Genomic DNA, 62,424 nt, shown 5'->3' with positions numbered 1-62,424 from the left:
TTTCCCTGTACCTCGGTACATGTGACAATAAACTAAAGGAACATCTTAGAGATTGACACAAAATGCTGGAGTAAGTCAGCGGGTCAGGCAACATCTCTGGAGGAAAGGAATAGGTGACGTTTCGGATCGAGACCCTCCTTCAGACTGAGAGTCAGGGGAGAGGGTAACTAGAGGTTCAGAACAAAGCAGAGCAGGCACAAATGACCAAGGAAAGGTGGAGCCCACAATGGTCCATTGTTGGCTGTAGAAGAGGTGATAACAAAGGGATGCAGACAGTGAGACTAGTAGGACGACTAGGGTGGGGGCGGGAAGGGAAGGGATGCAAGGGTTACATAAAATTGGAGATTGCCATGTTCATACCACTGGGTTATAAGCTGCCCAAGCAAAATATGAAGTGCTGTTCCTCCAATTTGTGTTTGGCCTCTCTCTGACAATGGAGGAGACCCAGGACAGAAAGGGTCTGTGTGGGAATAGGAGGGGGAGTTAAAGTGTTTGGCAACTGGGAGAGTTGCCGACCGTGAACCCTTAAAAACAGTAGCTGTTCTTCCAATTTGGTAGAAACAGTACAAATATGGTTCAGGTTGGTGTGTTTCCTCCAAAGTCTCGGGATCTACTAGTTATTGGAAAATCAAATCCAGAAAGTTTCCATTGCAGGTAGACATAGAACGTACAATACTACAGCACAGGAATATGCCCTTTGGTCCACAATGTCCATGCCGAACATGATGCCAAGACCAACTCTTATCTGCCTTCACATAATCCATATCCCTCCATTCCTTGCAAATCAAGAGTCTTTTAATGTCATATGTCCCTAAATGGAACTCTTAATTTTTTAGTACATGCCTATCTAAAAGCCACTATTGTATCTGCTGCCACCATCATCCCCAGCAATGCATTCCAGGCACTGTGTAAAAAAAAAACTTGCTATGTACATTTCCTTTACACTTTGGCCCTTTCAACTTAAAGCTATGCCCTCTAGTATTTGATATTTGCATCCTGGGAGAAAGGTTATAACTGTTTCCCCATCTATGCAGGTGCTATCACGACATTTAAGCAGGCACTATAACAACATTTAAGAAGCATCTAGACAGGGACAAGGATAGGAAAGATGTAAGCCTTGTCTCCAGAGATGCTGCCTGCCCCACTGAGTTTAGTTTAGTTTAATTTAGTTTAGTTTAGAGGTACAGGGTGGAAACAGGCTCTTCAGCCCAGCGAGTCCGCAATGACCAGCGAACCTCATACACTAATAATAATAATAATGGATGGGATTTATATAGCGCCTTTCTAATACTCAAGGCGCTTTACATCGCATTATTCATTCACTCCTCAGTCACACTCGGTGGTGGTAAGCTACTTCTGTAGCCACAGCTGCCCTGGGGCAGACTGACGGAAGCGTGGCTGCCAATCTGCGCCTACGGCCCCTCCGACCACCACCAGTCACTCACACACATTCACACACATTCACACGCAGGCAAAGGTGGGTGAAGTGTCTTGCCCAAGGACACAACGACAGTATGCACTCCAAGCGGGATTCGAACCGGCTACCTTCCGGTTGCCAGCCGAACACTTAGCCCATTGTGCCATCTGTCGTCCCATACACTAGAACTATCCTACACACAATTTTACCAATCCAATTGGCCTAAAAACCTGTACATCTTTGGAATGTGAGATGAAACCGGAGTACCTGGAAAAAAACACACACATGTCAAAAAACCCACATAGACAGCACCCGTAGTCAAGATGGGTCTCTGGTGCTGTGAGCCAGTAACTCTATCGCTGCGCCACTGTGCCGCCCCAATCGCTCCAGCATTTTGTGAACATACCCCCGATATTGTTTTATGTCAGCAAAGGCATGAGGTAACGATATTAGAATAATATTTGCAGATCTGGTCTGACACTCATAACAGCAGCATGTCATGCATTCTGATCCAGGCTAAAGACATCCGGTCTATAGATGGAGTTGTATGAAAATCTAGGACTAGTGGGAGAGGGCACTTATGGCTCAGTAATGAAATGCAGGCACAAAGAGACGGGACAAATCGTTGCCATCAAAAGGTTTCAAGATCGAGAAGACGACAGATTGGTAAAGAAAATTGCTGTGCGGGAAATACGATTTCTGAAGGTAAGAGCATGAATTATTCATTATTACAAAGACTTATAAAATGTAATTCAAACTGTTCTTCTTATCGAGTCCACACACAAGATTAGGAGTTGTTCAGCCAGAGCTGAACACACATCTTGGCATCTGCATACGATGGTGTCTGTCTTGTGCTTCTTGTGTGTGGTGGTGGAAAGATTGGTGGAAACAGGGCCGCGACGTGAACGCTCTTTCCTTGACCCCATTTAAACTGTTATGAAGGAATCATTCATTGAAGGAAGATTTTCTGAATGTTTCTATAGGTACAGTAAATGCACCTTGACACTTGGTGTTGAGTTGTATAAAATAGGACAGCCGAAATTCAGGTTAAAATATTTAGTTTAGTTTAGTTTAGCCACAAAATTGCGGAGTATCTCAGCAGGTAAGGCAGCATCTTTGGAGAAAAGGAATGGGTGACGTTTCAGGTCGAGATTCTTCGTCAGACTGAGAGTCGCTGGTAATAGTTTTGGGTGTCTTAGAATCCTAACCTCGACTTTCTCTAAACTGATGCCTCACTGAATCTACAGGATACGTGTCAGCTTCATACATGGGATTTGTCTTTGCAAAACCCCTCAACACGATGACAGATTTAAGGCATTGGTGGCATGGACAGTATTACATGCCACCATTACATTAGGTAGGCTGTGAAATCTTCTTGTGTTTGAGGCAGCAGAGGTTATGTAACGCCCTCCAGGCTTTGTAACCAGTTAGGCCTTCGGCATTCAGCTGCAGCAGGGTGATGCCATCCGGTTTGACATCCGTAGGTGCCCGCCCTAAAAAGGGCGCATGCTCCGGGGTTGGCGCCAAGCCGCGGCGACTCAGGTTGCATTATTCCTGCTGCCGTCTCTGTTTGTTGTCGTTCGCCTGACTGAGGTGCGTTGACAGGGCTCGCCACGGGGAGGTCGACAACATGAGCCCCAGGCTGTGAGATAAGGAACTCAGGAGAGAAGAGCCGCGGAAAATGAAGCCAGAGGATGGAAGGAACAGAGGTGGATGGGGGCAGGGGGAAAGGGGTAAGGGAGTACAAAGTGTGCATTCAGGTGGGGCACAGGGAAGAGAAGGGGAAACAAAAGTGGGGGGGGGGGCTTTCTAGGTTAGTTATCTGAAATTTTTTTTTGTCTAATTGTAGTCCTGTAGGTCTGTGTCCAAGATGGCTGCTGTGAAGAGAGAGTGGACGCTGGCGCGCTTTGGCTGCCGCTGCTTTCTCTTCACACTGTGTTTTTGATTTTCTGTTTTTGGATTGAATTCTGTTTTTAATTTGTGTCTCTGTGATGTCTTTATTACTTGTTATATTCCGATTATATGTTATTCCGATTACTATGTAAGGTGTCCTTGAGATGTCTGAAAGGCGCCCATTAAATAAAATGTATTAATATTATTATTATTATTAAATTGGAGAATTTTATAATGGAGGCAGGTGTAGGCATTTGTCAGGCATTTGAATAAAAGGAAAGATATAGCTAGCTGAAAGTGATGATATCCTTGTGAGTTTTCTTTCTTCAACCATATATGGTGCATTTTTGTAATATATTTTTTTATTAAAGGTAATCAATTACAATGCTTCAAACAACTTTATATCAAATTAATTCAATTTGCATTAAGTAAAACACTAATAATACTTATCTACTATTTTTTTTAGAAATAATGATAGAAAAAGAATAGAACAGTTATAAATCATTAAGAGAGTAATTAAATAATAATTTGATTATATATAAGAAAGAAAAGAGAAACGAAAAAAAAACAAAAAAAAAAAAACTACTACAAGTGATAGTATCAATAAAGACATATCTGTTAATTCCAATATAAAAATGAATTGTTCTCACCAAATCCCGCAGGGTGCACGCCGAGCTGTGTTGCCAAGAACAGCTACTTCTCTAAATACTGTATATATGGAGACCATATCTGTTCAAAAGAATTATACTTGTCCAATAGGACAAATCTAATTCTTTCCAGATGTAACGTCTCCATCATCTCTGTTGCCCACATTTTGGTTGTGGGGGATAATGTTCCCTTCCAAAATTTCAATATGATTTTTTTCCCAATTATCAAACAGTAATCAAAGAAATTTCTTTGATTTACTGTAAGTGATAGATGTAAATCCGGAATTCCAAATATTATTAGCTTTGGGTTAGGGTCCAATTTAACTTTGATGACTTCAGAAATATGGTGCATTTTTGTCCAAGATTTGTCCAAGAACTAAGAATCTCATTTATATCGTATCTTAACTCACATTCTTCTGTTATAACATAAGGTTATAAGTATTAGGTATATGCTATCCAATCAAATCAGATTAGACTTTTAGATATAAAAGGCTTTGGGGAACTAATCTAATGCATCATTTGGAACTCTTAAGGGCATTTTTAAGGGTGGTTTGGTGGCGCAGCGGTGGAGTACCTGCCTCACAGCGCCGGAGACACGGGTTCGATCGTGACTACGGGTGCTGTCTGTACAGAGTTTGTATGTTCTTCCTGTGACAACCTGGGCTTTCTCCGGGTGATCCGGTTTCCTCCCACACTCCAAAGACGTACAGGTTTGTAGGTTAATTGGCACGTAAATTGTTGTAGTGTACAGGGGTTAACGCTGGTGAGCACGGACTTGGTGGGCCGAAGGGCCTGTTTCCACACTGTATCGCTAAAGTAAAAGTAAGTCTAAAGTAATTTTTTTTTTTTTCTCTGTTCTCAATATTTGACAGCAATTTAGACACGAGAATCTTGTGAACCTTATTGAGGTGTTCAAGCAGAAGAAACGTTTATTCTTGGTGTTTGAATTTGTCGATCACACTGTTTTGGATGACTTGGAAAGATTTCCAAATGGGTTGGAGAGTAAGAGACTTCGAAAGTGCCTCATCCAGGTGTTACGGGCCACAGAGTATCTTCACAAGAACAATGTAAGTAAACACAAGCAAAGACACTTGAAACATAGAAACATAGGAAATAGGTGCACGAGTAGCCCATTCGGCCCTTCGAGCCAGCACCGCCATTCAATATGATCATGGCTGATCATCCAAAATCAGTACCCCGTTCCTCCTTTCTCCCCATATCTCTTGATTCCCTTAGCCCCAAGAGCTAAATCTAACTTTCTCTTGAAAACATCCAGTGAATTGACCTCCACTGCCTTCTGTGGCAGAGAATTCCACAGATTCACAACTCCCTGGGTGAAAAGTATTTCCTCATCTCAGTCCTAAATGGTCTACCCCTTAGTCTTAAACTGCAGCCCCTGCTTCTGGACTCCCTCCCCCCTTGTTGTGCGGTTGCTGCTCAGTTAATTTACTAGTTCACTGGCATTTGCTTTAACTGTAATAATTAATTCACCTACCTGGCACTTTGTTAATATATTTGTTGATGTGCACATGGTTCTATGAACTCATGAGTGTTAGCCTCCCCATTAAGTACTTAATTCATGTGATCAATGATCCAATAATTTACTTGGAGGTGCGCCAGCTGCGAAACTATTTTTTAATTCACTGGTGCTTGCTGCCACTTCAATTAATTAATTAATATGCATGTTTAATGCTGCATTTAATTTTATGTTCTCCTCCAGTTGCAGGAATCCTGTAGCTTGCTTCTTCTTCAATCGTGCTGTTTTCTGTTAATTAATTTAGCAATTTATTGTTTGCTTGCCGACTTAAACATTTATTAATGTACTGCTGCTGTGGTTTTGCTTTTGTGTGCTACTTCGTTCACTTAAATTAAAGTTATTTGTTTAAAACAATGTAATGTTAGAGTCATAGCATCTTACAGCGTGGAAACGGGCCCTTCGGTCCAACTTGCCTACGCTGGACAACTTGTCCCATCTACACATTCCACCTACCTGCGTTTGGCCAATATCCCTCTAAACCCAGGCAGGTGGGATTAGTGTAGATGGAACGTGTGTTGGAAGGAACTGCAGATGCTGGTTTAAACCAAAGATAGACACAAAAAGCTGGAGTAACTCAGCGGGACGGGCAACATCTCTGGAGAGAAGGAATGGGTGATGTTTCAGGTCGAAGAAGGGTCTTGACCCGAAACGCCAGAGATGCTGCCTGTCCCGCTGAGTTACTCCAGCTTTCTGTGTCTATCTTGTAGATGGAGCATGTTGGTCGGCGTGGGCAAGTTGGGCCGAAGGGTCTGTTTCCACGCTGTATGACTCTACTAAAATCATTATCACAGTGCAATTGAGACATATTCAGTTATAATAACATGGTGGGTTGAACTGGCTGATCAGAATTTAATCTGTTTCCCCTTCCTGACTTCATCTGCAGATAATTCACCGCGATATCAAGCCTGAGAATGTCCTGGTCTCCGGGTCTGGTGTTGTTAAACTGTGTGACTTTGGCTTTGCCCGTACATTGGCTGCACCCGGAGAAACGTACACTGAATACGTGGCCACGCGTTGGTATAGAGCACCAGAGCTGGTGGTTGGTGACAACAAATATGGAAAGTAGGTTCATATTGCGAAGAATCCTTCTCTTTCTCTAATTTAATTCTTAGTTTAGTTTATTCATGCCACGTGTAGCGAGGTGCAGTGAAAAGCTTTTGTTGCGCGCTGTCCAGTCTGTAGAAAGACAATACATGATTACAATTGAACCATTTGCAGTGTACAGATGCATGATAAGGGAATAACGTTGAGTGCGACGTAAAGCCAACAAAGTCCAATCAAGGATATTCCGAGGGTCACCAAAGAGGTAGATAGTAGTTTAGGACTGCTCTCCGGTTGTGGTGGGATGATTCAGTTGTATTGTACTTGTAACACATGAATGTCGTTTGGGTTTATATTGAACATAGGCAGGGGTTGCTTCATTTATTGAGAAGTAGCAGATGGAATCGAACATCAAGTTCAAGTTCAAGTGAGTTTATTGTCATGTGTCCCTGTATAGGACACAAATTCTTGCTTTGCTTAAGCACACAGAACATAGTAGGCATTTACTACAAAACAGATAAGTGTGTCCATATCCCATAATATAAATATATACACACATGAATAAATAAACTGATAAAGTGCAAATAACAGAAAATGGGTTCATAATAATCAGAGTTTTGTCCGAGCCAGGTTTAATAGCCTGATGGCTGTGGGGAAGTAGCTATTCCTGAACCTGGTTGTTGCAGTCTTCAGGCTCCTGTACCTTCTACCTGAAGGTAGCAGGGAGATGAGTGTGTGGCCAGGATGGTGTGGGTCTTTGATGATACTGCCAGCCTTTTTGAGGCAGCGACTGCGATAAATCCCCTCGATGGAAGGAAGGTCAGAGCCGATGATGGACTGGGCAGTGTTTACTATTTTTTGTAGTCTTTTCCTCTCCAGGGCGCTCAAATTGCCGAACCAAGCCACGATGCAACCGGTCAGCATGCTCTCTACTGTGCACCTGTAGAAGTTAGAGAGAGTCTTCCTTGAGAAACCAACTCTCCGTAATCTTCTCAGGAAGTAGAGGCGCTGATGAGCTTTCTTGATAATTGCATTAGTGTTCTCGGACCAGGAAAGATCTTCAGAGATGTGCACGCCCAGGAATTTGAAGCTCTTGACCCTTTCAACCATCGACCCGTTGACATAAATGGGGCTGTGGGTCCCCCTCCTACTCCTTCCAAAGTCCACAATCAGTTCCTTGGTTTTGCTGGTGTTGAGGGCCAGGTTATTGCGCTGGCACCATATGGACAGTTGCTCGATCTCTCTTCTGTACTCTGACTCATCCCCATCAGTGATATGTCCCACAACAGTGGTGTCGTCAGCGAACTTGATGATGGAGTTCGCACTGTGACTGGCTACGCAGTCATGAGTATAGAGTGAGTACAGCAGGGGGCTGAGCACGCAGTCTTGAGGTGCTCCCGTACTGATTGTTATCGAGGCTGACACATTTCCACCAATACGAACAGACCCTGGTCTGTGAATGAGGAAGTCGAGGATCCAATTGCAGAGGGATGCGCTGAGACCCAGTTCTGCGAGTTTGGTAACCAGTTTGGAGGGGATGATTGTGTTAAATGCCGAGCTGTAATCGATGAATAACAGCCTGACATATGAGTTTTTGTTGTCCAAGTGGTCCAGAGCGGAGTGGAGGGCCAACAAGATCGCATCCACCGTTGATCTGTTGTGGCGGTAAGCGAACTGCAGTGGGTCCAGATGTTTGGCGAGGTAGGAGTTGATTTGCTCCATGATCAACCTCTCAAAGCACTTCATCACCACCGGCGTTAGTGCCACTGGTCGATAGTCATTGAGGCACGTCACCTTACTCTTCTTGGGCACTGGTATAATTGATGCCCTCTTAAAGCAGGTGGGGACCTCAGACCTCAGAAGTGAGAGGTTGAAAATGTCCATAAAAACTCCAGCCAATTGGTCCGCACAGGTTTTTAGAACACGGCCGGGTATACCATCAGGTCCAGGTGCTTTTCGGGGGTTCACCCCTCTGAAGGATTTCCTGACATCGGCCTCTGTGACTGAGACTGAAATACCATCACAGCGAATGGGGGCTCGGAAGGCACATCAGTATTCTCCCTATCAAAGCATGCGTAAAACGCATTGAGCTCGTCAGGGAGTGATGTTTCGCCGACATTCGAGCTGCCTCCTTGTTTCGCCTTGTAGGAGGTGATTGCATTCAGGCCCCGCCACAGCTGCCGAACATCTGTCTCATCCTCCAGTTTGGAGCAGAAGTCCCTTTTGGCCTTTTTGATGGCCTTACCAAGGTCGTATCTGGACTTCATGTAGGCCACTGTATCATCGGGAGTGAATGCCCTGTGTCTGGACTTCAGAAGAGTGCGGATCTCAAAGTTCATCCAAGCATGGCATGAACATCAGCGAGCATCCCCACTTCAGACCTTATTGTTTAGTTTAGTTTAGAGACGCAACGCGGAAACAGGCCCTTCGGCCCAACGAGTCCGCACCGACCAGCGATTCATGCACACTTACGCTACCCTACACACATTAGGGAAAATTTACTTGTACACCAAGCCAATTAGCCTACAAACCTCCACGTCTTTGGAGTGTGGGTGGAAGCCGAAGATCTCGGAGGAAAACCCACGCAGGTCACGGGGAGAACGTACGAACACTCGTAGTCAGGATCGAACCCGGGTCTTCGGCGCTGCAAGGCTACCAACTCTACCGCTGCGCCACTGTGCCGCCTGGGGTTTATACTGAATCTAGGCATGGGTTTCTTCATTTATTGAGAAGTTGCGGATTAAAGTGAACAACCCCACTTTAGACCTCATGATAGAAGGAAGATCATTGCCAGGCAGGCAGAGATGGTGGTGCCCAGATGCCTCTCTGAGGTGTCAGCTGAGGTGTTCATTTTTCATTGTACAGAGAGTACTATTCTCGCCAGCACCTTGCCAGATGAGTTTGCTGACTTCATTCAGGTCACCAATAGAATACAAAATATCAACATTCACAGACTAGGCCTCTAAAAATGAACTAAAGTCTTCAATTTTGATCACGTTCCTGTTCCTGTTCTGATTCAATAGACAATAGGTGCAGGAGTAGGACATTCGCCCCTTCGAGCCAGCACCCGCCATTCAATGTGATCATCCCCAATCAGGACCCCGTTCCTGCCTTCTCCCCATATCCCCTGACTCCGCTATCTTTAAGAGCCCTATCTAGCTCTGTCTTGAAAGTATCCAGAGAACCGGCCTCCACCGACCTCTGAGGCAGAGAATTCTCTGTGGGGAAAAGGTGTTTCCTGATCTCCGTTCTAAATGGCTTACCCCTTATTCTTAAACTGTGGGCCCTGGTCCGGGACTCCCCCAACATCGGGAACATGTTTCCTGCCTCTAGCGTGTCCAAACCCTTAATAATCTTATATGTTTCAATAAGATATCCTCTCATCCTTCTAAATTCCAGAGTATACAAGCCCAGCCACTCCATTCTCTCAGCATATGACAGTCACGTTATCCCGGGAATTAACCTTGTAAACCTACGCTGCACTCCCTCAATAGCAAGAATGTCTTTTCTCAAATTAGGGGACCAAAACTGCACACAATACTCCAGGTGTGGTCTCACTAGGGCCCTGTACAACTGCAGAAGGACCTCTTTGCTCCTATACTCAACTCCTCTTGTTATGAAGGCTAACATGTCAACATGTTCAAAGGCTGACATGTAGGATCCTGGGTAATCTTCATAATAAGTTAATAAATTCATGTTCCTAAGTGATAAGAGCAGTATAAGGCCATTCGGCCCATCAAGTCTACTCTGCCATTCGACCATGGCTGATCTATCTTTGCCTCTTAACCCCATTCTCCTGCCTTCTCCCCATAAGCCCTGACACCCGTACTGACCCTTTCTCAAGGGCATTTGAGATTATCGCGCCAACCTTACTCGGAATACTTGACTCACCCGGAATCAACAATTTCCTTGGTCGGCATAACTCAATATCACATGGATAAGAAAGGTTTAGAGAGATATGGGTCAAACGCAGGCAGGTGGGACGAGCATAGATGGGGCACCTTGTGTCGGCACGAACCAGCTGGGCTGAATGGCCTGTTTCTGGGCTGTATGACTTGCGTGAAGCAAGTTAGTTAAGGCTCACTGTACAGTTCACCTGGTTGAATATCTGCTGATTGCTATTGTTTAAGAAAGAACTGCAGATGCTGGAAAAATCGAAGGTAGACAAAAATGCTGGAGAAACTCAGTGGGTGAGGCAGCATCTATGAAGCGAAGGAATAGGCAACGTTTTGGGTCGATCTCGAAAATGCTGGAGAAACATGCTCTATAAATGCTGCCTCACCATCTGAGTTTCTCCAGAATATTCGTCTACCTGCTAATTGCTACTGACTGGGCTGACACAGAAGGGAGAAATGAAGGACGTAAACCAAAGGGGAAAGACAGAGTAACAGGTAGCTTCTGGGTTCTTAAAGCTAGCTGGTTAACTAACTTTATTTTATTTCTGCAATTTGAATTGAAGATGAATCACGTGGAATCAAACAATCATTCAATGATTCAATGACACTTTTTTGTCACGTACCTTGGTACAGTGAAATTCTTCCTTTTCTGGCACACAATACACAAAGTAACAAAGTTACAAAAATTACTCCTTAGAGTCATGTTTGTCCCTCTCTGTTCTCAGCAGTACTCCCCCCCCCCCCCCCCCCCGCCCCCCCCCCCCAGCTGCCGAGTGCCTCTTAGTTCTTGGCGGCTCCCCCCCGCCTGGTCCCTTCCTTGTTCTCGCCCTCCACCCCCCCCCCCCCCCCCCCCCCACCCCCTACCCAGCACCGAGTCTTTATAGAAATGACACAGCTGATAGAACCGCTGCCTCACAGCTACCAGAGACCCGGGTTCGATCCTGACCTCGGGTGTTGTCTGTGTGGTGTTCGCACGCATGACTGTGTGGGTTTCCCCCGGGTGCTCCGGCTAACACCCACATCCCAAAGACGTGCGGGGTTGTAGGTTAATTGGCCCTCTGTAAATTGTCATGGTGTGGATGAGAATGCGGGATAAGACGGAACTAGTGTGAACGGGTGATCACTGGTCGGCATGGACTCGGTGGGCCGAAGGGCCTGTTTCCGGGCTGTATCTCTAAACCAAGTGTGCAGCGGATGGAAGTGAAGGCAAATAAATTGGAAATAACTACAAGTTAATACTCTGCGTCAGTTTGGACAGGAGGTTGTTGAGCAGAATTATGATATTAGGTGCATGCGGGTTAACGGGAACATCCATAGTGACTAAAGCCTCTAATTCCTATGTTCAAAAATGCTTCGTAGGAAGTAACCGATTGCAGTAAATACTTCTATAAAAACTTTTTTCTAGGCCAGTGGACATTTGGGCATTTGGCTGCATGAGCATTGAAATGGCGACGGGCAGTCCTTACCTGCCAGGAAATTCTGACTTAGACCAGATCCATAAGATAGTGACACAAGTGGGTGAGTATGAACACATAATTACAGGCATGGGTCAGAGCTGCTGCACCACACAAACATCGTCTTTTCTAATATCACAATATGTCATTTATCTTGATATCCTAAGTATATTTTCCATACTATGCATAAAGGGCGGTACAGTAGTGTAGCTAGTAGAGTTGCTGCCTCACAGTGACAGGGACCCAGGTTCAATCCTGACTACGGGTGCTGCCTGTACGGAGTTTGTACGTTCTCCCCGTGACCTGCGTGGGTTTTCTCTGGGTGCTCCGGTTTCCTCCCACACTCCAAAGACGTACAGGTTTGTAGGCTAATTGGGATCGATAACATTGTAAATTGTCCCTAATGTGTGTGTGTAGGATAGTGTTAGTGTGAGGGGATTGCTGGTCGGCATGGACTTGGTGGGCCGAAGGGCCTGTTTCCGCTCTGTGCCTCTAAACTAAACTGAATGAAGTATGCAATTTTCTGTGCAATAACTAATTAATTATGTCTGAAGATCAGTCTGAAGAAGGGTTTTGGCCCGAAACGCTACCTATTTCCTTCGCTCCATAGATGCTGCTGCACCCGCTGAGTTTCTCCAGCATTTTTGTGTACCCTAGTAGAGTTGATGCCTTACAGCGCCAGAGACCCGGGTTCAATCCTGACCTCGGGTGCTGTCCGTACTAGTTTGGACATTCTCCCCATGACCGTGTGGGTTTTCTCTGGGTGCTCTGGCTTCCTCCCTCATTCCAAAGACATACAGAATTGTAGGGTAACTGGCCTCTGGAAGTTGCCACCTAGTTTGTAGGGAGTGGATGAGAAAGTGGGATAACATGCAACTAGTGTGAACAGGTGATCGATTGTTGGCTTGGACTTGGTAGGCCGAAGTGCCTGTTTCCACGCTGTAGCTCCAAACTAAACTAAACTAAGCTAAACTAAACTAAACTAAAATAAGTATGTAAATTGTGTTCGTAAATTCAAGTAGTAAGGGTTTCAAGGTTTATGCGGAAAAGGCAGGAGAATGGGGTTGAGAGGGAAAGATAGATCAGCCATAATTGAATGGAGGAGTAGACTTCATGGGCCAAATGGCCTAATTCTGCTCCTAGAACTTATGAACTAAATATAATTTATTGGAGATAGACCCAAAATGCTGGAGTAACTCAGCAGGACAGGCAGCATCTCTGGAGAGAAGGAATGGGTGATGTTTCAAGTTGAGAAGTCTGAAGAAGGATCTCGACCCAAAACATCACCCATTCCTTCTCTCCAGAGATGCTGCCTGTCCCGCTGACTTACTCCAGCATTTTGTGTCTATCTTCGGTGTAAACCAGCAGCTGCAGTTCCTTCCTACATAATTTTATTGGAAGGTGATATACTCTGTTAAATTGCCAGAGTGCCAACCAGCAAAGCAAATGCATTGGGCCGAACATTTTGTGTCTATCTTTCAATTGGGGATCGTTGGAGGATCTTTACAGTGTTACTTAGTGATGTGAGCTAACCTGTGAGCTGCCTCATTGTAACTTGCCTCCTTTACTTTGGTCAGGAAATCTAACGCCCCGCCTCAAGAGTCTGTTTAGCAAAAACCCGACGTTTGCCGGTGCATGTCTCCCCGATGTCCAGAGACCAGAATCACCAGAGAAGAAGCTGTCAAAATGTAATCCTTTGTTGACTCAGCTGGTGAAGGTAAAAGTCTTCGAGGGGAAGAAAGTCATTAATCAGTTATTACCGGTGGGATGTCTTATGCCATCATCATGTTTTTCTGGAATTTTATTTTTTGTCCATAACGCGCTACTTAATTATTTAAAGGTGGTTACAATACTTGTTAAAAGTTTGAGTTAATGTACTTCGGTTTGTTTTATGCGGGGGGGAGGTGGGGATCGGGGGAAACTTTTTTTCATGTTCTTACCTTCCTGGTGATGTGATAAATTTTTGGATCACATTCTCCGGGCTCTGCGGCCTACCATCGCTGGAGCTGGAAGCGTCTCGGACTGTCGTGAGCCCCACCCCTGACATCGAAGCGGATCCCTTGCCTGGGATCGCTCCCTCCGCGGCCTGCGGACTTACCATCAAGGGCTCGCAGTCTTGGGAGAGGCTAGTCGGGAGCTCCAATGCCGCAGAAGGTTCGACCAGCCCCGACGTGAGGTTCGATCGCCCTTCGCGGGGAGCTGACAACCCCCCGGTGAAGGAGCTGATCACTTCGACGCAGGGGGCCCGAACGCCACTGGCTACGGGAGTCAAGACCATCCCGTCAACGGAGGGCTCGAGGCCCATGACCGAGGAAGAACACAAGAGAAGGACTTGAACTTTATTTCGCCTTCCATCGCAGTGAGGAATGTGTAGGAGTCACTGTGGTGGATGTTCATGTTAAAATGTGTTTTTGAGTCTGTTGCTTTTAATTGGATGACTGACCTGGCCAGTGAAATTCCTCGTATGTTGCAAAACATGCTTGGCGAATAAAATATGATTCTGATTCTGATTTTGAAGAAGGTCCCGACCCAAAACGTCACCTCTCCACGTTCTCCAGAGATGCTGCCTGATCCACTGAGTTACTCCAACACTTTGTATCTATCCATGTTCTCCGGAGATGCTGCCTGACCCGCTGAGTTACTCCAGCAATTTCTCACAGTCTTGGGCAGATGTGTTCCCAAACCAAGCTGTGATACAACCTGACAGTATACTTTCTACAGTGCATCTGTAGAAGAGGCAGAAAACCACTTTGTGGATAGGGAAAGGAATAAAACATGGGACCTAAGTACCCACCATCATTTATTTTGTTATATTTCCTACATCAATTCTAGTGCCAACCTGACAAAGCACCAGAGAGGTGCTGTCTGTACGGAGTTTGTACAAAGTGACCAAGTGGGTTTCCTTCGGGTGCTCTGGTTTCTTCCCACACTCCAAAGATGCGCTTGTTTGTAGGTTAATTGGCTTCTGTAAATTGTTACCGGTGTGTAGGGTAGAACTAGTGAACAGGTGATCGCTGGTCAATGTCGACTCGGTGGGCCGATGGGGCTGTTTTCACTCTGTATTTTCAAACTAAACTAAAGGGAGTCAAATTAACGCACAGCCCAGACCTTTTAAGACAATAGTAATATTTTTTCATATGGACATTCAAAACGCTCGCTAGTCAGAATTATTTCTGGATTAGCTGGGTGCCAGATTATGGCATATCTTCCATGGAGTGAAATAAATGTCTTTGTGTTCTGGAGAACAACAACCTTCCTGAACCCAATTTAAAAACCAGACACAGAATACAGAAGAGCGGCCACAGACCCCAAAGGTCCTTGTGGTGCAGAGATATTGCTGGTAATTGTTTGAAATGTCATGTATATTTTTGTCCACAAATTGGTTCCTACTACAATCAGTCTGAAACATAGAAACATAGAAATTAGGGCAGGAGTAGGCCATTCAGCCCTTCGAGCCTGCACCGCCATTCAATATGATCATGGCTGATCATCCAACTCAGTATCCTGTACCTGTCTTCTCTCCATACCCCCTGATCTCTTTAGCCACAAGGGCCACATCTAACTCCCTCTTAAATATAGCCAATGAACTGGCCTCAACTACCTTCTGTGGCAGAGAGTTCCAGAGATTCACCACTCCATGAAGAAGGGTCCCAACCCGAAACGTCACCTACCCACATTCTCCGGAGATGTTTCCTGACCCGCCGAGTTACTCCAACACTTTATGTCTTTTTTTTTTGTAAATCAATATATTCAGTTCCTTGTGTGCACATTTGTGCAGAGGATGGACAGACGATGTTATGGGTCAGGACCCTTCTTCAGACTGACAGGGGAGGGGTTGGTGAGGGGTGGGGTGGGGAGGGTGGGGAAAGCTGGAAAAGAGGTTGGGGGCAGGACAAAGCCTGACAAGTGATAGGTGGATCCAGGTGAGGGGGAAAAATGTAGAAAGAAAGAACTGCAGATACTGATTTAATCCAAAGATAGACACAAAGTGCTGGGGTAACTCAGCGGGTCGGGCAACATCTCTGGAGAAAAAAGGTGGGTGGCCTTTTGGTTCGATGTTGTCACCCATCATTTTTCTTCAGAGATGCTGCCTGACCCGCTGAATTACTCCGGCACTTTGTGTCTATCTTTATTACAGGTGATTGGTAGATGGCTGGACAAAGGCTAGAGATAAAAAGGAGGCAAAGGGTTTTGGATAAGGAGAGATGAGGAGTGAAAGGTGAAGCCAGAGGGAGGGATAGAGGTTGAACAAGAGGGGGGGGGGGGGTGGTGAGGCAGGATAGTGGGAGAAATATGTCCACCCCAAGGTGGGGTGAGGGGAAACACGGGAAATAATGAAGGGGAAGAGGGTGGTGTTATGTAAAATTGGAGAAGTCAATGTTCATATCGCTGGGGTGTGAGCTACCCAAGGTGTTGTGGTGCTGTTCCTCCAATTTGCGTGTGGCCTCACTCTGACAAAGGAGGAAGCTCAGGACAGAAAGGTGAGTGTGGGAATGGGAAGGGGAATTAAAATGGTTGGCAAACCGGGAGATCCAGCAGGCCTAGGTGGACCAAGCGCAAGTGTTCGGGTTAACCAGCAGCTGAGACATGGTTTGGGCCCGCTCGAAGGCTCGTCGGATGGCGTAACCCGACACGTCGGATGTGTGGAGCGAGGGCCGGTAGGAAGGTGAGCCGGGAGAACGCCTCCAGCGCCCGGCTGCAGGAGGCGCCCCCAGGACACAAAGATGGCCGGGCGAGGAGAGAAGAGGGACATCAGTTCGCGGGAACTGCTCCAGTACATCGAACGCGCGGGCCCCGACCGGACTTTGTACAATGAATAATGGCGCCAAAAATGTCAGTCAAGTCAAGTTTATTTGTCACATACGCACACGAGATGTGCAGTGAAATGAAAAGTGGCAATGCTCGCGGATTGTGCAAAAAAAACTACAAAACAGAATAGAACAGAATTAGTAATTACATATTTGTGAGAAAAAAACAGCAATTTTAAAAAGACACAACACAACAGTAAATTGGTACAGTAACTTAGTCCCTGGCGAGATAAGAGTTTACAGTTCTAAGCATGTGTAATATATGCAAAAGGAATTTCACTGTGCAGTTGCAAATGTGATAAATAAAGCACTATTGTTACAGATTTGTTTGGACGCAAGGATTGATTGGAAATGTTTTTTTGCAGAAATGCTTACAGATGGACGCAGACAAGAGAGCCTCTTCCATAGAGCTCCTGAAGCACGAATATTTCACAGCCGATGGATTCTCAGAGAAGTGAGGACGTTTTAAAACAGAACAGCTATTCCAATGATATTTCTAACATTACTATTAGAAACATAGAAACATAGAAAATAGGTGCAGGAGTAGGCCCTTCGAGCCTGCACCGCCATTCAATATGATCATGGCTGATCATCCAACTCAGTATCCTGTACCTGCCTTCTCTCCATACCCCTGATTCCTTTAGCCACAAGGGCCACATCTAACTCCCTCTTAAATATAGCCAATGAACTGGCCTCAACTACCTTCTGTGGCAGAGAATTCCAGAGATTCACCACTCTCTGTGTGAAAAATGTTTTTCTCATCTCGGTCCTAAAAGATTTCCCCCCTTATCCTTAAACTGTGACCCCTTGTTCTGGACTGTGACCCCTTGTTCTGGAACTGTGACCCCTTGTTCTTGACCCCTATTGCTATCATCCTAATGGGCCTGTCCCACTTGCGCGACTTTTTCGGCGACTGCCGGCACCCGTCATAGGTCGTTGCAGGTCGGCGAAAATGTTCAACATGTTGAAAATTCAGCGGCGACCAGAAAGACGCTACGACTCTTTGGGCGACTGAGGAGACGACTCACGACCATACAGACGACACCCTGGCAACATGTCGCGGGGTGAAGCCTGTATGGTCGTGAGTAGTCGCCCAAAGTTCTGGACCTTGTTCCGGTCGCCTCTGGGTTTTCAACATGTTGGAAATTTTCGGCAACCTGTAACGACCTATGACGGGTGCCGGCAGTCGCCGAAAAAGCCGTGTAAGTGGGACAGGCTCATAAATCATTCAGGAAAAATATCCATTCATCAGTACAGCAGTGTGAGATGATGACTGCATCAGTCAGTCCTTGTAGGTTGTGGGTGGAAGTGGAAGTGGGTTGGCAGCGGTGTGTGTTCTGGTCCACCCCATGATAGGAGAGATGTGGAGGCTTTGGAGAGGGTGCAGACCACGTTTACCAGAATGCTTAGGAGGGAACTGCAGATGCTGGTTTACATCAACGATAGACATAAAATGCTGGAGTAACTCAACGGGTCAGACAGCATCTCTGGATTAAAGGAATAGATGACGTTCCGTGTCGAGACCAGTCTGAAGAAGAGTCTCGACCCGAAATGTCATGCATTCCTCCTCTCCAGAGATGCCGCCTGACCTCCAGCTTTTGGTGTCTCTTTACCAGAATGCTACCTGGAATAGATGGCATTATCTATAAGGGGAGGCTGGGTTGTTTTCTCTGGAACGGCAGAAGTATATAAAATTATGAGAGGCGTAGAAATGCAAAATCTTTCTCCCAGGGTGGAAATGTCATAGTGTTAAGGTGAGAGAGGAAATGTTTAAAGGAGGTGTGTAGGGCAGGTTTTTTACACAGAGAATGATGGGTGCCTGGAACATGCTGCCTGGGGTAATGGTGGAAGAAGATATGATCGTGCAGTTTAAGAAGCTTTTAGACGGGAATATAGAAACGCAGGGGATGGAGGGATATGGGTCTTGTGCAGGCAGAGAAAATTAGTTTAACGGCATCAAGTTTGGCACGGACGTTGTGGGCTGAAGGGCCTGTGCTGTTCTGTTCTATGTTCTATCTATTCAATGAGTGTGCATGAGAAGTCTCAGTGACAGAGGCACAAAGATAGACAAAAAGCTGGGGTAACTCAGCAGGACAGGCAGCATCTCTGGGGAGAAGGAATGGGTGATGTTTCGGTTCGAGACCCTTCCTCAGACTGAGGGTCAGGGGGGAGGAGGACACAGAGATACGGAAGGGTGAGGTGTGTAAACACAGATCAACGGGAACAATCATCAAGGAAATGGATAATTATAGAATGGATAATTGTTAGCTGAGGGGAAGGTGACAAGGAGGCGTTCAATCAGTAATATTTAATCAGGAGGACAGTGAAACCATTTGGAGCACTAGGATGTGGGAGGGATGGAGAGAGAGAGGGAAAGCAAGGGTTACTTGAAGTTAGAGAAGTCAATATTCACACTGCTGGGGTGGTAAGCTGCCCAAGCGAAATATGAGGTGCTGTTCCTCCAATTTGCACTGGGCATCACTCTGACAGTGGAGGAGGCCCAGGACAGAAAGGTCAGTGTGGGAATAGGTGGGGGAGTTAAAGAGTTCAGCAACTGGGAGACTAGGTAATAATAATAATAATAATAATAATAATAATAATAATGGATGGGATTTATATAGTGCCTTTCTAGAATACTCAAGGCGCTTTACATCGCTTTATTCATACATTCCTCAGTCACACTCGGTGGTGGTAAGCTACTTCTGTAGCCACAGCTGCCCTGGGGCAGACTGACGGAAGCGTGGCTGCTAATCTGCGCCTACGGCCCCTCCGACCACCACCAATCACTCACACACATTCACACATAGGCAAAGGTGGGTGAAGTGTCTTGCCCAAGGACACAACGACAGTATGCACTCCAAGCGGGATTCGAACCGGCTACCTTCCGGTCGCCAGCCGAACACTTAGCCCATTGTGCCATCTGTCGTCCCAGGTAGACCGAGGCGGACTGAGCGGTGGTGTTCAAAGGCCTGACGGAGGTCAGGGTCTAGTGGGAGATATTAGAATAGAATACTTTATTGTCACATGTGACAAGTCACAGTGAAAATTCTTTGCTTGCATTCCATGCCGAGGTATCCAAATAGTCACCCATAAAGGGCGCTGACAAAGCTACAGATTCCCCCCCCCACCCCCCTCCCCTCCGCGCCAGTTCCCCCATTGTTCTTCACCTCTGCCCCCCCTCCCCCATGCCGGGTCCTCCATTGTCCATTGTTCTTCATGGCAGTGAAGAACAAAGAAACGCTTCAAGGCCAACATCAAGAACAGTCTGAAGAAATTCCATATCACATCGAGCAACTGGGAGCACATTGCACTGGACAGGTGCCCCGGGAGGAAATCCGTGCAGGAAGGAGCTGCACTTCACGAAATGGAACTACGCTGTGTCGCAGAGACAAACGACAGCACCGTAAGGAGCGAGAGAGAGAGAGAAGGGGGCTCGAAGACTACCGACCACCCACCGCAGTCTCCCCTGCCCACGTTGCACCAAGGTGTGTGGATCGCGGAGCAGCCTCTACAGACATCTGTAGACCCACAAGTAGACGACCCTATGGAGAGGAGAGGACAGTCGTACTCGTTTCGATGATGATGATGACGGGAGTCCCCCCCCCCACGCCGGGAACTCCATTCTCCATTGCTCTACCCCCTCCCCCACGGCGCCCCCCCCCCCCCGCACGCCAGGTCCTCCTTTGCTCCTCACCTCCCATGAGGAGTTGCCAAAGAGTTTCCATTGTGCCTCTACAAGATGGAAGCCGGCTCACTAAACAAGAACGTCATTGTCCTTGTTGGCCTTATCCAGGGCCCTGTCGGTTCAGAGTGGCCACAAGTTGCAGTCACTGAGTGGGGAAGCAAAACAGAAATAGGCGATGTCAAGCTGACAGTTTGCAGTGAAAGGCTCTAGAGGGGGTAAGAGGCAGAGTAATACGTGCAGATGGATTGAGAATGCTGGACGTTAGAGAGAGCGGGACTAGTGTTCTGGAAAATAATCCTAGCCAAAGATATGGCCTTGGAGGTGAAGATGGTTGAAGATTAGAAAAAAGTAATGTACTGATCAAACATTTGGTGATATTTAGATGTGATGGGAATTGAGTTGAATTAAATTGAACTGAATTTAAATATACTGCATGTTTAAGAAAGAACTGCAGATGCTGGAAAAAATCGAAGGTAGACAAAATTGCTGGAGAAACTCAGCGGGTGAGGCAGCATCTAAGGAGCGAAGGAATATACTGCATAGGAGCAGACCCTTCGGCCCACCGAGTCCATGCTGACCATCAATCACCCTCTCTAGTTCATGTTAGTTCTATGTTATCCCACTTTTGCTTCCACTTCATACACACCAGGGGGCAATTAACCTACGAACCCGCAGGTCTCTAGGATGAGGGGGGAAACCGGAGCACCCGGAGGAAACCCACACAGTCCCATGGATATGTGGGGTTGTAGGTTAATTGGCCTCTGTAAATTGCCCCAAGTGTGTAGGGAGTGGGTGTGAAAGTGGGATAACATAGAACTAGTGTGAATGGGTGATCGATGGTCAGCAGGAACCTGTTGGGCCGAAGGACCTGTTTCCATGCTGTATCTAAAACTAAAACTAAATAGACACAGAGAATGGTTTACAATATATACAAACGTTGTTCAATCTTGAAGTCTTTGACATCTGAAAGAACAAACATTTTTTTTTGAAATGTTAGATGAAATGCTTGTCAGGAAATAACGATATTTTACCTGAAAGGAATAGAAAATGTAAACTAACTGGTGGTAACATAAATAACTTGTGTGGGCTGTGAGGAATAGCTAGACAGGAGCTGAAAGTGGCAGTGAATTCCTGTAAAAAGTGAAAAGATTAACTGCAGATGTTAAAGCCCAGTCCCACGGTACGAGTTCATTCCAAGAGCTCTCCCGAGTTTGCCCTGATTCGAACTCGGAGATTTACGGTAATGGCCACTCGTCGGTACTCTGGGCTCTCGTGGACATTTTTCAACATGTTGAAAAATCTTCACGAGTCTTCCCGAGCTTACCTGCCGTTAGCGAGTCTTCCCGAGTACCTGCCGTTAGCGTTACGAGCCGCTAAGGGACGTCCCCGAGCTCCGACGTACCCACTACGTTCATTCTCCGTGCTTACCACGAGTTTGATTTTTTTTAAACTCGGGAGAGCTCTTGGAATGAACTCGTACCGTGGGACAGGGCCATAACTGTGATTAAATTAAAGGTTTAATGTGGGTTAAATTGGGTTAAACAGTTGGGTGCTGGAGGTCTGATGGGCCCGCGGTGTGTGTCCGAAACAGCGGCGAGAACTAAGGAGGACCTGGCGTAAGGGGGCCGCTGAAAGCAAAGAGGGACCATTGGGGACTAAATGGAATAGTGTATAGCTTTGTCAGGCCCCTCTATGTGGCGGCTCTTTGCATACCTGGTGTATGCAAAACAACGAACCTCACCGTGACTTGTCACATGATATAAAGTATCATTCATTCATTCATCCATTCATTCATTCATTCATTCACTCATTCGTTCATTCATTCATTCATTCATTCATTCATTCATTCATTCATTCATTCATTCAGATTTGAAGTTCCCTTGCAAATATGAATCAAAATGTTTAAAGGAAGTGCAGGTGCTGGAAATCTGAAATAAATGCAGAAAACACTGGAAAATCCTATCTATTCATGTGTAATCTTGTATAGTTATCCTTGTATTTCCAGATTTATCCCAGAAATCCAAGCGCAAGTTCTCAAGGATATGAAAGATAATCCACTGTTGATTAGAAAACGTAAAAACATCAGCAAGGAGATCACAGAACATGAAAAGATGCTGTTAGCTGTAAAGCAAAGTGCCAAGAAGCACGGAAAGGTGAGGATTTTTATTTTGTTTCGACTTTATTCTTTGGACTTTACAGATACGGCGAGGACACAGGTCCTTCAGCTGCTCACAATCACAGGTTGAGTAAGTTGGTACTTACTCTATTCCTTTGAGCACAAGAGAATGAGGGGTGATCTTATTGAGGTGTATAAAATCATGAGAGGAATAGATCGGGTAGATGCACAGAGTCTCTTGCCCAGAGTAGGGGAATCGAGGACCAGAGGACATAGGTTTAAGGTGAAGGGGAAAACATTTTTTTGGAATTTTTGGAATCCAAAGTAAACCTGGGTCTCTGGCGCTGTAAGGCAGCAGATCTAACGCCGCCTTGAAATGAATCAAGCCAGATTATTAGTGTCTGCCAAGAATTTGTTTATTGAAACTTCAGGGTAGGAAAAATTAAGTTCCAATCTATTTTAACTCAGTAACATTAAAAGGAAACATTTCGGTTTGTTCCACCAAAAATTGAGAATAATCTGTAATAATCTGTCTGTCCAACATGGTACCCAGCCCAGGCGACTCTGTGCGTGTGCTGGCCACAGAAGTGGATTGGCAATCATGCCTTAGAATCGCTCCACTCGCTTTAATCTCTACTCCTACAGCAACATTTCTTACTTTAACGATGCTCTTCTTAATCTCCCCTCAGATCTGTGTATACGTTATTCCCATTTATCATGTATCTGTACACTGTGAATGGCTCGATTGTAATCATGCATTGTCTTTCCGCCGACTGGATAGCACGCAACGAAAAGCTTTTCACTGTACCTCGGTACACGTGACAATAGACTAAACTGAACTCAACTAACTCAACTAAAACAATGTTTCATCTTTGGCAGTACACAAAAATGCTGGAGAAACTCAGCGGGTGCAGCAGCATCTATGGAGCGAAGGAAATAGGCAACGTTTCGGGACGAAACGTTGCCTATTTCCTTCGCTCCATAGATGCTGCTGCACCCGCTGAGTTTCTCCAGCATTTTTGTGGACCTTCGATTTTCCAACATCTGCAGTTCCTTCTTAAACATTTCATCTTTGACAGTTGTGAAGAGACTGAGAGTAGCATGGACCAATGCTATATCTGGCTAATTGGCCATGACGATATGAATTTCTGCTTTACTGAGTGAATAATCACATCTTGGTTGAAATGTGGTCCAGTTATTCACTTGGAACACACAAGTAATCTTTAATCTTTAATTGTGTGCTTCTGTCGATGGAACATTATTTTAATGCTCATTGAGAAATTAATTTCATATTCATTTCTTTAAAAAAAAAGTCCTAGTCAGAACTTAATGATTTGAACTGGGAACAAATCTCCCATTTATTTCATTGATAGAGAATAATAGATTGCCTCATGTAATATTGAAGGAACGTGCTCACATTTGTATTTATAAAAGCAGATTTATATTTATACAAATAAACAGTTATTGATATTTAATTCCAATTTCCACTGCAGAAGTGATTTAGAGTTATTTAATATTTTAAAATATTCAAATATACTCCATTCAAATACATTCAATGGATTGAATCAGCTAAAGTCCAACACAATCATTCACTAAACTATAGACTACTGATTCTATTTCCATTTAAGCTGTAACTTGGGTGATGAACTGTGGTAGTTATTTAAGTGATTTAATTCTCGTTTTAGAAGGCAGTGTACAATGCAGAACACTGTCGCACAGGCCACCAATGTAGATCGCTGAGTTCTCTTGCTCAATTATCCATTTTCTAAGTTAATTGGCCGCTGTAAATTGGTTCGAATATGTTGGTGTGTGGTACCGTCAGGAAGGGGTTGATAAGAACGGCACGGTGGCACAGAGTTGTTGCCTCACAGTGCCAGAGACCTGACTGCAAGTGCTGTCAGTATGGAGTTTGTACGTTCTCCCTGTGACCGCGTGGGCTTTCCCCGGGTGCTCTGGTTTCCTCCCACATCCCAAAGACGTACAGGTGTGTAGGTTCATTGGCTTCAGTAAAGTTTGTAAATAGTCCCTATGATAGTGTTAGTGTGTGGGGATCGCTGGTCAGCACAGACTGGGTGGAGCTTGGACACTCTCCCTGTGACCGCGTGGGCTTTCTCCGGGTGCTCTGGTTTCCTCCCACATCCCAAAGACGTACAGGTTTGTAGCTTAATTGGCCTCTGTAAATTTGCCCCTAGTGTGTAGGATAGAACTGGTGATTGCTGGTCGGCGTGGACCCAGTGGGCCGAATGACCTGTTTCCGAGCTGTATCTCTAGACTAGACTAGACAGGACAGGGCAAGAGTTACTTACCCTTCAAGCGCTAATCATTCAGAATTATCCCCTTGTGCAGGACACCATAAAGGACAAAGAACCTAAAAGCAGGAAGTACAAGCGTATTGGGTCAAAGGGGGAAAGAATCAAAGGAGAGCAGGTGGACCATCCGACCGTTTGTAAGTCTTCCCCAATGCTTCAGGAAGCCTCTCTGGGAAGCCCGTCCGTAGGAACGGAAAGGATTGATGGAAGTCCGCAGGGAATGGAAGGGAAGCCGGCAGCAACAGAAGCAAAGTATCTGAATTGCAACAAAGCAAATCCAGCAGCGACTTCCCTGAAGGATTTGAGCAGCGGTGAGGAAGCTTTAAGCAACACGCCAGCTGCCAGCATCCCTCCCATCGGCACGCACGCCGGAATGACCACGTGTCTGTCTCCGAACAAAAATCCCAATGTTGACACCAACGAGACATCAATATCAAACTCAAGGTAACTATCGATAAAGTAGGTCACCAAACGTTGCAGTACCTCATCAGTTATACACAGGTCCGTGAATAGTCCTCCCCGTTAGACTGATCAAAGGCACTAAATAGCCCTCCCTCAGTCTGAAGAAGGGTCTCGACCCGAAACGTCACCCATTCCTTCTCCCCAGAAATGCTGCCTGTCCCGCTGAGTTACTCCAGCATTTTACAGACAATAGACAATAGATGCAGGAGTAGGCCTTTCAGCCCTTCGAGCCAGCATACCCTTTCATTGTGATCATGGCTGATCGTCCCCAGGTGCGGCAGAGGTTCACCTGCACCTCCTCCAACCTCATCTATTGCATCCACTGCTCTTGGTGTCAGCTGCTCTACATTGGTGAGACCAAGCGTAGGCTTGGCGATCGTTTCCCCGAAAACCTCCGCTCGGTTCACAATAACCAACCTGATCTCCCGGTGGCTCAGCACTTCAACTCCCCCTCACATTCCAAATCCAACCTTTCTGTCCTGGGCCTCCTCCATCACCAGAGTGAGGACCACCGTAAATTGGAGGAGCAGCACCTCATATTTCGCTTGGGCAGTTTACACCCCAGCGGTATGAACATTGACTTCTCTCATTTCTGGTAGTCCCTACTTTTTCCACCCCTTCTCAGCTCTCCCTCTTCCTTACTTCTCCCCCCCCCCCCCCCCCCCCCACCCCCACCCTCATATCAGTCTGAAGAAGGGTTTCGACCAGAAACGTTGCCTATTTCCTTCGCTCCATAGATGCCGCCTCACCCGCTGAGTTTCTCCAGCATTTTTGTCTATCCCCAATCAGTACCCGGTTCCTGCCTTCTCCACATATCCCTTGACTCTGCTATCTTTCAGAGCTCTATCTAACTCTCCCTTGAAAGCATCCAGAGAATTGGCCTCCACTGCCTTCTGAGGCAGAGAATTCAACAGATTCTCAACTCTCTGTGTGATTCACAACTCTTTTGTGTCTATCTTCCCTGGTCAGACTGGTCAATGGTACTGAGTAGGCTTCACTGTTAGACTGTACAATGGCACTAAAGACCTCTCATAAATGCCTTGTTGAAATTGCGTACAGTTATTAAGTTGCAGGCTTTAGCAATGAGTTGTGGTGGTTTAATTTATTGGCTGACTCACTGGTAAGGTGGTGGGTTGAAGCCAAAAATGATAAACCCTCCAGTGTAATCAGTATTCTTTGACAGTGGGCCCTGCAGAGGGCCTCAGGAAAGAGAGGAGATATGCAAGTGGGACACAAGAAAAGGAAAACACTCATCTTATCATCTAGTACATCACAGACCTCATACGCAGTGCATTGACAAAGGGACGGCTCCTTTCTGCTATATTACACTCTGCGTTTAAAACGCATGTACAATATTGCACATACACAATAGAAACATAGAAAATAGGTGCAGGAGGAGGCCATTTGGCCCTTCGAGCCAGCACCGCCATTCATCGTGATCATGGCTGATCATCCCCTATCAATAACCCGTGCCTGCCTTCTCCCCATATCCCTTGACTCCACTAGCCCCTAGAGCTCTATCTAACTCTCTCTTACATCCAACCAGTGACTTGGCCTCCACTGCCCTCTATGGCAGGGAATTCCATAAATTCACAACTCTCTGGGTGAAAAAGTTTTTTCTCACCTCAGTCTTAAATGACCTCCCCTTTATTCTAAGACTGTGGCCCCTGGTTCTGGACTCGCCCAACATTGGGAACATTTTTCCTGCATCTAGCTTGTCCAGTCCTTTTATAATTTTATATGTTTCTACAAGAATTCCCCCCTCCTCCTTCTAAACTCCAGTGAATACAAGCCTAGTCTTTTCAATCTTTCCTCATATGACAGTCCTGCCATCCCAGGGATCAATCTCGTGAACCTACGCTGCACTGCCTCAATCACAAGGATGTCCTTCCTCAAATTAGGAGACCAAAACTGTACACAATACTCCAGATGTGGTCTCACCAGAGCCCTATACAACTGCAGAAGAAACCGGATCATCTAGTACATCACAGACCTCATACGCAGTGCATTCACAAAGGACGGCTTCTTTCTGCTATATTACACTCGGCATTTAAAACGCATGTACAATATTGCACATTCATAGTAGGTCCCAACCCGAAATGTCCCCTATCCATCTTCTCCAGAGATGCTGCCTGTCACGCTGCGTTCCTCCAGCATTTTGTGTTATTTTTGGTTTTAAAAAAGGACCCAAAATGCTGGGGTAATGCGGTGTCTGCTGCAGTCAACTGCAGTTCCTTGTGTCTACACAATGTTCTTTTACAGGACCAGATGGAGCACACCATTTTTGGCTTAATGCCATTCCACTGACATCTAGATGTATTCTGAATAGAATTTAACACTTTGTTAACAGAAAGGCCTCAGGCCACGAGCACATAGATCAGTGAAAGGATAAAGTAGCATAGAATCATCGAAGTAGCGAAACAGGTCGTGGTGGAGAAGGCATTTGTCGTGCATGCCTTCATCAATCAGGGCACTGAGTGCAAGAGTTAGGATGTCAGTTTACAAGTGTACAAGACGTAGAAACAAAGAACTGCAGGTGCTGGTTTATACCATGGTTGACACTAAGTACCAGAGTATCTCAGCAGGCCAGGTAGCTTCTCTGGAAAAAAGGATGGGTGACGTTTCGTGTCGGGGCTGCTGGTGAGAGCACGTTCAGAGCGTTGTGTACAGTTCTGGTTGTCTAGCTAATGCAAAGATGTCATTAAAATGGAATAAAAAAGATTTACTCCATCTACGCCCCTCATAGTTCTGTATACATCTATCAGGGCTCCCCCTTCAGCTCCGTCATTCCAGGTAAAACTATCCAAGTTTACCCAGTGGAGCAGCTAGTAGAGCTGCTGCCTTACAACGCCAGAGATCTTGGTTCGATCCTGACCTCGGGTGCTGTCTGTGTAGAATGTGCCAATTCTCCCGTGGGTTGCCTCCAGGTGCTCCGGTTTCATCCCACATCCGAAAGACGTGCGGGGTTGCAAACGAATTGGTCTCTGTAAAATTGTGTAGGGCGTGGGTGAGAAAGTGGACTAACATAGAGCTTGTGTGAGCGGCTGATCGATGGTCGGCATGGACTCGTAGGGCCTGTTTCCATGCTGTATCGCTAAGCTGAACTAAATGAACTAAACTCCCCTTATCGGTAACACCCCCCTCTCTCTAACTCAGGCAGCATTCTGGTAATCATCTCCTACACAGAGATAAAAGTCAGGGAGGTAATCAAATAGCTTTAATTAGTTTTAGCATAGATGTCCAGGTATAATCACCCTCAACACCACATCCCGACCATATGTTCATAAGTGATAGGAGCAGAATTAGGCCATTCGGCCCATCAAGTCTACTCCGCCATTTAATCATGGCTGAACTATCCCTCTTAACCCCATTCTCCTGCCTTCTCCCCATAACCCCTGACACCCATACTAATCAAGAATCAATCTGTCTGCCTTAAAAATATCCACTGACTTGGCCTCCACAGCTGTCTGTGGCAAAGAGTTCCACAGATTCACCACCCTCTGACGAAAGAAATTCCTCCTCATCTCCCTCCTAAAAGAACGTCCTGTAATTCTGCCGCTATGACCTCCAGCCCCAGACTCTCCCACTAGTGGAGGCATCCTCTCCACGTCCACTCTATCCAGGCCTTTCACTATTCGGCCTCCGTTAGGTTGCTTTTTTTGTTGTTGAGAAAATGCAGTAAACGTGCAACTTTTTTAGGACACAAGAGAAGGTGAAGAAAAAAACGAGCCCGTGCGGCAACCAGATGGGTGAAATACATCCAGCATCAGTAAGTGATTTAGATGAAGTAACCGTGCGTGCATCAACTCTTTATGAATATCATGTAGAAAACTGTTTTCTAATTATCCGTTGCAGATTTATGCTATAATTTGACTATATTTCTTGCGTAACATTTGCAATACAACTTGTGCGCATATAATACAATTTCCGGGTATATTTGACACCTGCTACTGTGTTGGCATCAAAACGTGGCGACACGTGTGCACTGCCTCGGTGATGTCTGCTGTGTTATTTTACCGAGCAAGCATTTTTCCGAGTTGTATGCAAAACCACGCAACAATAAAGTATCATCGAATCTGAAATAAATTAGGAAGAAGAACTTTTAAGGGTGGCATGGTGGCACAGCGGTAGGGTTGCTGCCTTACAATGTTAGAGACCCGGGTTCGATCCTGACTATGAGTGCTGTCTGTACGGAGTTTGTACGTTCTCCCTGTAACCTGCATGGGTTTTCTCCGAGATCTTCGGTTTCCTCCCACACTCCAAAGACGTACAGGTTTGTAGGTTAATTGGCTTTGGTTAAATGGTAAATTGTCCCTCGTATGTGTTGGGTAGTGTTAAGGGGCTGTCCCACTTGGGCGACCTAATTGGCGAGTTTAGAAGAGTTTGAAAAAATGACATGTTGAAGACCTCCTTCGACTATGTTGAAGACCAGCTTCGACTAGCTACGACTAACTTCGGGAAAATTGGACACCGAATAGTGGAGAGTGAAGACAACCTCCTTCGACCTCCCTTCGACTATGATGAAGACTATCTTACGACTACCCTCGATTACCTACGACTAACATGCCGACCTACAACGATTAAACCTATGAGTAAAAAAAGTATCGATTTTTTCCATGGCAACCTTTTTTTGCTCGTGGTCATTTTTTAACATTGAAAAAAACGCCGCGACTTAGCTGAGGCTTGAGTACGCGGAGACCACTCTCGAGCATGAAGGAGAGTTACGAAGACCTCCTACGACCTCGTGCCGACCATGCTGCGAGTATGAGTCGAGTGCAAACTCGCCAGAACTAGCGGATTAGGTCGCCCAAGTGGGACAGCCCCTTTAGTGTGCGGGGATTCCTGGTCGGTGCAGACTTAGTGTATCTCTAAACTAAACAAAAATCCTGGCGACACTTGTGTACAGCCTAGGTGATGTCTGCTGTATGATTTATACCGGGTTGTATGCAAAACCAAACATTTCACTGTACCCAGGTACATAAAGTCTCAGCAAATCAGTGAATCATTGAATAAATAATCTGTTTGTTTTCCCCAACCTCTGAAGATAAATGAACACTAACTGTCTTCACCTGACTGTAGATAGACACAAAGTGCTGGAGTAACGCAGCGGGTCAGGCAGCACCTCTGGGGGAAAAGGATGGATGACATTTTGGGTCGGGACCCTTTTTCAGACTCTGACTGTATCTTAACGCAGCCGCAGGTCCGGTGGACTGGGACATCGGGAGCTCGCGGGTCCGGGGGGAGAGAGAGACCGCTTCCCGGAGCTCCCGCAACGCGACCTCTCCAGCCCGTGTCGCGGGGTTGGAACGACCCGGACCGGGACCGTACATCACCTGGCGCGGCTTCATGGCCGTGGGACTCACCATCGCCCGTGGGGGTTCCAACCTTGTACTTTCAGACCGGGAGCGGGGCCGTAAATCGCCCCGCGCGGCCTAAAATGGCCGTGGGACTTATCATCACCAGCCTGGGGCTTGGACATCGGGAGAGACATGGAGAACAGGGGAGAGAAAAGACTTTGCCTTCCATCACAGTGGGTTCACTGTGATGGATGTTTGTGTGAATTTAATTGTGTGTATGTCTGTAGGACATTGTCTTTGTTTGTATGGCTGTGTAAACAAAATTTCGTTTGAGTCTCACTGAGGCTCAAATGACAATAAATTTGTATTGTATTGTAATATCAAAATTATCTACGCTGACTAGTTGCATTTTGAAGTAACTGACATATGTGGGATTAGACTATTCAATGCTCAAACCTAGAACATTTTGGTGTGTGTGTGTGTGTGTGTGTGTGTGTGTGTGTGTGTGTGTGTGTGTGTGTGTGTGTGTGTGTGTGTGTGTGTGTGTGTGTGTGTGTGTGTGTGTGTGTGTGTGTGTGTGTGTGTGTGTGTGTGTGTGTGTGTGTGTGTGTGTGTGTGTGTGTGTGTGTGTGTGTGTGTGTGTGTGTGTACATCACATCACATCATGTGCTATATTTACTCACTGAGGTATTTATGGTCCTCAACATTTAATACCTCATAAATGTTTAAGTGCATAATCCATTAGAAGTGTAATACAAAACGTAGATGGCATGGTTACAAACATTGTAATGGCTGAACTTTACGGTCTACTTGGGTATAGATCTACATCACAAATCTCAGCGTGCCGAGCTCCTACTTCAGCTGCATTGTTACGCAAACATGTTAAGCTGTAACCTGGGAAAACATCTGTCATGTTAGAAACCATGTACTCAAATGGTAGCACAAGGGACTGCAGATGCTGGTTTACATTTAAAAAAACACCGTGTGCTGGAGTAGGTAGACAAAACTCAGCAGGTGAAGCAGCATCTATGGAGAGAAGAAATAAGCAACGTTTCGGGTCGAGACCCTTCTTCAGACTGATGTTGGGGGGGGGGGGGGGCGGGAAAAAGAAAGAAAGAGGCGGAGACAGTAGGCTTGTGTGGGAGAGCTGGGATGGGGAGGGGAAGGAGGGAGAAAGCAAGGACTACCTGAAATTAGAGAAGTCAATGTTCATACCGCTGGGGTGTAAACTACGCAAGCAAAATATGAGGTGCAGTTCCTCCAATTTGCGCTGAGCCTCACTCTGGCAATGGAAGAGGCTCGGGATAGAAAGGCCGGATTCGGAATGGGAGGGGGTGTTAAAGTGCTGAGCCACCGGGGAATCAGGTTGGTTATTGCAAACTGACCTGAGTTGTTGGGCGAAGCGATCGCCGAGCCTCCGCTTGGTCTCACTGATGTAGAGAAGTAACTCACTACTGATAGAAGTATATAAAATTATGAGAAGCGTAGAGAGGATAGACAGAACTTTTTTCTAGGATGGAAATATCTATGGAAAGACATTCTTGCCATAGAGGGAGTACAGAGAAGGTTCACCAGACTGATTCCTGGGATGGCAGGACTTTCATATGAAGAAAGACTGGATAGACTCGGCTTGTATTCGCTAGAATTTAGAAGATTGAGGGGGGATCTTATAGAAACTTACAAAATTCTTAAGGGGTTGGACAGGCTAGATGCAGGAAGATTGTTCCCGATGTTGAGGAAGTCCAGAACAAGGGGTCACAGTTTAAAGATAAGAGGGAAGTCTTTTAGGACCGAGATGAGAAAATCATTTTTAACAGAGAGTGGTGAATCTGTGGAATTCTCTGCCACAGGAGGTAGTTGAGGCCAGTTCATTGGCTATATTTAAGAGGGAGTTAGATGTGGCCCTTGTGGCTAAAGGGATCAGGGGGTATGGAGAGAAGGCAGGTACAGGATACTGAGTTGGATGATTAGCCATGATCATATCGAATGGCGGTGCTGGCTCGAAGGGCTGAATGGCCTACTCTTGCACTTATTTTCTATGTTTCTAATACTGGAGGGCATAGCCTTAATGTGAGAGGGGCAAAGTTTAAAGAAGATGTGTGGTGCAGTGGGCCAGGCAACATCTCTGGGCGGCATTGTGGCACAACGGTAGAGCTACTGCCTTACAGCACCAGAGACCCAGGTTCGATCCTGACTACGGATTCTTGTCTATACGGAGTACTTACGTTCTCCCCTTGACCTGCGAGGGTTTTCTCCGAGATCTTCGGTTTCCTTCCACACGCCAAAGATGTACTGGCTTGTAGGTTAATTGTCTTGGTATAAATGTAAAATTGTCCCGAGTGCGTATAAGATAGTGTTAGTGTGTGGGGATCACTGGTCGGTGTGGACTCGGTGGGCCGAAGGGCCTGTTTCCGTGCTGTATATCTAAAATAAACCAAACTAAATATGGTTTCCACGCTGTATCTCGAAACTAAACTAAATATGGATAGGTGGCGTCTTTGGATAGTAGGGAGGATGAGAAAATATCTGCCTCTAGTGGTTAGTTTCTGCATGACATTAGTTGGGGCCAAGGAGTAAGTAGCCAGGTGAAAAGGAGATTTATGATTGGCAGATAGGTGCACAAAGATTAGACTGAAAGAGGAGACAATCGGGGGGCAAAAAGGTGTGATATAGACAATAGACAATAGACAATAGGGGCAGGGGTAGGCTATTCGGCCCTTCGAGCCAGCACCGCCATTCAATGTGATCATGGCTGATCATCCCCAATCAGTACCCCAATAGTGTTGAGAAGAAGTTTGAAAGAGCAGTGAAATGTAAAGCCTGAGGGAGCAATATAAGTGGAAGGGGATGGTGTGTGGATGGGGAAAAGAGGGGTGGGATAGTGGGAGAACGGGGGTGTATCTGGGTTAGAGAAAGGAGGGGAAAGAAGAAAAAGAATGTGGGGGCGTTACCTAAAATGGGAGAATTCAATGTTCGTACCACAGTCTGAAGAAAGGGCTCCGACCCGAAACATCACCTATCTTTGTATCTCCAGAGATGCTGCCTGACCCGCTGAGTTACTCCAGCACTCTGTGTCTATCTTCAATGTTCACATCATCAGGTTGTAAGCTACCCAAGGGGAATATGAGGTGCTGCTCCTTCACATTGCACATGGCCTCACTCTGGCAATGGAGGAGGCCCAGGACAGAAAGGTCCGGTTGTGGGAAGGGGCGTTAAAATGTATAGCGACCGGGAGGCCGAGCAAGCTCTGGCGGATCGGGTGCAAGTGTTCGGCCGATCGGTCATCTTGTCCCACAGTGACCATGAAGATAAGCTGTAAACAAAGTTATCCAGTCAGTGCATGAAGGGGATCATTTAGAGGGTGTGTACTTAGACGAAAAGATGAGAGTGTGGTGTAACACAAAGCAGGAGAACAGGTCGGGCCAGTCCCAGTGAGTGAAAACAGGCAAATAAAAGCAAGTTCAGCAAATATTACAGATCGATGACTGATCGGGGAAGTCAAACTACCTGCATTTGTTGAATTTAACTATCACTCGTCTGCATCCTCCTATCACTCGCCAGGCTTTGGCCCGCACCCATGTCTCTTCCAGCTTTCTCCACACAATCAATCTGAAGAAGAGTCCCGACCCGAAATGTTCATAAGTTCATGGGTCATTGGAGCAGATTTAGGCCATTCAGCCCATCGAGTCTACTCCACCATTCAATCACGGCTGATCCATCTTTCTCTCTCAACCCCATTTTCCTGTCTTCTCCCCACCAGCCTTGAAGTGGATTTCTCCTCTAACGATATATTATTTTTTTTGCTTCAGACTCAGGATGAAGAGGCTGGTCTTGGTGAACAACCTACACAAACAGATCAAGAACTTACCGGAAGCAAAAAAAAGCCCAAAACCTCGAAGACAGGAAAGGGAGATCTCCATTTCCCTGAGCTCCCATCTACAGGCCATCCACTGGAAGTGAAGGGTTTGGAAGGTACAAATAGAATAAAGTGTCTTACAACACCTATGTACTTATCTGGTCATATTATATGAAGTAGCAGTGCTAAGTTGGTACAGGTCTGAGGTGGGAGATGAATTCCACCTCTTGGCAAGTTCTTCCTTAACCACGAACGTGGCACCATAGTTCACCATGAGATCCATACCCATAACCAGAACGGTGACCTGCTTTGAATCAAAAATTCTGTCTAAAAATGAAAAAAACATTTTTCACAGAGTGTGGTGAATCTCTGGAATTCTCTGCCACAGAAGGTAGTTGAGGCCAGTTCATTGGCTATATTTAAGAGGGAGTTAGATGTGGCCCTTGTGGCTAAAGGGATCAGGGGGTATGGAGAGAAGGCAGGTACAGGATACTGAGTTGGATGATCAGCCATGATCATATTGAATGGCGGTGCAGGCTCAAAGGGCCGAATGGCCTACTCCTGCACCTATTTTTCTATGTTTCTATGTTTCAGGCAACTAATCTAATGCATAATTTGGAACTCTTAAAGGCATTTTTACGGGCGGCACGGTGGCACAGCGGTAGAGTTGTTGCCTTACATAGACCCGGGTTCGATCCTGACTACGGGTGCTGTTTGTACAGAGTTTGTACATTCTCCCTGTGACCGTGTGGGTTTTCTAGGGATGCTCCAGTTTCATAGAAACAGAAACTGGAAAATAGGTGCAGGAGGAGGCCATTCAGCCCTTCGAGCCAGCACCACCATTCATTGTGATCATGGCTGATCGTCCCCGATCAATAACCTGTGCCTGCCTTCTCCCCATATTCCTTGATTCCACTAGCCCCTAGAGCTCTATCTAACTCTCTCAAATCCATCCAGTAATTTGGCCTCTGTGATTTCCTTTCACACTCCAAAGACGTACAGGTTTAGAGGTTAATTGGCTTTGGGAAAATTGTGAATTGTCCCCTGGTGCGTGTAGGATAGTGTTAATGTATGGGGATCGCTGGTTGGTGCCGATTCGGAGGGCCGAAGGGCCTGTTTACGTGCTGTATCTCTAAATGATTGCAATGCCTGTGATTGCAAGGGAAAGTTCTCTTCCCACAGATGCTGCCTGACCTGCTGAGTATTTCCAGCATTTTCTGCTTTTATTTTAGATTTCTGGCATCGGCATCTATCCTGGGCCTCCTCCATTGTCAGAGTGAGGCCCAGCGCAAATTGGAGGAACAGCACCTCATATTTCGTTTGGGTAGCTTACACCCCAGCAGTATGAACATTGACTTCTCTAACTTCAAATAGTCCTTGCTTTCCCTCTCTCTCCATCCCCTCCTCCTTCCCAGTTCTCCCACTAGTCTTACTGTCTCTGAATACATTCTATCTTTGTCCCACCCACTCCCCTGACATCAGTCTGAAGAAGGGCCTCGACCCGAAACGTCACCCATTACTTCTCTCCAGAGATGCTGAGTTACTCCAGCATTTTGTGTCTACTTGTGCATTTACTCTATCTATTACGTATGGCAAAAAGTTGATGACTATGAATAATCTTCAGGTTTCACTGTAATAATGTATTATCTGAATGGTGGCCGATTAGGAAAAGGGATGCAACGAGACCTGGGTGTCATGGTACACCAGTCATTGAGAGTAGGCATGCAGGTGCAGCAGGCAGTGAAGAAAGCGAATGGTATGTTTGCATTCATAGCAAAAGGATTTGAGTATAAGAGCAGGGAGGTTCTACTGCAGTTGTACAGGATCTTGGTGAGACCACACCTGGAGTATTGCGTACAGTTTTGGTCTCGTAATCTGAGGAAAGACATTCTTGCCATAGAGGGAGTACAGAGAAGGTTCACCAGACTGATTCCATGGATGTAGGACTTTCATATGAAGAAAGACTGGATAGACTCAGCTTGTACTTGCTAGAATTTAGAAGATTGAGGGGGGATCTTATAGAAACTTACAAAATTCTTAAGGGGTTGGACAGGCTAGATGCAGGAAGATTATTCCCGATGTTGGGCAAGTCCAGAACAAGGGGTCACAGTTTAAGGATAAGGGGGAAGTCTTTTAGGACCAAGATGAGAAAATCATTTTTTACACAGAGAGTGTTGAATCTCTAGAATTCTCTGCCACAGAAGGTAGTTGAGGCCAGTTCATTGGCTATATTTAAGAGGGAGTTAGATATGGCCCTTGTGGCTAAAGGGATCAGGGGGTATGGAGAGAAGGCAGGTACAGGATACTGAGTTGGATGATCAGCCATGATCATATTGAATGGCGGTGCAGGCTCGAAGGGTCGAATGGCCTACTCCTGCACCTATTTTCTATGTTTCTATGTTTCTATAAAGTGGCGTTTGGACTAAGCCCCTAGTTGTTCATATCTTAAATCCTCCTCTCTCTTTGAGATGATTAATGCCACCTTCAGGTAGGGGCAAAAATAAACTGGTCAGAAACAACCTGCTGTGTGATAATTGCCCCATGGCCAAATATATGGTTGGATGAGGAGAATTAGATGGAATTGCACGTAACTGACCTTTAGATTCTCTTACATAAATATCCCAAGCCAAATGCAAACCTGGTTGCGTGACTTTACATTCAATGATCAATAACAATCTCTCTCTGCAAACCAATGCTCTAATTCCAGGAAAATGCAAGATGCTGAAAAAGGAGTTGAGAATTCCTTCGTTGGTGACGTCTGACCAGGAGCAAACTAGGAACACACTCCACCAGGTAAAACGGTTATATGTAATAGTACCAACTGGACTTGACGTTTCTGTCAAATAATTGCTTCATGCAGTTCATTTTTGACTCGCTCCACTCTTGACCCAGCATCATGGGAACCTGGTCTCAGTGCAAGAGTATTTTTCCAGTATTTTCGCCTGTTGTTTTAGATGAATTTTTCCAGCATTTCCTGCATTTGTTTCGGAATTGTGCACTGTACACTGCAAGGGCCAGGAAGCGAGCGGGTAAGATCATCTCTGACCCCTCCCACCCTGGCCACAAAATCTCTTTGAATCACTTCCCTCTGGAAGGCGACTCCGGACTGTCAAAGCCGCCACAGCCAGACATAAAAACAGCTTTTTTTCCCACGAGCAGTAGCTCTACTCAATAACCAAAAGTCTGTAGCCTCCTTTTGCTCTGGTATTTTATTTCATTCACGTATAATCGATAATGTTTTATTATTAATGTTTAATGTTTTATGTGTCATTCTTAATTGTTACTGTATGTCGTGTTGTTACTTGTGAGCGGAGCACCAAGGCAAATTCCTTGTATATGAACATACTTGGCCAATAAACTTATTCATTCATTCATTCATTCATTCATTCAATTCCAGCATCTGCAAGTTTTTGCAATTATTTTCAATCTGATCTCAGCACCTTAACAATAGTTCCTTAAGTCACATTAGGGTCATTTTCTTTTGATTTTTCATCCACATTCTCACCATAGTTGAAGAGATGGGGTTGATGTTCCATCGATGGGTGGATTCTAACTTTCTCTGCTGGGACCATTAAGGGCCTGTCCTACTTTCATGACTTAATTCCACTTCCACTGGAATCTCATGTGGATAGGGTGGTAAAGAAAGCTTTTGGTGTGCTGGCCTTTATAAATCAGAGCATTGAGTATAGAAGTTGGGATGTCATGTTAAAATTGTACAAGGCATTGGTGAGGCCAATTCTGGAGTTGTGGTGTGCAATTTTGGTCGCCTAATTATAGGAAGGATGTCAACAAAATAGAAAGAGTACAGAGGAGATTTACTACAATGTTGCCTGGGTTTCAACAACAATGTTACAGAGAAAGGTTGAACAAGTTAGGACTTTATTCTTGGGAGCACAGAAGGTTAAGGGGGGACTTGATAGAGGTCTTTAAAATGATGAGAGGGATAGACAGAGTTGACGTGGATAAGCTTTTCCCATTGAGAGTAGGGAAGATTCAAACAAGAGGAAATGACTTGAGAATTAAGGGACAGAAGTTTAGGGGTAACATGAGGGGGAACTTCTTTACTCAGAGAGTGGTAGCTGTGTGGAATGAGCTTCCAGTGGAAGCGGTGAAGGCAGGTTCGATTTTATCATTTAAAAATAAATTGGATAGTTATATGGACGGGAAAGGAATGGAGGGTTATGGTCTGAGTGCAGGTAGATGGGACTAGGGGAGAATAAGTGTTCGGCACGGACTTGAAGGGCCGAGATGGCCTGTTTTCCGTGCTGTAATTGTTATATGGTTATATGGTTATAATTCACAACCTTTTTTACTCGTGGATATTTTTCATCATGCTAGAAAAAACGCCACGACCTACTTGATACCACGAGTACCTACGACTAGCATCACGGCCTGCTACGACCTACCTACGACCTCCTACGACCTTGTGACGACCATGCTGCGAGTATGAGTCAAGGGCAAACTCGGCAGAGGTCGTGAATTAGGTCGTGAAAGTTGGATAGGCCCCTAAGCTATGCATATCCGTCTGAAAAATAAACGCATTTAAAACAGAAACTAAAATCACTCAGCAAGTCAGGCAGCATCTGTGGAAAAGGGAAAATATTTAATATTCTGATGAAAAGTCATAGATTTCAACCATCTGCTTCTCTCTTTCTCTCTCTCTTTTTTATCAAGGCTGCCTGACCAAGATGAATATTTTCAACATTTTCTGTTTTTATTTCAAGTCTCCAAACTCTATCTGTTAGGGCTATGATCACTAAATAAAATCTTGCAACTTGGATAAATAGGTGGCCACTTGGTGGTAGACACAAAATCCTGGAGTAACTCAGCGGGGACATCTCTGGAGGGAGGAATAGGTAACTTTTTGGGGCTGAAGAAGGACATCGACCTGAAACGTCACCTATTCCTTTTCTCCAGAGATGCTGCATGACTCACTGAGTTACTCCAGCTTTTGGTGTCTATCTTCGGTGTTTGGCATAGTCTTCAATATCTTAATGTTCACAACTGGGAAAAGTTGGTCATGCCACTCATTGTTGCTAAATCTTACTGAACGGTGTGTCTGGCTGGCACTGTGAGGTCTTTGTGCTTTCAAAATAGAACGTGACAGATTGACTGTTTACACAACGTTTTCAGAGAACAAATGTTGACATAATTATTCTTGGTTTGACTTTTAGGCCCCGGGAGAGTCGCAGAAAGCCAGGAATTCTGCGTGTAGAATGCATTGCCCAGGATGAAAAATTCCCATATAATAAAGTCTGTCACTACTGATTGAAATGAGTGCCACCTTTATTTTAGCTGAATTAAAACAAAAACGTTTATTGAAAATCCTCTAGTTTCAGCACATTTTGTTCTGTAATTTAGGATACGCTGCAGATTTAGATAAAACTAATAAAAAATTTTAAAAAAGTGCTGGAGGAACTCAGCAGGTCAGGCAGCATCTGTGGAGGGAACGGAAAGATGATGTTTCTGTTTGGAACCTTACTTCAGGCTGACGGGGACGTGTGCTGCTATAAATCTGGGGATGTCGTCGTCTAAACATTCTTCCAATCGGATTTATATTAATTGTGGTACACATTTGGGTCAAGCCACCATTTCATGAGGTATAATGTGTATTCGTGCAATGGAAGAATGATGGTAAGAATATATTTATACATTTTGGTGGCGCAGTGGCAGAGTTGCTGCCTTACAACGTCAGAGACCTGGGTTCGATCCTAACTACGGGTACTGTCTGTATGGAGTTTGTACGTTCTTCCCTTGACCTGCATGTGTCCTCTCCTCGTGCTTCATTTTCCTCCCACATTTGCAAGAAGGTGCAGGTATGTACATTAATTGGCTTCTGTAACTTGTTCCTAGTGTGAAGGATAGAACTGGTGAATGGGTGATCGTTGATTAGCTGGACGGGAGCGGGGAAAAGAAGGAATGATCGGGGAGGGACTAGTCTTTGATTATGTTGGCTGCATTTCCGAGGCAGCATGAAATGTAGATGGAGTCAATGGTGGGGAAAGAATGGAGCGACTGGGCTTGTACACTCTGGAATTTAGAAGGATGAGAGGGGATCTTATTGAAACATATAAGATTATCAAGGGTTTGGACATGTTAGAGACAGAAAACACGTTCCTGATGTTGGGGGAGTCCAGAACCAGGGGCCACGGTTTAAGAATAAGAATAGGCCATTTAGAACGGAGATGAGGAAACACTTTTTCACCTAGAGAGTTGTGTATCTGTGGAATTCTCTGCCTCAGGTCAATTCTCTAGATGCTTTCAAGAGGGAGTTAGATAGAGCTCTTAAAAATAGCGGAGTCAAGGGATATGGGGAGAAGGCAGGAACGGGGTACTGATTGGGGATGATCAGCCATGATCACAATGAATGGTGGTGCTGGCTTGAAGGACCGAATGGCCTACTCCTGCACCAATTGTCTATTGAGTCTGGTCTGTATGATGGACTGGACTACATCCATGACTCTCTGCAGTCCCCTTTGGATGATGCCTTCAAAGATGATGGATGAGACGAAGGAAACTTAACCTGAGAAGCCCACAAACATTTTATGAGGGATTATCAGCAGATTGAACAGCAAGTTTCGAACAGCAAAATACGGGCCATTATAAGCGTCCTTGTCTAAATCATTAAAACCAACTTCCAGATGTTATTTGGCATTGTATGTTCCAAAACCACGTCGTCTAAAAAATGGAGTAAAAACTGCACAATTACAACAGAATGGAAAATATAATCACGTCAATAATTCTCCTCCCTTTTAAAATTTGCTGACTCACTATATTCAATCTCTCTCCCAAGAAAATTGTTTGCATTGCTCTAATTCTTGCACGTTATTCTCTCAGTATTTATAGAATGTCCAACTTCCTGTTCTCAAATCTTGAGAATGCTTGCGATTGGGGTATTTTCAGCCATGATTTTGTATGAGCTATTCATTTGAGTTTAATGTAGTTTAATTTTAGTTTTGAGTTACAGCATCAGAACACACCCTCCGGCCCACGGAGTCCAGGCCAACCATCGATCACCCATTCAATGGTACAGTCATTCAATGGTGCTTTATTGTCATTTGCGGGCGGAGCATCAATGCAAATTCCTTGTATGTGAATACTTGGCCAATAAACTTATTAATTCATTCATTCGTTCATTCATTCATTCATTGATTGCAAAACACCGTGAAATACGTTTGAGTCGTCAGATTTTACGCCATTTCCAGAGTTACAAAGAACTCCTAGTTCTACGTTATCCCACTTTCGCATCCACTCACTACACATTAGGGGCAATTTACAGAGGGCCAATTAGCCTACAAACACCTTTGGGGTGTGGGAGGAAACCGGAGCACCCGGAGAAAACCCATGCAGGTCACGGGGAGACTGTACAAACTCCGTACAGAGAGCACTCGAGGTCAGGATCAAACCCAGGTCTCTGGCACTGTAAGTAGCATTGTTACAAAACCTACCATCAGCGGCGCTACAGATCGGCCACTGCCTGTGCGTGCGATTCCGGAAGCTTGGGGGGGGAGGCGGGATTAAAATGCAGGTTTGTATTGGTTGTCGGAGAATTATTTCCTCGGGCTGCTAGCTGATGAAGAAAAATCGTTCGGCTTCCATTCCCGGTTTATTAAAAAAAATTTGCTGAATGATTGCATCGCTGGATTAAACGCGACTTCTAACGCCTTCAACATCACGGATCGCAATATCAGGACAAAACGAAAGGTATGTCGTTTATTTAACATATTATCTTGCTTTTTAGTGTGGCTTCATTTTCATCTTATGATGCGAAACATGTTATTTAGGCCCCCCATACGAATCGGCCACGTCTTGCCTGCCAATATGGGCTTAAGATTTATGGCAACGGCAACATTCCAATCGATCACATTCCAGAAACATCCACTCTCAAGATAATCAAATTCATTATTTTTTTGCACAATCATGTTATAAGAACATCTAAATCATCTATATTTTGTGTTATTGTCGATCCATGATCGATATTTTCAAACTAAATATCCACAGTACAGTTTTAGTCAGATGTATTGTTTAAAAAATAATGATTTTGATTATCTTGAGAGTGGATGTTTCTGGATTAATTTATGGGAATTAAACATTAAATTCCTTCCATTTGCCATATATATTCATGACAAAGTGAGATTTTAAAATCATGTTATATTGTGAATTCTTGTGTGAATGGGATCAGTTTGTTATTTGTTATTTGGATACTTAGGCTATTTAAAAATGTTAGCCTTTTTTTACGAAATGGATAGATGTTTAGATCTAGTAATTGAATTTAGATGAATTTAATTGATTAGATGAATTTAATTGATTTGATGAAACTGACGAATATGTATTTAATGTTGGATATTTACTATTTGTTTTAGCGTTTAACTATAATTTCTACCTTTTTTTTCTAAATCTGCAAATAATAAATTGTTTCTGTTAATGCTGTCCAGTGTTTTTTTATCTTTACATTTTAAACAGGTGACTCCGAAGAAGAAATGCAAAATTGTCCATCCAAATGCCCAGCAAAAGAGACTGATTTAGACAGCATTCGTTGAGATTATCCGAATTTGGACTACTCCAAATGTGATGATCTACAGGACATTCTTAATGGGAAAGTAGTGGGCAGAAAGGCATGTCATGCGTGGTTTGAAGAGCAAAAACTTGTAGTTTACAATGCCAAAATTGAAAAGTTGTGGAAAAACAAGGTGTACAGAGTTGCTTATTGGTTACAATCTGAGGAGTATGACGATGCTACTGATTATGATATGCCAATGTACCAACTAATCTTCTCCAAATAGACTTTTGCTAGAAATTGTAATTTTTTTAACCTGTCTGTTTCGGACTTACAGCATATAATACAACAATATTAAAGTTCTGATCTTGAGAATATCACATTTTTGAATTTTCAAGGCAATCTCGGTGTTTATTACTATTTCTGTCACAACGGTAAATTTTGTAATTGGCTACATTTAGGTAACTAACTAATTATATGCTTTAATTTCAGGTCAGCCAAGTAAGGTGTGTCATATTTGTTTCAGAATGCTTCAATCTATAATAACTGAAAATTTCATTCAGGTCTCTTATTTTTTAAGAAAGTTATGGGCTTTTGACTGTCCTCGATCACAGCTTTTGTGTTAAGTCAATGGAAAAGCAATAGGGAACAAGATGCTAATTTCCAAGTATGAAAATGACCATAACTTTTTTAATACTGAAGATATGAAAGTGAATTAGGTGTCAAATTAAAGTTCTTTTTATGCTTTATCTGATGGGATAAATTACAGGCTTGATTTTTAAAATCTCAAAATTCTCTAACATTCCTACTGTAAGGCAGCAACTCTTCCGTGACACCACCATGCTGCCTGAGCTATTTAACCTTTTTATTTGCATAATTCTGGGTTCTCTCTTTATCATGCTTTGCAAATTTTCTGCAATATATCTTATTTTCCTTGGTATTTGCTTTTGCAGCAATGTACTGCCCCAATCCAAGTTTAGGTATATTGAGATACAGCATGGAAACAGGCCCTTCAGCCCACTTAGTTCATGCTAACCATTGATCGCCCATTCACACTAGTTTTATGTGATCCAACTTTCTCACCCACTCCCATACACATTAGGGGCAATTTACAGAGGCCAATTAACCTTGAAGCTCGCACGTCTTTAGGATGTGGGAGGAAACCAGAGCACCCGGAGGAAACCCATGTGGTAACACGGAGAACGTACCAACTCCGCAGAGGCAGCACCTGAGGAGAGGATTGAATCTGGGTCTCTAGCGCTGTGAGGCAGCAGCACTACCAGCTGCACCACTGCACTGTTAGATAATCCCAATCTCATATTGATTGACCTGGGTGACTGTATATACATTCTTCCAATGAAAACATTTTGTAAAATTCACCTATTTTCTCATATCTGCACGATTCTTAGATGGTGTCACCTTTGCAAGCTCCTTGCATTTGTGACGTTACAGTCTCTGATGCCTGGCCATTAGACTTTACTTTAGACTGGAGAAACAGGCTCTTTGACCTGCCGTGGCCATGCCATTCACGATCACCCCGTACATTCGCACTATCCTACACACTAGTGGCGCAGCGGTAGAGTTACTGCCTTACAATGCTTGCAGCGCCAGAGATCCGGGTTCACTCCTGACTACGGGTGCTGTCTATATGGAGTTTGTACGTTCTCCCCGTGACCGCGTGGGTTTGCTCTGAGATCTTCAGTTTCATGTCACACTCCAAAGATGTGCAAGTTTGTAGACTAATTGGCTTGGTATAAGTGTAAATTGTCCCTAGTGGGTGTAGGATAGTGTTAATGTGCGGGGATCGCTGGTCGGCGTGGACTCGGTGGGCCGAAGGGCCTGTTTCCGCGCTGTATCTCTAAACTAAACCAGGGACAATTAAATTTTTTTACCTGGGCCAATTAACCTACAAACCTGAACGTCTTTGGAGTGTGGGAGGAAACTTTAGTTCCCGGAGAAAACCCACGCATGTCCCAGGGAGAATGTACACACTCCACACAGGCAACATCAGTAGACGGGATCGAACCCGATTGTCTGGCGCTGTATGGCAGCAACTCTACCGCTGCGCCACTGTGCCGCCCTAAGACATTTGCCTTTGATCCTTAAACCTACCCATAAACTGGAATCTCTGATCTGCAGATCAGCGTTAACTTGGCCTTAAGCCACTGCCTTCACCTTTCAATCATTCTTTGTATTTACTCTGTCCATGACTCAGATTTCTCGCAGTGAACTATTTATATCCGATAAGTGATTGCTTAACTGGAATAGCTAGATTCTTAGACTCATCTCTGATGTGTCGCTCAATTAAGTATTACCTTTCCCACTTCCATAATATAAATGAGCAGTTTGTTTCTGGGCCTATATTTATTTTCAAGTTCTAATTTTGCACAAAGAATGTTTTCTTTGCCTTCATCTTTAACAAATCATTACATTTAATTGCAATTGTTGGTTGTAATGGTATCATATTTGCTGCAGTGGAAGAAGGAGTATGTGCCTTAGAAAAGAGGCCTTAAGTTACACAGATTAATAACATCTGTGGCATTGAAACAGCTCATTTGGCTTAAATCCTCTATGCCACCAAATGCTGCGTCTGTCTCATCTCTCAGCTGTAAGTATAACTCTAGTCAACCCTAAAATGGCACAAAGTGCTGGGGTAACTCAGCAGGTCAGGCAGCATCTCTGGAGAAAGACACAAAATGCTGGAGTAACTCAGCAGGACAGGCAGCATTTCTGGATAGAAGGAATGGGTGACGTTTCGGGTCGAGACCCTTCTTCAGATTGAGAGTCAGGGGAGAGGGAGAGAGATATGGAAGGGTAAGGTGTGAAAACGAGAGATCAAAGGGGAAAATGTAGAATGGATCATTCGGGGAAGCTGACAACGAGGCATACAGAGAAATTTAATCAGGAGGTCAGTCAAACTAGTCGGAGAACCAGGAATATGGATAGGTGATGTTTTGAGTCGAGATCTTTCTTTGGACTGATTTTAGGGTGGGGTGGAGATGAAAGCTGGGAAAGGGGAGAGGCAGGCCAATTTGTGGCAGGTAATAGTATTAAATCCTGCCCATTTCACCTTGAAGAAATGTTCTCTGGTTTTAAATTCCCCAAACCCGTGTAAAAGAGTATGTGAGTATATCCTGTGATTTAGTACACCTCTATAAGATCATTCCTCAGCCTCCTGTACTCCAAGAAAAGTCCTAGCCTGCCCAAACTCTTCTTAAAACTGAGTCCCTCAAGTTCTGGCAACATCCTCATAAATCTTCCAGCTTAATGACATCTTCCCTATAGCAGGATGACCAAAACTGAACACAGTACCCTACCAAATGTGGTCTCTCCAACCTCTTGTAGAACTGCAACATAACTTCCCAACTTCTATACTCCATATCCAATATATTTCAGAATTTAACAAAAAAAGAGTTTAATTGGCAAGCTACAGTAGACATCAGAAATGTTTCCATACAGATTTTTTTCCCGAAACTTGGTCAGTAGAGATTTTGCCTAATATGGACTGTTCACTGTCCCTCCTCAGGAAGATTCCATTCTCATTAATATCTCGAAACCTTAGGTTCAAGATTGTCAATTGTCGGGTTTAGAGATTTGCAGGATTGCAATGTTTTGGCTGAAGCATAATCATTATGTCACGGTCACGGTGGTGCAGCGGTAAAGTTGCTGCCTTACAGCGAATGCAGCGCCAGAGACCCGGGTTCGATCCCGACTACGGGTGCTGTCTTTTCTCCGAGATCTTCAGTTTTTTCCCACACTCCAAAGAGCTAAAGGTTTGTAGGTTAATTGGCTTGGTAAATGTAAAAAATGTCCCTAATGGGTGTAGGATAGTGTTAATGTTAGGTTAGGTTCCTAGTGGCGGCGCGGCTCTGGCTGCAGCGGCTCTCCGGCAGTCCTGTTTGTTTTGTGTTTTTTGGGTTGTTTATTTTCGTTTTGGTTAGTCTAGTTTTGGTTTTTAGTTGTGTTTTGGGGGGGGGGGGGGTTGAAACGGGGCTTGCTGTCTCTCCCTGCGGGGGAATGCGACTTTTTTGTCGTATTCCCCTTCTGTGCCTCCGTCTGCGCTGAGGCCTAATGGCGGAGCTGGCGACCTCGAGGCTCAGGAGGCAGAGCCTGCCAGGACTCGCACTGAGCTCGCTCCCGTGAGAACGGCCCGGCTCCGGGCTGGAACAGGGCTTTCGTGAGGGGCTGTGACGGCCGGCCCGAGGAAGGAACGGTGCTCCCGTCGGAGTAGCCGAGCTCGGGGAGGTACGGCGTTCCCAGCGCGAGGGAGGAGCGGCGCCCGGTCGGGGCGGCCCAGCCTGAGGGAGGAGCGGTGCCCGGTCGGGGCGGCCTGGCGCGAGGGAGGAGCGGCGGCCGGTCGGGGCGGCCCAGCCCGAGGGAGGAGCGGCGGCCTGGCGCGAGGCTGAGACGGTGGCAGTACTCACGTGAGGGCGATCCGGCTCGGGGCTGGAACGATGCTCCGGGGGCTGGGACGGCAGTTCTGGTGGCGGTGGCCTGAGACCGGGGGTTCGGCCGCGGGCCAGCGGCTGCGTCAGCAGGTCTGGTGAGCGGCAGCTTCGACTACCCCGGGCCGCGGTGTTTGAGCCGCGAGGACAGGTTTTAACATCGCCCGGGGGGTATCGCCTCAGCGCAGAAGGAGAAGAGGAGGGAAGAGACTGCAGCCCTAAGACTTTTGCCTCCATCACAGTGAGGAGATGTTGGGTGGACTCACTGTGGTGGATGTTAATATGTGTTTATTGTTGTTTTTTATTGTATTGTATTATATGTAAGACTGCTTAAATTTCGTTCAGACTTCGGTCTGGATGACAATAAAAGGCTATTCTATTCTATTCTATTCTAGACAAGCACACCTCTTCAACCCTCACCCTGAACACCGGCGTTCCACAGGGCTGTGTGCTGAGCCCCCTCCTCTACTCCCTCTTCACCTACGACTGCACACCTGTACATGGTACTAACCCCATCATCCAGTATGCAGATGATACAACGGTGATTGGCCTCATCAGCAACAACGATGAGTCGGCCTATAGGGAGGAGGTCCAGCTCCTAGCAGAATGGTGCGCTGACAACAACCTGGCCCTTAACTCCAAGAAGACCAAGGAGCTCATTGTAGACTTCAGGAAGTCCAGGGGCGGCACGCACACCCCCATCCACATTAACGGGACGGAGGTGGAACGTGTCTCCAGCTTCAGGTTCCTGGGGGTCAACATCTCCGATGACCTCTCTTGGACCCACAATACCTCAACTCTGGTCAAGAAGGCTCACCAGCGTCTCTTCTTCCTGAGGAGACTGAAGAAGGTCCATCTGTCTCCTCAGATCCTGGTGAACTTCTACCGCTGCACCATCGAGAGCATCCTTACCAACTGTATCACAGTATGGTATGGCAACTGCTCTGTCTCCGACCGGAAAGCACTGCAGAGGGTGGTGAAAACTGCCCAACGCATCACCGGTTCCTCGCTCCCCTCCATTAAGTCTGTCCAAAGCAAGCGTTGTCTGCGGAGGGCGCTCAGCATCGCCAAGGACTGCTCTCACCCTAACCATGGACTGTTTATCCTCCTACCATCCGGGAGGCGCTACAGGTCTCTCCGTTGCCGGACCAGCAGGTCCAGGAACAGCTTCTTCCCTGCGGCTGTCACACTACTCAACAACGTACCTCGGTGACTGCCAATCACCCCCCCACCCCCCCCCTGGACACACCTCCCACAGGAAAAACACTATGACTGTATGCATGTAAATAGATTTATTTATTGAAATCATATTCTATGTTGCTCTTCCAGGGAGATGCTAACTGCATTTCGTTGTCTCTGTACTGTACACTGACAATGACAATTAAAGTTGAATCTGAATCTGAATCTGAATCTAATGTGCGCGGATCGCTGGTCGCCGCGGACCCGGTGGGCCGATGGGCCTGTTTCCGCGCTGTATCTCTAAACTAAATTCGAAACCATACAACGTATTAGCTTAATGCAGTAAAAAGATACACAAGAAGGGACAGAGCCAGTTGTACTTTTTAAGAAGGCTCCACTACTTCACCATCTGCAGTAAGATCCTGCAGATGTTTTACCAAGCGGTGGTAGCCAATGTCATCTTCTTCGCTGCCGTGTGCTGGGGCAGCCGGGCGAAGGCCGCGGACGCCAATAGGATTAACAAACTCATCAGGAAGGCCGGCTCTGTCCTGAGGGTAGAGTTGGATTCATGGCAACCTGAGGACATTGGATTAAGGTGAGTGGGGAAAGATTAAATAGGAACCTGAGGGATATTTTTCTCATGCTAATGGTCGTAGATGTATGGAACAAGCTGCCGAAGGAGGTTTAGTTTAGTTTTGAGAAACAGCGCGGAAAGAGGCCCTTCAGCCCACCGGGTCCGCACCGACCATCAATCCCCGCAGATTAACACTATCCTACACCCACTATCATCCTTTTATTGTCATCATGCAAAGCAACAGTTGTACAGTGCAAAATGAGAAGACGTTTCTCAGGGAATACCGGAGCATCGCACATAAAAACTTAAACATTTCACGCATAAATACAAACAATCCAGTTCCTGATAAAAACAGTACGAAAACACTAGGGACATTTTTTACATTTACCAAGCCAATTAACCTACAAACCTGTACGTCTTTGGAGTGCGGGAGGAAACCGAAGATCTTGGAGAAAACCCATGCAGGTCACGGGGAGAACATACAAACTCCATACTGACAGCACCCGTAGTCGGGATCGAACCCGGGTATCCGGCGTGGCATTCGCTGTAAGGCAGCAACTCTACCACTGCGCCACCGTGACCGCCCAAAGTTGAGGTAGTTGAGGCAGGAACATGGATTGTACAGGTTTAGAGGGATATGGGCCAAACGTAGGCAGGTGGGACTAGTGTAGATGTGGGCGGTGTGGGCAATTTGAGCTGAAGGGCCTGTTTCCACACTGTATGACTCTATGACTAAGCTTCCCATTAACTCTACAGCGAGGATGATGAGAAGGAAACTCAACCTCTGGTGACTAGATCACTCTTCCAGCTCACAACAGTGAGCTAATGCAATTGGCCAATTCTCAAAGAAAGGCACAAAGCGATGGAGTAACTCAGCTGGTCTGGCAGCACCGCTGGAGAACATGGGTAGGTGACGTTTTCTGCCAAGACGCTGGCTTGGGTGGTTACTCCAGCACTTTGTGCCTTTTTTGTTGTTGTAAACCAGCATCTGCAGTTCCTTGTTTCTAGAATGGCCCAGATAGTGATCTGCATGGTGTTACATTTTATGTGCTGTGTGAATACAATATAGTCCATGTTCAGCCTGTGGTGCATTTCCAGATTTTTATCCTGCATGATCTAATGATGGACATCTGCAAGATGTGAGTCTCACAAGCCTTCACCAAGGAGTTGAGGCTGAGTTTGGCATTATGTAATGAGTGTCCTTACCATACCCGGGCTACTGTTGTAGAACGTCTGGGGCAACGCAATCTCCCAGTTGCTAAACATTTTATCTCCCCTTCCCATTCCCATACTGACCTTTCTGTCCTGGGTCTCCTCCACTGTCAGGATGACGCCACATGCAAACTGGAGGAACGGTATCTCATATTTCACGTGGGCAGCTTACAACCCTGTGGTATAAACGGTGATTTCTCTAATTTCAAGTAACTCCTGCATTACCTCTTCACCCTCCCCCCCCCCCCCTCAAACTCTCCGCCCCTCACCACTCTATTCGTCCTACCAGTTCCACTGGTCGCATCCTTGCATTCCTCTCGTCAGCACATCTTTCCCAGCCAACATTGGGCCATTGTGGGCTCCACCCTTCCTGACGTCATCCGTTGCCAGCCCCATTTTGTTCTGGCCTTTACTCGACTCCAGTACCACCCACCCCGCCCCCTCCTCCTCCCCCCCCCCCCCATCCTCACCTCTATATTTCAGTCAGAAGAAGGCTTCCGACCTGAAACGTCACCTATTCCTTTTTCCCAGGGATGTTGCCTGACCCGCTGAGTTACTCCAGCATTTTGTGTCCATGTACTGTTGTGGAGTCTAGGATATCTGGCATCCATCTTAGTGAAGTCCTACCAACCGCCCAGCCCCGTCCCACCATTGCAGGGGTGTCTTCATATCCTACAAATACTCCCACCCACCATAATCATTTCCTTTGAATGATGTCAGATAGATACTTTGCAAAATGCTCATCTAGCAGTTCCTCCCTCCTGCTAGATCCTCGGTCCCCTAGTATTTCTGGGAGATTGTGTGTGTCTTCCTTAGTGAAGACAGAACCAAAGTACTCGTTGAATTGTTCTGCCATTTCCTTGTTTCCCCAATATAAATTCACCCGTCTCTGACAGTAAGGGACCTACATTCGTCTTCACTAATCTTTTCCTTTTTACGTACCTATAGAAACTTTTACAGTCCGTTTTTATATTTCCTGCAAGCTTTCTTTCATGCTCTTTTCTCCGCCCCCCCCCCCCTCTTAATAAACCCCTTTGTACCATATTATGGTCACTGTTGCCCAATGGTGCTTTGCACAACAAGATTGCTCACTAATCCTTCCTCATTGCACAATACCCAATCTAGAATGGCCTGTCCTCCAGTTGGTTCCTCTACATATTGGCTTCGAAAACCATCCAGGAAATCCTCCTCCAGTGTTGTTACCAATTTGGTTAGCCCAATCTATATGTAGATTAAAGTCACCCATGATAACTGCTGTGCCTTTCTAACATACATACCTACACTTGGTAGCTTTTGAATTGCAGCAAAACCAGCAAAAATGCATTAACCACAAATGGTATGAAATTTCCTCTTTCACCTCTCTCCAACAAAGACAATTAGACACACAAGATAGGGCGAACATCATAATTGCTCTCTCAACCCTTGTCGGAATTTCATTTTTTCAAAACTAGTCCTAGCTTGCTTAATTTCTCTTGATACAGTTGAATCATTCAGGAATCAGACTGGTGAAAATTCATCGCATTCCCTTATCACGCCCTTTCCTGCCGGAGGCAGCAAATGCAGCAAGAATCAGTGGTTACAGTCTCAGAATAAAAGGGAAGGTCATTTAGGCCTGAGGTGGTGTGACATTTCTTCATTCTTTGCAATTTCAATGCAATTCAGCTTGGATTGCTGAATAAATAATTGAAAATAATCTAGTTATATAGTGTCTTTTACATCCCTTTGGATCACCACCAGACTCAGGAACAGCTTCTTTCCCACTGTTTTCAGGCTTCTGAATGGTTCTTCCGTAAGCTAGGGTACAGGTCAATTCTCTCTAGCCTATAGTGATCATTGGGTTCTGTCTATGGTACTGGTGCGCTACAATGCTGACAACTATATTCTCACAATGAATATTCTCCTTTTCTCTACCTGTTGGGCTGGTGTTTGGTTTGATTGTACATATGTATAATAATAATAATAATAATAATAATAATAATAATAATAATAATAATAATAATAATAATAATAATAATAATAATAATAAACTATAATAAATAATAGACAAGGGGCAACATTACATTAAAAATGCATTGCATATCAAATATCATAAATACATATAAAATCATGGTATATCACTTATAAAAACATCATCATTTATATATTTTTTAAAACCCACAATACTTGATACAAATACATCGATAGATGCTCCTGAACACATCATCAGTGATGTAACCTAGGGTCATTGGGTGTTTCGGGTCTTTCAACATCAGACACCCTCACCCAGGCGACCCAGCCGTGGTTGATCAGACCACGACTTGTGTTCAGGTGGCAATCGCTCCTCCCCATGGACCTCCTCTCCTGATCCAGAGCCATCTTGATGCCTTCTCCGCTCCCTCTGTGGTGTTCTTGATGGCCCTTCTCCTTGCCACTCCGTTGATGCCCAGTGCATTCAAGGCTTTGTAGAGCGAATGCCCTGCAAAACCTCTGCAGCCAACCTCGATGGGCATACACCTTGCCTTCCAGCCCTGCTTACGGCAGTCTATGACCAGCTCTTCACACTTGGCCATCTTCCTCTCGTGGGCCTCCTCCAGACGGTCCTCCCACGGCACTGTCAGTTCCAACAAGACGATGTTTTTGGTCGCCTCTGAGACCAGGAGGATATCTGGCCTCAGGGTGGTCGTGGCAATGTGCTGTGGAAACTTCAGCTGTTTCACCAGGTCTACGGAAAGCTGCCAGTCCTGCGCAGTTGCCAGGATTCCTGACTGATTCCTGGCTGCTGTGGTTCTTGGCAGCTGCACTCCGGCCTTCACGAAGGTGATCATCTGGGTGGTGGGGCGTTCTCGTCTGCAGCTGCTGATTCCCATGCTGATGGCTTCTGCAATGGGTTTGAGAACCTGGTCGTGACGCCATGTGTACCGGCCCTGCCCAAGAGACTTTGGGCAACAGCTCAGGATGTGTTCCAACGTCCCCTTGCCTGAGCATTGCGGGCAATCTGGAGATTCCGCTTTGCCCCAGATGAAGAGGTTCGATGGGCTGGGCAGGACATCATACACTGCCTGGACCAGGAACTTGATGCGCTGTGGTTCAGCCTGCCAGAGCTCAGTCCATGTGACTTTTCGGTCCATGGCCTGCTCCCACCTTGTCCAGGCTCCCTGCTGCCTCAATCCAACTGCTCTGGTACACCTCTCCTCCTCCACCACTGCCCTCACTTCCTCCTGGACCAGCCTGCGCCTCTCCTTCCCCTTGGCCTTGTCAAACTGGGGAGATGGGAAGATTCCCAGGCCTGCTCTTCCCCGAGTCACTGCTCCCACCAGGACTCTGTGGCGAATCCGGGACTCTGCTTGCAGCACGGCTTCGCCGGCTCTCCACTTCCTCCCAGTTTTCACCTCCACCCCTGCTTGAGCCACCTTGGGGTCGCTGGAGTCCCTGTACAGCATCACCTCTCTGGCCCGAGTCACCTTGAACTCCTCCTCCAGGGACTTCAGGGGCAGCTGGAGCTTGGTGTTATTTCCATAAAGGGCGATGCTGCTAAGGCTCCTGGGCAGTCCCAGCCACCTTCTGAGAAAGCTGCTGACTTTCCTCTCCAATCTCTCTACGATGGATATTGGGACTTCGTAGACAAGCAGTGGCCAGAGTATCCTTGACAGGATACCATGCTGGTAAATCCATGCCTTGAACTTGCCGGGAAGCCCCGACTGGTCCACTGCTCTCAACCAGCTCTCCAGCTCCTGACAGGTTGCCTGGACAGATGCTGTATCCTTCAGGCTGCTGTTAAACATCTTGTCAAGACTCTTCACTGGCTTTTCGGAGACAGTTGGGATTGGTGTCCCTTCGATGCTGAAGCGGAACCTGTCAATGACTTTGCCCTTCTTCAGCACCAGTGACCTTGATTTTCCTGGCTTAAACCTCATCCTTGCCCATCCAATCAGTTTCTCCAACCCCTGCAGGATCCACCTGCCTCCTGGCACTGACTCAGTGGTGACAGTCAGGTCGTCCATGAAGGCTCTGATTGGTGGTTGGCGTATTCCTGACTTGGTCCGAGGGCCCCGGCACTCTGGCTCAGCAGACTTGACGATCATGTTCATCGCCAAGGCAACAAGGATCACAGAGATGGTACAGCCTGTGATGATCCCAACCTCTAGTCTGTGCCACTCTGATGTTACTGACCCTGATGAGACTCTCATGCTGAACTGGTTGTAATAGTCCAGGATGAGATCTGCCACTTGGCCCGCGGGGCACATGATGCTTGGCCATGACTGTCTGGATCAGCTTGTGCGGGATGGAGCCGTAGGCGTTGGCCAGGTCAAGCCAGAGCACTGTCAGGTCACCCTTGTTCTCCCTGACTTCTCTGATGAGCTGGGTCACCACTCCCGTGTGCTCTAGACACCCCGGCACTCCAGATAAGCCTCCCTTTTGCTGTCGATGTAGCCATTGCTGGAGAGGAAGTTGGTCAGCCGCCTCCCCACTATGCTGAAGAAAATTTTGCCTTCAACACTTAGCAAGGAGATGATTCTGAACTGATCGATCGTCTTGGAATCTTCCTCCTTTGGGATCCAGACTCCTTCAGCGAATCGCCACTGCTGCACCACTTTCCCTCTCCTCCAGATGACTTTCAGGATCTTCCACAGCCGTTTCAGTAACAAGGGGCAGTTCTTGTAGACCTTGCAGGGGACTCCGCTCGGGCCAGGGGCTGAGCCAGCTCTTGCTCTCTTCACAACGTCCTGGACCTCTTTCAGGAGTGGCTCTCTACTATCAAACTCCTTGATGGGTGGAGGTGGTTTTATCAGGATGTTGCACTGGCCCAGCTCCTGCTGCCTGACGGGGTCACTGTAGGTGGTCTGGATGTGCCGGTCGATCTCCTCCTTAGAGCAAGCCAAACTCCCACTGCGCTTCTGCCCGAGTAGTTGTTTGGTGAAGCCGAAGGATGCTCGCTTCCTGGCTCTTTCCTTCCGGCGTCTTCGGTGCCACTCGGCTCTACGGAGGGTCATCAGCTTCTTCCTCAGGATGGTTCGCAGCTCAGCCAAGGGGGGACGTTGCTCTTCCCTGGCCTTTTTATACTACTTCTTGAAGGACTTCAGCTCCTGCCGGATCTTGTGGATCTTCGTTGCTCGTTGGTTCATGGTGAAAGGTGTTCTGGCCGGCTTCTTCTCCACTTCTCCAAACCTTTCCACTGCTAGGCTGATGATGATTGTCGTCATCGTCCTCAACCTTCGGTCCACGTCTCCCTTCGCAGTTGCTTCTAGCACTTTGTCGACGTCCTCGTCAAACTGATGCCAGACTGCCGTCTTGCAGGCCTGAGGCCATCTGACTCGAACCTTCTCCGGAGAACTGTTCCAAGGGACTAGTTGCGCCACTTGGAGGCTTCGGGCTCTATGGGGTAATTCCGGGCCCGGCTCCTCCTGCGTCTCACCAGGTAAAATACTTGTGCGTTGTAAGTTAAAAATCCAGATTAAAAGATGATCAATGTCCTACAACGAGACAACGATACCAGTGTCTCCACAGCTGGGATTCGTAGCGTGTAGTGCTAACCCTTATGTTTGTCAAGGCCACAATAAGCACATTTTTAGAGTCATTTATCCTGCAAATGAATTTATACACGTGGTGTCTTAGGATAGCTCCTAAAGTACTGACTCCTGCAGCCACAAACATATTACTGGCACTACACCATCTAGGTTGCCTTAGCAGTGTTCTCATGGCATCGTTATATGCCACCTTTAGTCTCTGCATACTTGTCTTTAAATAGTTCGACCTCAGGTGCGCAGTGTAGAGTGGTGTACAGTATGCTCTAAATAGCGACATCTTCACCACATCTGCACACGCACCAAATTTACGCAAGAGGATATTCGCCTGTACATACAGCATGCGTCGTTGCCTATAAATATCCTCATCATCTGTCATTTGTTCTGTAATAATATGCCCTAGATATTTTATCTTATTACAGACACTAAGATTGTTGTCAGACAATTAAAAATCAGGATATTTTAGGCATTTATCCTCTTTGGTTCTACAGACCATAACAGCACTCTTACTAGCATTATATTTAATGTCATGTTCCACACCATACACGGAACATATAGTAAGGAGCTGCTGGAGACCAGCGCTAGATGGACTAAAGACCACAAGATCATCTGCATACATAATATGGTTCACTAAAATATTACCAATCACGCACCCAGTGTTACAGGCTTTCAATTGTTTAGACAGATCATCAATATATAGATTAAAAAGGACTGGGGACAAAATTCCCCCTTGTCTAACACCATTGCTAACCCCAAATGGGGCTGAGACCCTATTGCCCCATTTTATTTGCATAGTCTGGTGGGCATACCAGTAGGCCAGAATTCTAACAATGTATTCAGGCACCCCTCATTGACTCATTTTACCAAACAGCTTTCTGTGATTAACACGGTCAAAGGCTTTGGAAGCATCAATAAAGCACATAAGGATTGAAGAGTTTTTGCCTCTATATTTGTTTACAATCTCCTTTAGGGCATATATGCATATGTCAGTGCCATGTTTAGCTTTAAAGCCAAACTGGTTATCTATAGTATTATCTGATTTGATTGAACAGCATGCAAAACAAAGCTTTTCAGTTCATGTGACAAACCTAAACTCAAAACACATGTGGCAAAGCATCTTGTAGCTGAAATGTGTAGGAAGAAACTGCAGATGCTGGTTTAAATCAAAGATAGACGCAAAATGCTGGAGTAGCTCAGCGGGACAGGCAGCATCTCGAGAGACAAGGAATGGGTGAAGCTTCGGATCGAGACCCTTCCTCAGCATTTTGTGCCTAGCATTGATTTAAACTAGCATCTGCAGTTTCAGTCTGAAGAAGGGTCTCAACCCGAAACGTCACCCAATCCTTCTCTCCAGAGATGCTGCCTGTTCCGTGGAGTTACTCCAGCATTTTTGTCTATCTTTGATTTAAACCAGCATCTGCAGTTTCAGTCTGAAGAAGGGTCTCGACCCGAAACGTCACCCATTCCTTCTCCCCAGAGATGCTGCTTTTTTCGCGGAGTTACTCCAACATTTTGTGTCTATCTTTGATTTAAACCAGCATCTGTAGTTTCAGACTGAAGAAGGGTCTCGACCCGAAACGTCACCCATTCCTTCTATCTAGAGATGTTGCCTATCCCGCTGAGTTACTCCAGCATTTTGTGTCTATCTTATAGCTGAAGATGAATCACTGTTAGAATGGGGAATGTTTCTTAAGCTAACCTTTTGCAAATTCAGCCTTTGAAGAGACTTTTGTAAATTCTTATCATGATGCACTGCCATTTATACACAATAAAATGATTTACTAAAGTATCCAAAAATAAATCCAATGTTACAAAGCATCTTATAGCTGGTTTAGTTACTGTTACAGTACGGGAATATTTTTTTAAACCAACCTTGTGGAAATTCAGCCTGGGAAGAGACTTTTGAAATCTTTCATTCGTACACCAAAAGGGTTTTCCCGAGGTATCCAACAATAAGCCGAATATTAAAGTTTCCTATAAGTGAAGAAAGTGGTTGAATAATTCTGCAGATCAAGCAGCATCTCTGGTTCTTTGGATGCTGCCTGACCAGCTGAGTTACTCCAGCACTTTGTGTCCTTTTTAAAAAAAATTGTAAACCAGCAATAATATGCTGAAGCAAAGCAAGAATTTCATTGTCCTATCAGGGACACATGACAATAAACTCACTTGAAGTTGAATTTGCAACTCCTTGTTTATACATCTTATAGCTGAAGTTTACTCACTAATACAATGTGGGAATGTTTATTAAATCAACAAGTTCAGCCTAGGACAAGACTTTTGTAAACTCTCACCATGATATACTGCCGTTTATACACAATAAAAGGACTTCCAAAAGTATCCAAATATAAATCAAATATTACAAAGCATCTTATAGCTGAAGTTTATTCCTTACTAAAATATGGGAATGTTTATTAAACCAATCTTATGGGAATTCTAGGGAAATTCTCGGGTCTGGGGAAGACTTTTGAAATCTCTTATTCACCCATCAAAGGGATTTCCCCAAAGTATCTAATAATAAACGTAATGTTGCAAAGCATCTTGTGGCTTAAGTTTTGTCACTGTTGCAACGTATAAACAAACCTTGTATTTGGGAACAATGTACCTGGTGGGTGGAAGAGTGAAGGATGAGATGAAGAGAGGAGTCTGAAGAAGGGTCTCGAAACGTAACCCTGTAGCGGCACCTGCTAGCGCACGCAGACATCGAACCCGGCGTTTGGAAGCCGCGGTCACGTGACTCGGGAGGGGCTGTTGTTTTCGCGCGGTTTTTCCCCTGCGGGTGTTAGTTCAGCGCTGACCACCGTTGTGACCAGACGTGTCTGTTAAACCTGTATGCTGCAACTTGAACTTTCGAATAAAGTATTGTTGAAAACTCCAGGAGTCGTTTATCAGACCAATAAAACCCATTCTTTCTCTCCAGAGATGATGCCTGTCCCGCTGAGTTACTCCAACACTTTGTGTGTGTGTGGTGTGTATGTATGTATGCATGATGCGTGTGTGTATGTATGATGCTTGTGTGTGTGTGTGTGTGTGTGTGTGTGTCTTTGTGTCTATGCATTTCGAGGTGTCTACCAAAGATACTAGAGGATAAATAGATTACTAGAAGATAAAAGCTCCTCTAGTATCTTTGGCGTCTACTGCTGGCTCCAGGAGCAAAGGCCATAGAGCCAGCTCTGCAGAGGGGAGGCTGGCTGGACTATGGTACCTTTCTCAACTTTGGTGCCACTGTGCTGTGTCGTGGACTTCTGTGTCTGTGCTTTTTTTTTCATTTTAATATGTTTTATTCGTTTATTATTATTTATTTTTTAATGATACTTGACTGTAAGGAAAATTCATTTCGTTGTCTCTAATATGAGATAATGACAATAAATTGAATACAATACAATCTTTGTTCAGGAGCAAACTCTATAATCATTTTTCACACAGAGAGTGGTGAATCTGTGGAATTCTCTGCCACAGAAGGTAGTTGAGGCCAGTTCATTGGCTATATTTAAGAGGGAGTTAGATGTGGCCCTTGTGGCTAAAGGGATCAGGGGGTATGGAGAGAAGGCAGGGATGGGGATACTGAGTTGGATGATCAGCCATGATCATATTGAATGGCGGTGCAGGCTCGAAGGGCCGAATGGCCTACTCCTGCACCTATTTTCTATGTGTGTGTGTGAGTGTGTGTGTGAGTGTGTGAGTGTGTGAGTGTGTGAGTGTGTGAGTGTGTGAGTGTGTGTGTGTGTGTGTGTGTGTGTGTGTGTGTGTGTGTGTGTGTGTATATATATATATATATATATATATGTGTGTGTGTGTGTCTTTGTGTCTATGCGTTTTGAGGTGTCTACCAAAGATACTAGAGGATAAATAGATACTAGAAGATAAAAGCTCCTCTAGTATCTTTGGTGTCTACTGCTGGCTCCAGGAGCAAAGGCCATAGAGCCAGCTCTGCTCAATGATCTTTGTTCAGGAGTGCAGTCAGAGCACGGTTGTCCCTGCCCGGTCCGGTCCGGCTGCCAGCCGCGCCTGCGCGCTGGCGCCACTGCGGGCGGGGCGGGGCGGCCATTTTCTTGTCCGGAGAGGGATCGGGCGTCGAAGCGGCGGCGCTGCCACAGTGTCCCGGCGTTTTCGCAGCCTCCCCCGCACTTTTTAAAAAAAACAGATAGAATCTTCACTCTGAAGGGTTTTGTGTGCGGGGGGGGAAGGGGGAGAAGGAGGAAGCGGGTCCGTTCTGTCTGTGTGGGGGAGAGGGAGAGGGAGAGAGTGATCGATCGGCCGATCGGCGGTCCCCGCTGCGAGCCGGCGGCCAGCGTCGTCGTTGAGCGATGGACGAGAAAGTGTTCACCAAGGAGCTGGACCAGTGGATCGAGCAGCTGAACGACTGCAAACAGCTGACCGAGAGCCAAGTCAAGACGCTGTGCGAGAAGGTGAGGGGGAAGCTGCCGGCGGGGCCTAATACACCGAGCCCACGGCGCTTAATTCTTTTTTTATCCAACCCCCCCATTCATCCATCACTGCATATCGAAGGATCGGCTGCATTTCACTCGCAGCGTCGAGGGTTTTATTCACCTGATGTCTGCGCGGTGCAAAATTAATAGCCTTTCAAAGTGTGTGTGCACCTAAAATGGCGCCTTCCGGCCGGAGGCCTCACGGCAACTGCAAATACAGCTCACAGTCATTCTCCATTCGCCACTCTCCTCTCTCTCCCTCCCCCTCTCTCTCTCCTCACCCCTCTCTCTCCCCCCCTCCTCCCTCTCTCTCTCTCTCCCCCCCTCCTCCCTCTCTCCCCCCCCTCCTCCCTCTCTCTCCCCCCCTCCTCCCTCTCTCTCCCCCCTCCTCCTCTCTCTCCCCCTCCCCTCCTCTCCCCCTCCCCTCCTCTCCCCCTCCCCTCCTCTCCCCCTCCTCTCCTCTCCTCCTTCCCTCCTCTCCTCCCTCCTTCCCTCTCTCCTCCCTCCTCTCCCCCTCCCCTCCTCTCCCCCTCCCCTCCTCTCCTCTCCTCCTTCCCTCCTCTCTTCCCTCTCTCCTCTCTCCCCCCCTCCACCCCTTCTCTCCCCCCCCCTCCACCCTTCTCTCCCCCTACTCCACCCCTTCTCTCCCCCCCCTCCACTCATTCTCCCCCCCCCCTCCACCCCTTCTCTCTCCACCCCTTCTCTCCCCCCCCCCTCCACCCCTTCTCTCCCCCCCCCCCTCCACCCCTTCTCTCTCCACCCCTTCTCTTCCTCCACCCCTTCTCTCTCCCCCCCTCCACCCATTCTCTCCACCCACCCCCCCATGGGGCATGTGTATGCCCCATAGTTAATGTTGGTGCTTTTCTGGGCTTGTGTTTAATATTTGTATTCAATATTTTTGTTGCATGCCCTGTAGTTAATCATGGTGCTAATTTGCGTCTGTGTTTAATATTTGTGTTTAATATTGATATTGCCTTCCTTGTAGAGGTGACCTGATAGAGGTATCTAAAACTTATAACGGGCAGAGGTTAACCAGTCGGAATCTACTTTTCATAGTAGTGTTATCAAAGAATTTAAGTGGATGTCGACTGGCTGAAGGAATGTGTAGATAAGTGGAAGTTGAAACGTAATGTTCAGTAATATAAATGTTATATTTTGGTAGGAGGGCAGTGATGCGCACATAGACTATATCAAAACTATCAAGGAAGATCAAACATTTTTTTTGTTTGTTTTCACGGGGGAAAACAGCTTAACTGTATACAATACAAGTGCAAGGGAATTATAATAAACCTAGATAAAATACTGGTTCAGCTACTGGTGAGGTAGTCTATCCTATCCTTAAGGGAAGATTTAAGGCGTAAAAGTGTACAAGGTATCAACCAAATTGAAGGAATTTATGTAGGAAGGAACTGCAGATTTTGGTTTAAACCGAAGGTAGACAGGAAATGCTGGAGTAACTCAACGGTACAGGCACCATCTCTGGAGAGGAGGAATGGGTTGAGAAGCCGTGTGTTCGCAAGCATGTATGATGGAGGAATAGTATAGACAGATCTGATGGAGGAAGGTATAGACAGAGTAGTTGTGGGGAAATTATTCCCATTGATTTTTCCAGTAATTAGGGCGTGGAGAATGACAGATTGCAGAGTTTGAGGGCAGAACAGTGGCACCGCTGGTAGAGCGGATGGCTCATGGTGCCAAAGCCTGGGTTTGATCTCGACCTCTGCTGCTGTCTGTGTGGAGTTTGCATGTTCTTCCTGTGATTGTTGGAGCTTCCTCGGGGTGCTCTGGTTTCATTCCACGCCCCAAGGTTTGTAAGTTAATTTGCCCCTATATGTAGGGAGTGGATGGGAAAGTGGGATAACGTAAAATTAACGTGAACAGGTGGTCGGCTTGGACTTGGTGGGTCGAAAGCCCTGTTTCCATGTAATATCTTTCAATCATTGAAAACATTTTCCCACTGGTTAATGTATGGAATGTGCTGTACAGGGCAGTTGTGGAACAGCAATAAGTGTTATTTTCAAATGGGAGTGAGATAACTAATCTGAAACGAAATAAATGGGAATGGGACTAGATTTGTTCTCATAATGCTGGTGAGCTGAAAGCTTCCTTCTATACTATAGCTATAATGATTTTGATTATTTTCTTTTGTTCATATCACATTTTTTGGATAT

At 45.8% G+C, this 62,424-nt stretch overlaps 2 protein-coding genes across 2 annotated transcripts in view; both read left to right on the top strand.

Moving 5' to 3' along the window:
- Positions 1 to 1,858: 1,858 nt before the first annotated feature.
- On the top strand, positions 1,859 to 39,737 carry cdkl3 (cyclin dependent kinase like 3). The gene is made up of 12 exons (XM_033029306.1): positions 1,859 to 2,122; positions 4,830 to 5,024; positions 6,378 to 6,556; positions 11,837 to 11,949; positions 13,463 to 13,602; positions 17,059 to 17,147; positions 22,384 to 22,531; positions 24,841 to 25,247; positions 28,965 to 29,034; positions 34,372 to 34,534; positions 37,126 to 37,211; positions 39,593 to 39,737. The coding sequence occupies exons 1-12, from the start codon at positions 1,955 to 1,957 to the stop codon at positions 39,650 to 39,652; spliced, it is 1,818 nt and encodes a 605-aa protein (XP_032885197.1). The 5' UTR covers positions 1,859 to 1,954; the 3' UTR covers positions 39,653 to 39,737.
- Positions 39,738 to 59,840: 20,103 nt separating this feature from the next.
- The window catches only part of ppp2ca (protein phosphatase 2 catalytic subunit alpha), a 16,907-nt gene continuing 14,323 nt past the window's right edge, over positions 59,841 to 62,424 (top strand). The window contains exon 1 of the mRNA XM_033029305.1: positions 59,841 to 60,232. Within this exon, the coding sequence (XP_032885196.1) occupies positions 60,131 to 60,232 (102 nt within the window). The 5' untranslated portion in view covers positions 59,841 to 60,130. The remainder of the gene's footprint in view (positions 60,233 to 62,424) is intronic.

Source organism: Amblyraja radiata, chromosome 11 (genome assembly GCF_010909765.2).
Source record: "Amblyraja radiata isolate CabotCenter1 chromosome 11, sAmbRad1.1.pri, whole genome shotgun sequence".
NCBI lineage: Eukaryota > Metazoa > Chordata > Chondrichthyes > Rajiformes > Rajidae > Amblyraja > Amblyraja radiata.
The sequence above is the reverse complement of the archived record's forward strand: the minus strand, read 5'-3'. Positions and strand labels throughout refer to the sequence as shown.

What these genes read in the sequence shown, in the direction of transcription:
- cdkl3 (XM_033029306.1), top strand. Translation starts at nt 1,955, where the DNA reads ATGGAGTTGTATGAAAATCTAGGACTAGTGGGAGAGGGCACTTATGGC. An exon ending in AGTATCTTCACAAGAACAAT is followed by an intron (nt 5,025 to 6,377) that starts GTAAGTAAACAC and finishes CTTCATCTGCAG; the next exon opens with ATAATTCACCGCGATATCAA. An exon ending in GTGAAATACATCCAGCATCA is followed by an intron (nt 29,035 to 34,371) that starts GTAAGTGATTTA and finishes TTTTTGCTTCAG; the next exon opens with ACTCAGGATGAAGAGGCTGG.